The sequence below is a fragment of the Humulus lupulus genome, chromosome 9, assembly GCF_963169125.1.
Source record: "Humulus lupulus chromosome 9, drHumLupu1.1, whole genome shotgun sequence".
Lineage (NCBI taxonomy): Eukaryota > Viridiplantae > Streptophyta > Magnoliopsida > Rosales > Cannabaceae > Humulus > Humulus lupulus.
This window is the reverse complement of record NC_084801.1, coordinates 61,569,812-61,641,900: the sequence shown is the minus strand read 5'-3', so window position 1 is coordinate 61,641,900 and position 72,089 is coordinate 61,569,812.

Genomic DNA, 72,089 nt, shown 5'->3' with positions numbered 1-72,089 from the left:
CTTTCCTTGAAGTCTTGTCCCTTTGGTAGAAAGTAATAATATTTTTTTTATTTGGAACTACTTGAATCCTTTGATATTCATAAGGGTAGCTAATCCTTATGTAACTAAGAGATAGTTCGCCATAATTTTTTTCTTGGGAGTGCCCTCCAATCCTGTCCCCCAAGTGGTTGGTGGGATTCATTACATTTTGCACTTAGATCATTTTCTTCTCAACATTGACATTGACGATGAGTGCATGTGAGTTATGTAAGTGCTTGTATAGGAAGGAATGTAACACGCAAGTTAGGAAACACTTTCATTGATAGTAGAAAGATTACAAAGGCACATATGGCTACAATATATCTACCATGAGGTGGCCTGAGCGACCTCTTTCATTTTTAACTACTGACATCAACATAAAACAACTAAACTGTGGACATTCCTATATTAGAGGTGAAAGTCTTACTGGTAGTATTTCTTAATATGTTCCACGTTCTCGCACCTTGGAGTTGTAGTACCTCGCGGCTCGTTGTTACTATGTTGCCAACCTTAGTTGTGCCCTCTCTCTTCTTTCTTCCAACAGGTCCAAATTTTTAGCCATTTTTGTATGGTTAACTTGTTCATTGTAATCATGTGCCTTGAAGGAATTGATCTTCATTTCCACTGGAAGGACAGCCTCACATCCATATGCTAAGGCGAAAGGGGTCTCCCCAGTAGTCTAGCAATGTGTGGCTCTATAGGCCCAAAGTAAATTTGGGTGCTCATCGACCCGGATTCCCTTCAAGTTTTCTAACTTCATTTTTAGGTTCTTCTTGAGAACCTTATTAATGGAATCCACTTGCTCATTGGGTTTTGGGTGTACCTCAACTTAGAAACTTCTACTTATGCCTTTATCCTTTCAGTATTCCTCAAAAATTCCCCCTTCAAACTGAGTGTCATTATCAGAGATGATTTGTAAGGCACTCCATATCTATAGATGATGGTCTTGTTGACAAAGGTGGTGATCTGGTTGGTTGTTATGTTGACCAGAGGTCCCCTTCGACCCATTTGTTCAAGTAATCCACTACTACCACTACATACTTTGCTCCTCCTCTGCCTATGGGTAATGCGTCAATCAAATCGATTCCCCATAAAACAAAGGACCAGGGGCTAGTCATGCTAACCAGTTAATTTGGCAGCTATCAAGGGTAGTTACGTGCCTTTGGCACTTGTCACATCTTCTTACGAAGTCGCTGGCGTCCTTTTCCATAGTGGGCCAATAGTACCCTTGCCTCATGGCTTTCCTTGTTGTGGATTGCCCCTGCATGATTTCCGCATTTACATTCATGTATCTCATGTAGAAATTTTATGGCTTCCTCTTTAGAAATACATCGTAGGAGTAGGATAGAGAAGCCCCTCATATACAAGACTTTATCAACTAGAGCGTATCGAGAAACTTTGAGGACTAGCCTACGAGCATCTTTTTTTTCCGTCGGCAGGGTTCCATCACTCAGGTATCCCACAATTGGGTCAATTCATGACTCTCTGGGGACATGGACTATGTGAACTTCTTCCTCAGCGATACTTGGTTTGGATAGATTCGAGCATATCTCTATCTCTTGTGGAGGCGAGTTTTACGAGGGCATCGACAATGGTGTTTTTTTCCCTTGGGATTTTCTTCATTGTATACTCCTCCGACTGGTCCAAATAGCCTTTTACCCTTATCAAGTATGCAGCCATCTTGGGACCTCTCGCTTGATACTCACCATTCACCTAAAATACCACAAGCTGTGAGTCGCTAAAAATATGCAAATGTGTTACCTTTTTCCACTTTGGCCAACCGCAAGCCACCTAGAAGTGATTCGTACTCTACTTTGTTATTTGAAGATTCATGTCCAAACCTTATTGCACAGTACATCTTGTGCCTTTCTGCCCCAGTCATCACTATGTCAGCTCCGACCCCTCCTTCGTTGGACGCTCAGATCACATGGAGGCTCCACTCCTCTAGCTTTCTTTCTTCCTTGAAAATCAATTCATTTTTTTCATTCTCTATTCCTTCGTCATTTCAATACGTAAACTTGACTATGAAGTTTTTTGAGTACCTGCCTGTAGATGGAAACTCTCAGTGTATAGGTGATATCAAATTGACTCAACTTAATTGGCCACTTCAGCAGATTTCCCGAGGTCTCAGGTTTGTGTAGGACTTTCCTTAAGGGGTTGTTGGTAATTACCTCAATGCAATGAGAGTGGAAATAGTGCCTCAATTTTCTTGATTCCACCACTAAGGAATATGCTAACTTTTCTATCTTTGAGTATCGGGTTTCCGCATCTACTAATCGTTTGCTGATATAGTATACTGACTGTTGGTACTTATTTTCTCCCCTGACCAAAGCGGCACATATGGTGTGCTAGGATACTGCTAGGTACAAGTATAGTTTCTCACCCTTGGTGGGTTTGGCCAGTAGGGTCAATTTCCCGTGGTGTTCTTCGTCCCAAGCAAACTTTTTGGTTACTTTTAGGACGTCGAAAAAGGGGAACCACTAGTCCATGGACCTCAAAATTAACCAGTTGAGTGTTGCTACTCTCCCTATTAGACATTTCATGTCCTTTTTGCTTTTAGGTGGACTCATCTCTACTAGGGCTGTGATTTTATCATGGTTAGCCTCAATGCCTCTGGAGTTAACCATGAAGCCCAAAAATTTCCCGACGAGAACCTGATTGTGCATTTGAGCTGGTCAGCTCGAAGTGTGTCGAACATCTCATGAAGGTCTCCGGTGAGCTCTTCACCATTGTTGGTTTTCACAACCTTATCATCCACATATACTTCCATATTTCTTCCTATCTGATCTATGAACATCCTATTCAACAACCTCTAGTCGGTAGCATCTACATTTTTCAGCCAAAAGGGCATTACCTTGTAACAATATAGCTTTTTATTTCCTATGAATGAGGTATGTTCCTCATCGACTGGGTTCATAGGTATTTGGTTATATCTAGAATATGAGTCCACCAATGTCTCTATCCTTGGATGCGGGAAGCTATCCTTGGGACAGGCCTTGTTGGGATTAGTGAAATCCTAAGTTCTCCACATCTCGTTTGGCCTTGGGACTAGCACGGGGTTTGATACTCGTACTGGGTATAAAGCTTCATGAATGGAGCCATTTTTTTTCAATTTATCCACTTCCTCCTTCAGGGATACAGACCACTCTGGATCAAGCGCTCGCCTCTTTTGCCTCACAGGTCTTGCTTTAGGGTCGATGCTCAAGTGATGACACATGATGGAAGGATCTATCCCTACCATGTCTTCATGACTCCATGAGAATACGTCAAGATTCTCTTTCAAAAGCTTCACCAGCTTCTCCATTTTATCTTCTCGAAGGTTTCTTCCGACCTTCAACTTTAATGGATCTTCCAACACAACGATCTCTTCCAATTCCACCACGGGTTCAGCCCTTGGCTCCTCTAAAAATATGGGGGTCTAGTTCTTGTGAGTTAATACTTCCATGTACAACCATCACCATGGGTTCTTAAGGCCTTGATACTATGCGGAGGGAGGTGTTGTAGCACTCTCTGGCCTCCTTCTGATCTCATTTCATGCTAGTTATTCCCCTAGTAGTCAAGAATTTAATAGATAGGTGATATATCGAGTTTACTGCTTTCCATTCTCTTAGGGAGGGTCTCCCTAATACCACATTGAAAGCCGACGCGCAATCCACTACAACAAAGTTTACCATGACAGTGGTCTGTTTGGGTTGCTCTCCCATAGTAAAGGCTAGCTCAATTGTTCCTAAGGGTAGTACCAAGTCTCCAGTAAATCCATACAGGGAGGTGTGATAGTAGTTTATGTTACTGATGCCCAAGCTCATCTTCTCCAAGGTGGGGTGATACAAGCCATCTACAGAGCTTGCATTTTCCACAAGAACTCAGTGCACTCTCATATTGGCTAGTTGGATGGTCAGTACTAGGTGGTCATTATGGGGGAAATGCACCCCTCGTCCATCTTCCTCTATGAAGGTTATAGAATCAATTTCCCCCTTAGAGCTCTTTGGGGATTGCTGTTCCGAGCTCATGGTGCACAGGGGCGGACTTCGCCTAGCTTCCTTGGCATACCAGTCTTGCCCCTTCCTTGATTCTCATCCAAACTCTGGACCTCCGAAGATCTCCTTACTTCTCCTTGTACTTTCGGGGCTCGTTCTCATGCTCACGGTGAAGCCGACCTATCCTCAGATCTTTGGTTCTCTCTTCTGATGTACCTACCAAGGTACCCCCTGCATATGAGTTCCTCAATTTCCACCTTCAAATGAATACACTTCGTCGTGGTGTGGCCGATATCCTTATGGTATTTGAAATACTTGTTGGGGAACCTTTTGGATTGGTCTCTTTTCATTGGCGGGGGTCTTTTGAAGGGAATTTTATTCTCATTCGTGATGCATATATGCTCCCTGGTATCTATCAAGTCTGTATAGAAGGTATATAGAGTTTTCCTATTTTTTCCTCCGCATCTATGTTTTCTCTGTCGGTCATCCCTCGACCCTTCATAAGCTCTCCTCTTTTTTGCACCATTCGAGCCTTCATGAACCAATGGTTTTGATGGGGGTTCACTTATTTCATTCTCGAGGTTCTCATGGTCGTCTTCAACGTGAATGTACTTTTGTTCTCTTTCATAGAAGTCGTCTAAGTTAGTGACCTCCCTTTTGAACATATTATCCCACATCTTGCTGCCTTGGTGCACTCCAACCGTGATGGCCATCTTGAGTTCCCCTCAGGTTATGCTTCCTACCTTAGCAGCTTCCATGTTGAACTTGTGGATATAGCTTTTCGGGCATTCATCTTTACCGGTTTTATGTCCGTTAGACTGGTACCTTGCATAGCACAATCATGAACAACATGATGTTGTTGGAGAAACTCATCCGAAAATTACTTCCACAACTTGATGGTCCCTCATTTTATCCTTTTGAGCCATTTGTAAGTGGCTCCTTTCAAGGTGACTGTGAAGCAATGGCATCTTTCGCTACAAATTGATTCTCCTCAAGTTCATCAAGTCATTGAAGGTGTTGAAGTGGTACTTAGGGTCAGTAGTACCCTCGTATGGGGTCATGTGAGTCTCCTTGAAGTTGGCTGGGAGCCGCTCCGTCTGGATTTCTCTAATGAAGGGTGATTTGTAATCGAATTTATCATCATCCATGTGTCCTCCCGACACGGTGGCTATCTTGCTCTGAAGGCTTTTGTTCTTGAAGTCTAGCTCTGTCCTCCTCTCATTCAAGGAGTCTCTAAGGTCAAAAGGTTAGTCTTCCCCTTGCCTACATCCTTAGAGGGACCGATGAGAGGTGTCGTCATTACGCCTGACCTTCTCTTATTGAGCTCCTCCCTTAGGTTAGGGGTGCTTCTTTAGAGGTGACTTCAATTTCCTTTCTAAGACATACATTGTTCTCCCACCCTTGCTCTTCAGGGTTCTTCACTGACCCTAGGCCTTCATGGGTTTTCATTTGGGGAGTGTTGCTAGTGGAAAGATAGGTCCTCCCATCGTCCACGGGGATGGTGGTATCTCCTCTCCCGGGTTCCATCCCCTTATGCTTGGGAAGGGGCATACTAGACTTCCCTTGTAGTCGGTCGTTATGCACCTCATGCATGTTCTCTATTGTGATTTCCAGCCTTTGATTCTTTTTGTGCCACTCGCATATCTCATCCTCATAAAAGCGAGTTCTGGAGCTAGTGTTCATAGAGTTTACTCGTGGACTCTTTTCGGGCCTACGCGTAGAGGGACCTGGATCCTGGTGGCTTGAGAGCGATCCATTCGGTGGTCGATGAGGACAGTGTGTACCCAGGCCACCCACGGGGGCGACTAATGGTTCTGGAGGATCCCCGTTAGGTTGGATAGCTGGGGATGACACCTCCTCCTCTCCAGAGGCGAGATGTTCCTCCAGCATACCTCTATTCTCAGGTGGTGTAGGGTTTCTTCTAGAGTCTCTTAGTTGGTCTTCGTCTAGGTGTATCCTAACATCTCGAGATTCTCGTAGCCATCTTGAAGGCCTTGGCATTTTTTCTTGTCGTAATTGATGGAAGAACAACGACTTAATACTTGTCCTTCCCACTGATGGCGCCAAACGGTTGACTATAAGAACTTGTCAATCAAGTTAGATCAGAGAACTTATAAGCTTAAGAGTAAAGGAATAGTTGTAAAGAAGCTCAGAAGAACTTAGGATAGCTATATGAATTTAGAATCAAGGTGTAGAGTGAAAATGGAGAGAATAGTTGTATTACTCAAGAATCTCTTGTTACCATGCACAACTTTCCGACCCCCTTCAATGATGAAGTAAGGACCTATTTATTGGTGAGTACTCTTGGCTCTTGGTACATTGTGGTCCCAAAGGGACAAAGTGCTGGATGTATTCAAGGATTATTTGGATTAGTTTGTAATTGTATTCATTGATGATATATTTGTGTACTCTCAATGAGAAGCAGAAATGAGCAAAACTCAGTTTGGTACTACAGAGGCTGAAGGAGCATGAGCTATACGCTATATTCAATAAATGTAAATTCTGGTTACCATAAGTAACATTTCTGGAACATATTGTGAGTAAGGTGGGGATTAAGGTGGACCCAACCAAGATAGAGGTAGTGAGATATTGGCCGAGACCGAGCTGTGTACCAAAGGTTATATTCTTCATGAGATTAGTGGGGTACTATCAGAAATTCGTTGAGGGATTCTCTAGAATAAAAACACCATTGAATGAGCTGACGCGTAAGAAGACAAAGTATGTCTTGATAGATAGATGTAAAAATTGGTTCAAGGAGTTAAAGCAATGATTGATTACCACACCGGTACTAATTCTTTCATCAGATAAGGAAAAGTTTGTGGTCTACTGTGATGCTTCGAGGCAGTGTTTGGGCTGTGTATTGATGCAAGCTGAAAAGGTGATAGCCTACACATCTAGACATCTGAAGGAGTATGAAAAAATGTATCCCACTCATGATCTTGAACTGGTAGTGGTGGTATTCGCACTGAAGGTATGGAGGCACTACCTGTATGGAGAAAAGTGTGAAATATACACTGACCATAACAGTGTGAAGTATTTCTTCACTCAAAAGGATTTGAATATGCGCCAAAGGCGTTGGATGGAGTTGGTAAAAGACTACGATTGTGAGATTTTGTACCATGGCCAATGTGGTAGCCTACGCACTGAGTCGGAGGGGTCCAAGGTAGTTGTTCAGATCGAGACAAATATCAAAAAAGCAAGCTGAAGAAACGACGAGAGCAGGAATTGAACTGGTAGTTGGTCAACTAGCAAATATTACCCTTCAGTCCACACTTCTTGAGAGAATTAAAGAAGCGTAGAAGGAGGATCCTCAATTAGCTAGAATGGCTAGAGACTTTACTATTTCAGTGGCAGATTTGTTGAGATATAAAAATCGGATTTGCATTCATGTGGGCCCCATTTGGCTATTAGGGGCATGTTTGTAATTTTAGCCCGCTCAAGACCATAAATGAAATATTTTTGTATATTGTGAATGATACCATGTGTGAGTGGTGATATATTTGTGATGCACAATCCAAGACAGTCCTAGAGAGTGGTTTAGCTAGAAAGTCACAGCGGGGTCAAATGCCCGACTCGAGAGGACCCTAGGGGTATTTTGGGGATATAATATGTGTTCGGGAATTATCGAGTAACGGGTAGTAGTTTAGAAATCATTTGTACATGTTTGGATTAAATGGGGATTTATAGGAATACTTAGGGACTTAACGAGATTTGGTAAATGACTTAATTTTCCTTGGATTACTTAAGGGTAGAGGATAAGTGTAAGGGGAAGTTTGGTCATTTGGCAGGGGTATTACTTAGCTTAGAGAAGCCTTGGGAAACCACTGGAACAAAACAGAAGACTCTCTCTTCATCTCACGGTTTCTTCCTCTCTCTTTTGATGCTTGAATGATGTGAGAATTCTAATGGATCTATGCTAGGAATTCAGAAATTCAAGGCTGAAACTTGGGAGACTAGAAGCGTGGAACTCAGGAGATTAGTTCAGAGGCTTATTTCAGTTCAAACTTAAGCTCTTAAACCTGTTGATCAAATTGAATTTTGTTGGTTTTGTTGCTAGAACTTAGGCTTGCATGGATTTGGTTTCCAAGATTGGTTTCAGAGGTTTGATGGGTGTAAGAATTTGTTTATGAGTATGTTAGGATGTTTAGGCTTTATGAGTATGATTCTAGGCTTAATTTTGAGGTTGGCTGAAGTTTGGGGTGTGAAATATGGGTTTAACTTGGGAAAAAACTTGAGAAAAAGGTTGGTTTTCTGGGTTTGGAGGTTTGACCCGCAGCCCAAGGCTGGGAATGTTGTGACCTGTGTGTGCGTGAAGGCCTGGGGAGGCCTCTGTTCTTGAGGCGCGCCGCGACCCTAGGAAGGGCATGTCGCGGCCCGTGTCCCCTAGAAGGGAGGAATTTTGCCTCTGTTTTTGGGCATGTCGTGGCCCTTAAGGGGCTGGGCCACGACCCTAATTCAAAGTAGTGGCTGTTTGGAGGGTTTTTGCTCTGGAACCCAAAAGTTATGGCTTGGGATGGATTTAATCACCCAGATTGATAGAATCCAAAGTCTCAGAGACTAGAAGTATATCCTAAAGTTATTTAATGAATTAGAGCTTGATGGATGGCTTTTGTTGATGCGTTGTGACTAGGTTTTTAGCGAGGCTCGGGATAGAGGACTGTGCTCAGGAAGCTTGGGACACAGGTAAGAAAACTGTTGTACCTGTAGAGCAGGGCGTGGCCCTATAGTTTGTATTGTAGGGCATGACTCTATGTGATTGAATTGCAGGGTGTAGCCCTATTGTTTTTTTTTTTTGTATTTGTTTAAGTATTTGTTGATTATATACTATGTATTACATATTTTTGAATGAACGGCAAAGGCTAGGAACGGTGAAGGCCAAGAACGACAAGAAGCTGAGTACGACAAAGGCCGGGAACAACGTTAAGCACGTGGAGTGCAAAGCCGAGTATGGCAAGGGGCCGGGAGCGGCGTTGAGCACGCGGAGTGCAGGCCGTTAGGGTGAGACCTTTCTCAGGATGCTAAAGTCATCCTCACTGTGAGACTGCGAACCCAAGGCCTGTTAAAGCGCCTGGGACGACATGGCAGCTATGTGTTTTATGTTGTTATAGGATGCTGATAGATATGCATAGTTTGATTATTTTATGTTGAGTTTTCTTGCTGGGCTTCAGCTCAAGAGTGCTCTATGGTGCGGGTAAAGGCAAAGGAAAGTCAATCAACCATGTGTACGGAGAGCGTCGAGCGATGTGTACATGTTTGGCCTACCTGGCTGCCATGACCGCGGGTATTTTTGGGAAATGTTATTTATTAACCTGAATTCTGTTGCCTAGTCGACCTGAAATGTATTTTGAGTTGTAAATATTTTCTAAACAGTGTTTTGTGATTCGAACTGTAAAACTTTATGAGATTTCAATGAATATCATATGTTTTATACTAAATGGCTGGTAATATATTTTAACACAATTTAGCTACACTGTTAACCTAAAACCTTGATTAGCGAGTGATTAGTACATTTTAAACTCACTTAGTAACGAATCAAAGGAAGTAGAGTGTTACAACTTGGTATCAGAGCGAGCCAAGGTTTATGGTTCCTAGAGATTGACCGAACATGTATGCTCGCTGCCAGTGACAAGCTCGACTCAGGGTTGGTTGGTAATGATTGAATTATATGCTCGAGTGCGTGTTTAAGTGCCCTGTTTGCCTGATTATTTTATATAGAGCATGATGAATGTGTTAACATATGCATGATGTTAGGGCATGGCCCCCTTGACTATTGTATGTTATCTGTATTGTGTGGGCTGCTATTTATGGTTGGTTGAAATGAATTGGGATGTGGTTTTGGATGTTGTTATCATGCCTGATGAGTGGCGTCATTGATTGCAAGCATATTGTTAAGATGCCTCGATGATCAATCAGAGATCGTGGCAATAGAGCCAAAGATGACAACTAGCGTCAGGACCCACCAACTGCCCCACAAAAATGGCAATAGTTGTTTGCCTAAATGGAAGCTAGACTTCACCAGACAAAGAAGAGCTTCGACAGTTGAGGCAACATGCCCATCCTCAGGGCATTGGGTTGCAGGTTCCGCAAGCTGTGGCACCAGTTCAGCCTGTTATGGAGAATAGGTGGGAACCTTTGTATGAGAGGTTCAGGAAGCAGCATCCTACCACCTTCGAGGGTGGACCAGACCCACTACGGGCAGAACACGGGATGAACATGATTTCTTCCATCCTGGATTTCATGAGGGTGGAAGGGAATGAGAGGGTAGCTTGTGCCAGTTACATGTTTAGAGAGGATACCTTCATCTAGTGGAATGTGATGACTCAGGGAAGAAATGTTGCAGTTATGACCTGGGAAGAGTTCAGAAACATTTCTAATGAGAAGTATTATAGTGTTGCAGTCCGAGCTGCGAAGGTTGACGAGTTTATCAACCTGACTCATAACTGGATGACAGTTACTGAGTAAGCCTTGAGGTTTGACCGGTTGGCGAAGTTTGCGCTAGATTTGGTATTGACTGATGCGACACGAAGGGATAGGTTTGTGCTGGGATTAAATGCCATTATCGCTCATGATGTAAAGACAACCTTGGATCCGGGGACTACTATGTATGCTCAGGTAGTGGACAAGGCCCCTACTCTTGAGGGGGCCGAGGATCAGATATGGAGAGAGGGTGCTGCTAGGCGCGATGCTAGGAGGGCGGTGCCTCATTTTACCAGATCTATTCATGGTAGTGGCCCCAGTGAGCAAAAGAGAAAGGACCTAAACTCTTTCATTCCTCCTAGCTCGGATAGGAGGGCACAGGGTGCTTTCAGTGGCCGTCAGGTCGGGGGTGACAACTGGAGGAGATTCCCAATGTGTCCTAAATGCAGATGACGACATTAAGGAGAGTGCAGGATCAGGGCCGCTTTATTTGTGGGAGTGTCAACCATTTGAAGAAGGATTGCCCACAATCTAGGAAAGAGGAGCCAAAGCAGAGTGACAGTCTCGCTCCTGCCACAGTACTTTCCTTGACCGAAACTGAGGCTGAGGCTAGCCCCTTGGTCGTGACAGGTCAGATTTCTAGTGCTGGTTCTTATTTTATTGCATTGATTTATTTAGGGGATACTCATTCATTTGTATCTGCTAGAATGATAGATTAGTTGTGTAGACCTAGCGATTTGTATGCTAAGGGATTTCAGACTTTATTGCCGACAGGGGAACTGGAAGTGTAATGACCCAAAATTACTAATAAGACTTAATGGCCTTGATTAGTGTGCCGGGAGGGCATAATTGGTTTATGTGTGATTTAAATGATTAAATGTGTGATTATATGATAAACATGCTTATATAATTATATGGATATAGGAGATGCATGATTATGAGTACTAGTATGCATGTAGGCCTTGTTTAGATTATAAGGGCATATTTGTAATTTTGGCTCGTTGAGGGGCATAAATATAATTACTTGCGATAATTGTTGAGACCACATTATTATGGGGATATATTTGCAGCTGGTGACTCGAGGCGATCCTAGTGAGCGGTTTAGCGAAAAAGTCACAGTGGGGATTTTTACCCGGCTCGGGGGTATTTCTGGGAAATATATTGGAGACTATTTGACATTGAGGAAAATAATTGGTGATTAGTTAAGTGTCAAGGTTTAAGCGGTAATTATTAGGGACACTCGAGGAATTAGCAGGAATTGGGAGCAAATGACCAAAATGCCCTTGGAATTTTTGAAGGCTTAGGTTTTAATGGGAGGGCAAAATGGTCTTTTGGATGGTTAAAAGAGGATAAGTGTTGTTCTGCCATTTTTCCTTAGTGGGATTTGTAGAATGTGTGAGAAGCTGAAGGAAAGAAAAGGAAGAAAGAAAGAAAGAAAAACAAAGTTCCTAACCTATATCCCATTCTCTCTCACAGTTTCCTCTCCCTTCACCATTTCATGAGGATTTCTGAAGCTGTAACTTAGAGGAGGTTTAGGCTAGAGCTGAAGCCTTGATCCTTGAATTAATTGAAGAGGGTTACCTAGAATTAACTATCAAACTAAGGTAAAGCTTAAAGAGTTTGGTCTGAATTTTCTGATTTTGATGAGTTGTTTTTGAATTTGAGTATTTGGATGGGAGTTCTAGGATTTGAACTTGGGGAATTGAGGATCTAAATTCTGGAAGGGTACTAAGGGCAACCTAAGATTGAATTCTTCATTAAAGGTAAGGATTTATGGGTTTGATCACTTGAATTTTTGGGTAGCTTCTGATTTTCTGATGAAGTTCTTGATCTTCAAGCTCAATTCTTGTTTTCTATGTTTTATCGTGCATGTGGCCAAATTTTATGTTGTTGGGCCATGTGGGATGAGATGTAGTGAATCGTAGGCTCCATTTGAAGTATGGTTCAGGTTCAGAGAGGTTTTAGGGAGTTTTGGCTCGGGGAAATTCGAAGGAAAACTCAGGGGTTTTTCTGGTGCTGTTAGTAGCGCTGTAGTACTAACTTTAGGGCGCTACATCGCTAGGCATAGCTTTTCTTGGCATTTTTGCTTCTGTTTGTAGCGCTGTAGCACCCACTTTGTAGCGTGTAGCGCAACCCTACCTCCAAAAGTGGGTTTTGGGTATTTTCTTAGGTTTTTCGCTTGGAGGATCGGTGGTCGATTCCACCACCCCGTTTGGTGGAATTGGGGCTTCCCGAGGGCTCAGGATTGGTCCCGAGGTTAGGTTACCGAATTGAATGTTAATGAGGGTTCTTTGTTACATTTTTGACTAGGGGTACACTAGGGCTTGGATGGGATTGTGCTCGAGGATCGTTTCTTTTATCTAGAGCGTTCGGAATCAAAGGTAAGAAACTGTACCCGATTATGCGATTATGTTGGGACTAAGAGTACCCTATATTTGTGTGTAATGTCATGAGATGGTATTATGCCATGGGGACATGTGATAAACGACCTACGAGTGCTGGAACCAATATTTGCGCACAGGGCGCGGCTCGACCACTGGTATCAGAGGTTAGATATATAATCACCGAGCTCAGCCTAAGCGAGCTGGAGTCAGTGGGATAATTAGAGGGTGCAACCTAAGAGCGTCGATCCTGGATCTTCGTGTGATGTGTTTATTGTTGTATAAAGTGATGATTGTGACGAGTTTGTTATTTGAATAACTGATTAATTATCTGTAAGTTGGTATCATTGTTTATGTGAGTTGTATGACCTGTTGTATATCTGATTAATGATTTGTGGATTATCTGTCTGTTGGTTGTCATTTATGCTATGCATTATAGTTTTCTTGTTGGGCCTTGGCTCACGGGTGCTACGTGGTGCAGGTAAAGCCAAGGGCAAGGTGGACCAGTCCTGAGTTGGAGAGCTTTGAGGCTGAATGTACATAGTCAGCTAATGGGCCGCCACGGCCGAGAAGTGGTACAGGACAAGAGAACCTTAAATGTCTATTTTTCCCTTAGAGTGGCCAATAACTGTATATAACCTGGAATTTTTGTAAACTGTCTTTTAAACTCTATTTCTTTTGGGATCCCATGTATGAAATGTTTATTTAAATGAAATGTATCTTTTATGACCAAAATCTTTTAACCCTAGTTCAATTATAGCTTCAGTAACATATTTCTAATTAAATTACTTGATTAGCAAGTCTTGTACCTTTATAAACACACAATGTAATGGTCTTGGCTACCCAGGGCATTATAAGTAGTCTCTAGGAGATGGGTTAGAGCATTGCCAGTAGAGATAGAAAATAGAGAGTTGTCTGTTGATCTGGTTGGCTTAGCAATGGATGACTTCAATATGATCCTAGGGATGGATTGGTTATCGAAGTACGGGGTGACGATTGACTGCAAGCACATGATGGTGACTTTCAAACCAGAAAGGGAGGTACCCTGTGTATTTGTGGGGACAGTTAACGAACCGCGAGTACCTATGATTTTGGTACTGAAGGCTGGAGATCTGATGCAGGAAGGTTGCATAGGATTCCTATTAAACATTGTGGATACATCTAGAGATGTGGCAGTTGGCCCGTGTGAGACCAGATTGGTATGTGAGATTCCATATTTGTTTCCCGCAAACTTGCCAGGGTTTCCGCCACTGCGAGAGATTGAGTTTGTTATAGAGTTGGCGCCAGGGACAAAGCTAGTATCTAGGACACCTTATAGAATGGCTCTGGTAGAGTTGAAGGAACTCAAGATTCAGTTGTAGTAGTTACTGGATTTGGGGTTCATCAGATTGAGTTTCTCACCATGGGGTGCTCTAGTGTTGCTTGTCAAGAAGAAGGATGCATCTTTAAGGATGTGTATTGACTACAGGGAGCTGAACAAGTTGACCATTAAGAACAAGTACCCATTACCTAGGATCGACAGCTTGTTTGACCAGTTACAGGGGAAGACAATGTTCTCTAAGATTGACCTTCGTTCAGGCTACCACTAGTTAAGGACATACCAAAGACCACTTTCTGCACGAGGTATGGACACTATGAATTCCTGGTTATATCCTTTGGATTAACCAATGCCCCAACAGCCTTTATGAATTTTATGAATAGGGTCTCTAAGGACTATTTGGATAAGTTTGTGATTGTGTTTATTGATGACTGTTTTCCCCAAAATTTGAAAACGATGACGTGGCAATAGAAGCGTCATGTCCGCCTGGTCAGGTGCTTGTCCAACCAGTCACATGCTTGTCCGCCCAGGCATGACCTTGTCCGACCAGTCATATGATTGTTTGCCCAGGCATGGCCTTGTCCGACCAGTCATATGATTTTCTGCCCAGGCATGACCTTGTCCGACCAGTCATGACCATGTCCGACCAGTCATGACCATGTCTGCCCAGCCAAGTGCATGTCTGCCCAGCCAAGTGCATGTCTGCCCAGTCAAGTGCATGTCTGCCCAGCCAAGTGCATGTCTGCCCAGCCAGGTGCATGTCTGCCCAGTGAAGGTTTGGTCGACCAGCCTGAATGTGATATGGATCGACTAGACAGAGCAGGGCTATGTGAAAAATCCCAGAAACGGCTCCACCAAGAATCGGTCTTGGCTTGCGCGGGAATCTCTCAGTTTATCCCATGAATATAGTGTATTGTTATATTTTGAATATTACTGTAAATTAAATATAGTGAGAATAACAAAATATCCTGATTATGAGGGACATCATCTATACGATCCTGGGCCTATAAATACAAGGCTTATGGCATCATAAAAGGGATTTTTTTGGGGGATTCGAATTCTAATTGTCTAGAGAGAGAGTACTTGTATTTTGTAAGAATTCTTGTATTCTTATAATCTACACTGAAGAAACTCAGTTGACTCAGGTTCATCTGATCTTGAGTGTAGATCTATAATCACAACTCTAAGTGGATTAAGCTATTACCAACACATTGGGGCTGAACCACTATAAAAATCGTCTATGTCGTTTATTTCTCTAGAAGGTTTTTGTCATTTTTGACGTCTACACGTCGTTGGCCAAAATCGCGGTCAACATTTTGGTGCTTTCATTGAGAGCTTGAAGAGAAGAAGCACACAACTATCATATCGAAATGGCGCCCAAGAATACCAATGTGGCATCCAAAAAGTTAGGCATGTCAAAAGAGCCTGCTAGATCAGAAGATCTTGGACCGCAGAACCCAGAGACAGAGCCCAGAGTGTTTCTCGAGGAGACCACTCCAGAAGTTGAACAACTCCAGGAAGCAATAGGTGCTTTCCAAGAGAAGATGATGCAAGTCAACACTCGCCAAGAGTCTTTTGCTGAAGAGATGGCCAGGCAAAGAGCTGCGTTAGAGCAGCAAAGACGCGATATGGAGGCCAGAAGCAAAGAGCTCAGACAGCAACAGGAGGAGGTCAACCGAAGACATCATGAAGCAGCACTTGCTCTAGAAGCGGCTACCCAATTGGCCCAAGCCAATGCTCAAGCCGCAGCATGAGCAGCCTCCCACGGAGCAAAAAATAATAATGTTGATCAGAGGACCACTGACAGAGTCAATTCTCGTGGGCTGGACAGAAGTAGGAGTAACCCCCCTTGTCCGGAAGATGATGGGGACCAATCCAGAACTGCCTTGACGCAAAGAAAGTACTCTAGAACCCCCTCTAGGAGCCAACGATCAAAAACTTCGAGGTCAGGAAGTCACCGATCGGGCAATAAGAAGACCCCACCCAGGCAAGATCAGACCAGGACTCCTCGAGATAAGAGGACTTCACAATTCAAAGATGGGCATGGTCGTGATGAGGCTAATAGTCATCACACCAATTAGTCAAAGGAAAAGGAAGGCAACGACCAACAAGGAAGGAAAGACTACCCAGGACATACCAAAAGGCCTCCACTGCACCCCGACCAGCAGCGTAGTAGGAGAGAGCAAGTCCCGTGTAGTAAGCCCTCTGTGAAATCGAAGAGTACGGTGTTCGATCGGGCAGGAGAGCATGCTTCCCGGAAGGATCTAAGGGATGTTATCACCAACAAGAGGAGGACCGTCCCGGTCGAAGGGAAAAATCTGGACCGTCCTGCCAGTCAAGTAGAAATACTTGATGACAGCACGCCAGATGGTAATGCCCGACCAGGCGGTCAAGATCTTGGAACTTCATCAATTGCACCAGCCATCTAAGCCCAATTGGATGTACTAGCAGCTGCAGTGCAAAGTTTGTCAAAATGACCTTCCGGGATAGATGCGATAGACCACCGGAGTGGCAGCCCATTTTGTGCCTGGATTAGAGCAGCCCAGCCACCGGCAAAATATAAAGCATCGGTTCTGCCAGTATATACAGAAAAGGCAGATCCCATCAGACATATTGGGAAGCTTGAGGACCAGATGGAATTGCTAGGAGTAATTGACGATTATCTGTGTAGAGTTTTCCCGACTACATTATCGAATACTGCCCCGGAATGGTATTGGAAGTTTAAGCCGAACTCCATTACCTCTTGGGAAGCATTCAGGAAGGAGTTTTGTAGACAATTCAACACTGCCTGGACTCCACCAGTTTATATAAACCACTTGGAAGATATCAAACAAGGAAAAGATGTGTCTCTAAAGAATTATATACAAAGATTCATGAGAGAACCCAATAGAGCAACTGCTGTAGGAGACGAGGGGAAGATGGTTGCCATATCCGCTGGGATAACTTATCGGAGCCCTTTGTGGGATAGTATACATAGAAATCCAATTTCAACACTTCAACAATTTCTTGACCGAGCAAACAAGTATATGAAATTGGATGATGCAATCGAGAAAGAGGAGAATGGCATAAACAATCCAGGCGGATCAATTGACTCTCCTAAGGATGGTGGAAAGAAACGTGGAAATAACGGGTCTGACCACCATGAGGAAAAGAAAGTAAAGTTGAGTTCAAATGAAAAGCCAACCAAGTATGAGCCTCAGTTCACTAACTACACCACTCTCTCGGCTAGCTGAGCAGAAATATATCTTGCTAGTCATGAAGAGGTTCCCTACAAGAAACCTCCACCCATCAGGAAAGAGATGAGGAAGAGAGACATGAATAAGTTTTGTCGTTTCCATGGAGATTATGGTCACGACACGAATGAATGAAATCACCTCAAGGACGAGATAGAATCTCTTCTCCGGTCGAGCAAGTTGAGGAAGTACCAGGCAGAGACACCCCAAGGAGAAGGAGGCAGCAGCAATCCTGGTTTCAGACGACAAAGATCTCCACCCTTGCAGCCCAGACCTGTGGACTTTACCTTAGACACTATATGTGGAGGTCCACACTTGGCTGAGGAAAGCAACGAAGCAAGGGAGAGGTATGCTGAGCGGGAGTGCTAGGATTAGAAACCACTGGAGTGGCGAGCATCGAAGGATATATTATTTCTAAATACTGCTTTCAGAGTGGTAGCTTGATTTTGAGTTATTTGACTTGTTATTTAAGTTTGGTTTATGAGCTGGTTATTTGCTAACCAGTCATTTTATTTTTGAACAATTTGGTTGTTTAAGACTCGTTATTAGACATGTTTTGTCCTTTTTAATTTACGAGCAATAAAAGAGACTACGCGCAGTGTGGTCGATTCTTGCTACAAATATGCATGTGTGTTAGTTATCCGAGCAGTGTTCAACTGGTCGGTAAAATCGAACAGTGTTCAACTGGTCGATACGTTCAAGCAATGTTCAACTGCTCGAATATTTTCCATATATTCTATGTGTTTCACGAGTAATTAACTACTCGAACAGATTAAGTCAAGTAGCAAGTGACTAAGGTTCTTTCAACCCTCGATCACCTGGGGGGCACATGGGGTATACTGGTATATAATTTAACACAGTCAATAAGAGCACGAGTTAATATATCTATTTTTAGGCTGACTTGTAAATTTTTGAAGTCCAAAAAGGCCATTAAGTTAACTTGTTTGACAAAGCTTAAGTAACTTGGAATTTTTTAAAATTTCAAGTTAGAAGCAGATATTCGTGTGACAATAAGCATTATGCTCATAAAATATTAGAGCAATAAGAGTGTGAGAAAGTATACTTAGTATGGACTTATGAAATGTCTAGAATTTCTAAGTTAGAAAACTAAGTACTCATGCGAAAATATAAGGCATACACCAGAGTGACTTTACTATTCACAAAAAACTTATAACTTTTTAAGTCTAAAAAAGACTTAAAATGTTTTAAGTTAACAAAGAAAAGTAAAGTATAAATGCCAACAACTCAGCTGTAAGAGAGAAATATCAAAGCTGCTAAGCAACAATTGTCTTCACAAGAATAAAGAGCAAACTACTAGCCGGGTACAAGGTTTAGCTGATCAGGTACAAAGTTTTCCTGGTCGGGAGAGCAGATACAACTTCCTTGGTCGGCTAAGCATGTATCACCGATCGAGTAGGAAACTCTGTTGTTTAGCATGAATAACATCGATGAGTCTCTGGAGTGAATCAAACAAACACGAGCAAATGAATGCAAAGTAAAAATATTTACTACATAGTGAAAAAATTTCTTTGAGAAGAGAAGTCAATTTTTCCCCAAGATTGATTGAGAGAAACCAATCTCTCAAAACACTTTTGGGAGATTCGAACAAGGTGCTTTGATGGTTTTTGGTAGGGAAAGTTTTAGGCATAGGCTTAAATGGCTGTGCCATGTGCCCATGCAGATGCCGAGTGTGCCCAAGCAGGCCCCCACGCGCGTCCGAGGGCTGCATCCGAGCGGTGTCTGAGCAGCTAGGTTGCTTCCGCACGTGCGTCCGATCGGCTGGGGGGCTGCATCCGAATGGCTGGCTGGGCATCCGAAGGCTGGTGTCCAAATGGCACGCATCCGAGGGCTGGTGTCTGAGCAGGTCAAGGCTGCGTCCGAGTGGATTTGAGCTGCATCCGATCGGGTGTGGCTGTGTCCGAGCAGCATTCGTCCGAGTGTCTAGGGTGCATCTTCAAGGAGCTGCCGCACGCGTCCAAGAAGCTAAGCCTAATGCTTCCGAGCAGATGCTGAGGCATCCGACCAGCCAGCGCCGAGGTGTCCGAGGAGCATCAAGGTGTCCGAGGGGCATCAAGGTGACCGATCGGTGGGCATAAAAATTCAAGACTAAATCTTTTGCGTCCGAGCAGCTTGGGGCATACCCATTGTCCGGGTGGTTAGAAAAAATAATGACCAATTGGCTATAAGGTCCAAAAGGACAATAAATCTCAAGGGCAGGGGCACAAACATGTTTTCTTACTCATGGGATACTACGACAAGATCAAAAAATAGAATTTGAAGAAATCAAAAGACAAGTTCAATTGTGGGTTTACGTGAAAGTTATTGGCCGAATGGAAGCTTTTGGATGACCTCAAAAACATTTTGCTAGAAGAAAAGTTTATCATATGAGAAAATCGTATAATAAACTTGGAGGCAAATGTTGTCCCCAAAATTTGAAAATGATGACGTGGCAATAGAAGCGTCATGTCCGCCCAGTCAGGTGCTTGTCCAACCAGTCACATGCTTTTCCGACCGGTCAGGTGCTTGTCCGACCAGTCACATGTTTGTCTGCCTAGGCATGACCTTGTCTGACCAGTCATATGATTGTCTGCCTAGGCATGGCCTTGTCCGACCAGTCATATGATTGTCTGCCCAGGCATGACCTTGTCCGAACAGTCATGACCATGTCCGACCAGTCATGACCATGTCTGCCCAACCAAGTGCATGTCTGCCCAGCCAAGTGCATGTCTTCCCAGCCAAGTGCATATCTGCCCAGTCAAGTGCATGTCTGCCTAGGCAAGTGCATGTCTGCCCAGTCAAGTGAATGTCTGCCCAGCCAGGTGCATGTCTGCCCAGTGATGGTTTGGCCGACCAGCCTGAATGTGATATGGATCGACTAGACAGAGCAGGGCTACGTGAAAAATCCCAGAAACGACTCCAACAAGAATCAGTCTTGGCTTGCGCGGGAATCTCTCAGTTTATCCCATGAATATAGTGTATTGTTATATTTTGAATATTAGTGTAAATTAAATATAGTGAGAATAAAAAAATATCCCGATTATGAGGGACATCATCTGTACGATCCTGGGCCTATATATACAAGGCTTATGGCATCATAAAAGGGATTTTTTTGGGGGATTCAAATTCTAATTTTCTAGAGAGAGAGTACTTGTATTTGAGAGAATTCTTGTATTCTTATAATCTGCATTGAAGAAACTCAGTTGACTCAGGTTCATCTGATCTTGAGTGTAGATCTATAATCACAAATTTAAGTGGATTAGGCTATTACCAACACATTGGGGCTGAATCACTATAAAAATCGTCTGTGTCGTTTATTTCTCTTGAAGGATTTTGTCATTTTTGATGTCTACACATCGTTGGCCAAAAACGCGGTCAACAATGACATATTGGTGTACTCTCAGTCAAAGAGAGCATGAGCAACATTTGCGCTTGGTGTTACATCGGTTGAGAGAGCATAGGTTATATGCTAATTTCGGCAAGTGGGAGTTTTGGCTACCGCAAGTGACATTTCTGGGCCATATTGTCAGTAAGGAGGGGATTATGGTTGAACCAACCAAGATTGAGGTAGTGAGAGATTGGCCTAGATCGAGCAGTGTACTAGAAGTTAAGAGCTTTTTGGGATTGTCAGGGTATTATCACCGGTTCATTGAGGGGTTATCCAAGATAGCCACACCGTTGATTGAATTGACACGAAAGAAGACTAAGTATATGTGGACAGATAGATGTGAGAACAGTTTGAAAAAATTGAAGCGGCGACTGTCACCTCTATAGTATTGAGTATGCCGTTAGACAATGAGAAGTTTGTGGTTTATTGTGATGCTTCTAGACAGGGTTTAGGATGTGTACTGATGCAAGCTGGAAAGGTGATAGCCTACGCATCGAGACAGTTGAAGGCATATGAGCAGAGATATCCCACGCATGATCTAGAATTGGCAGCGGTGGTATTTGCACTTAAGGTTTGAAGACATTATTTGTATGGAGAGAAGTGTGAAATATACACTGACCATAAGAGTTTGAAGAACTTCTTTACTCAGAAGGATTTGAATATGCGCCAGAGACGGTGGCTGGAATTGGTAAAGGATTAGGATTGTGATATTTTATGCCATCCGGGGAAGACCAATGTAGTGGCCGACGCTTTGAGTCGGAAGGGCCCAGGACAATTATTCAGTTCAAGGCAGATGACTAGATCAGGTATAGAGTTGGTGGTTGGTCAGTTATCCAACATCACTCTTTAGTCTACGCTCCCTGAGAGGATCAAGGAGGCACAGGGGGAGGACCCCCAATTGAGAGGTCACAAAGAGAGTGTCTTAGCCAGAGCGCCTAAGGACTTCTCTATTTCGAAGATGGGACTACTGAAGTACAAGGGTCGAATTTGCGTTCCGATGGATTCTAGTATTCGGGAAGAGATTTTGCATGAATCTCATACCACTCCCTATTCTTTACATCCAGGTATGACAAAGATGTACCAAGATTTGATAACCTTGTACTGGTGGTCGGGAATGAAGAGGGACGAGGTGGATTATGTGGCCAAGTGTTTAACTTGCTAGAAGGTAAAGGCTAAACATCAGAGGCCAGCAGGTTTATTGCAACCTCTAGGTATTCCAGAGTGGAAATGGGAGGATATCACCATGGACTTTGTGGTTGGGTTACCAAAGATCATGGGACAACATGATTCAGTGTGGGTTATTGTGGATAGGTATACAAAGTCCGCCCACTTTTTTCCTGTTAGGATAACTTCTACTGTGGAGCAATATACTGAGTTGTATGTGAAGGAAATCGTTCGACTTCATGGGGTTCCAAGGTCGATAGTATCTGACAGGGACCCCATCTTCACCTCTGAGTTTTGGGAGAGCCTGCAGAAGGCTATGGGCACGCAGTTGGGATTTAGTACTGCTTATCATCCTCAGACGGATGGACAGTCTGAGTGGGCTATTCAAATACTGGAGGATATATTACAAGCCTGTTTGTTGGATTTTGGGGGATTTTGGAGTAAGTATCTCCCTTTGATTGAGTTTTCATTCAACAATAGTTATCAGGCGACTATTGGAGTGGCTCCGTAGGAGATGTTATATTGGAGGAAGTGCAAATCACCTATTCATTGGGATGAGACAGGTGAGAGAAGGTACTTAGGTCCTGAGGTTGTTCAGAGGACCAACGAGGCAATTGAAAAGATTGGAGCTCGAATGCTTGCCTCCTAAAGTCACCAAAAGAGTTACTCAGACTTGAAACGTAGGATCGTAGAGTTTCAAGTCGGTGAACGCGTATTTCTTAGAGTTTCTCCCCTGAGAGGAGTGAAACAGTTTGATGTTCGAGGCAAGCTGAGCCCTAGGTTTGTTGATCCCTTTGAGATTCTGGAAAAGGTTGGAGAGGTAGCTTGTATATTGGTGATGCCTCTAGCTCTATCAGAGGTTCATGAAGTATTTTATGTGTCCCTGCTCCAGAGGTATGTATCAGATTCTACGCACGTACTGAGTTATAAGAAGTTGGAGATGGACAAGAATTTGTCATATGAGGAGAAGTCGGTTCAGATTCTTCACTAGAAGGATAAAGTCTTGCGGAGAAAAACCATCGCCTTAGTAAAACTGCTGTGGAGAAACAGTAAGGTAGAAGAGGCGACTTGGGAACTTGAGACAGATATGCGGGATCGATATCCCCAGTTATTCAGGTAATTTCGAGGGTGAAATTTTTGTAAGGAGGGGATAGTTGTAGCGTCCCAAATTTGCAAATAAGGCTTAGGGCCTTGATTAGCGTGCCTGGAGGGCAATAATTGATTTATTATGTTAATATGTGAATTTGTTGAATATGTGATTAGAAATGCATGTTTAGTTGAATTAAATATGCATGCGGGCCCCATTTAGTTATTAGAGGCATGCTTGTAATTTTAGCCCGCTGACGGCCATAAATGCAATATTTGTGTATATTGTGAATGATACCATGTGTGAGTGGTGATATATTTGTGATGCACGATCCGAACAGTCCTAGAGAGCGGTTTAGCTAGAAAGTCCCAGCAGGGTCAAATGCCCGGCTCGGGAGGAGCCTGGGGGTATTTTGGGGATATAAAATGTGTTCGGGAATTATCGAGTAACGAGTGGTAGTTTGGAAATCATTTGGACATGTTGGGATTAAATGGGGAATTATAGGAATACTTGGGGACTTAATGGGATTTGGTAAATGACTAAATTGTCCTTTGATTACTTAAGGGTTGAGGATAAGTGTAAGGGGCAGTTTGGTCATTTGGCAGGGGTATTACTTAGCTTAGAGAAGCCTTGGGAAACCATTGGAACAAAACAGAAGACTTTGTCTTCATCTCTCGGTTTCTTCCTCTCTCTTTGGATGCTTGAAGAGTGAGAGAATTCTAAGGGATCTAAGCTAGGAATTCAAAAATTCAAGGCTGGAACTTTGGAGGCTTGAAGCTTGGAACTCGGGAGATTAGTTCAGAGGTTTAGTTCAGTTCAAAGGTAAGCTCTTAAACATGTTGATCAAATTGAATTCTGGTGCTTTCGTTGCTAGAACATAGGCTTGCATGGATTTGGTTTCCAAGATTTGTTTTGGAGGTTTGATGGGTGTAAGAATTTGTTTATGAGTTTGTTAGGATGTTTAGGCTATATGAGTATGAATTATGGGCTTAACTATGAAGTTAGCTAAAGTTTGGGGTGTGAAAAATGGGTTTAAGCTCGGGGAAAAACTTGAGAAAAGGGCTGGTTTTCTGGGTTTGGAGGTTCAAGTCGTGGCCCAAGGTTGCGAATGTCACGGTCTGTGTCTACTTGAAGGCCTGGAGAGGCCTCTGTTCTTGAGGCGCGCCGCGACCCAAGGAAGGGCATGTCGCGGCCCATGTCTCCTAGCAGGGAGGCATTTTTCCTCTGTTTTGGGGCATGCTGTGGCCCTTAAGGGGCTGGGTCGCAGCCCTAATTCAAAGTAGTTGTTGTTTGGAGGGTTTTTGCTTGGGAACCCAAAAGTTATGGGTAGGGATGGATTTTATCACCCGGATTGATAGAATCCATGGTCCCGGAGACTAGAATTATATCCCAAAGTTATTTAATAAATTAGAGCTTGATGGGTGGCTTTTGTTGATACATTGTGACTAGGTTTTCAACGAGGCTCGGGTTAGAGGACTGTGCTCGGGTTTTCAGTGCTCAAAAAGCTTGGCACACAGGTAAGAAAATTGTTGTACTTATAGAGCAGAGTGTGTCCCTATAGTTTGTATTGCAGGGCACGATCCTATGTGATTGAATTCCAGGGTGTAGCCCTATTGTTTATGTTTTGTATTTGTTTAAGTATTTGTTGATTATATTCTATGTATTACATATTTGGGAATGAACGGCGAAAGTCGAGAACGGCAAGGGCTAGGAATGACTTTTAGAACGCGAAGTGCAAAGTCGAGTATGGTAAGTGGCCGGGAGCATCATTGAGCACGCGGAGTGCAGGCCGTTAGGGTGACACCTTTCTCAGGATGCTAAAGTCATCCTCACGATGAAGACCGCGAAACCAGGGCCTGGTATAGCACCTGGGACGGCATGGCCGCTATGTGTTTAGCCTGTTGGCTGTTTTGTTATAGGCTGCTGATAGATATGCATATGTTGATTGTTTTATGTTGAGTTTTCTTGCTGGGCTTTGGCTCATGGGTACTCTATGGTGCAGGTAAGGGCAAAGGAAAGGTCGATCAACCATGAGTACGGAAAGCGTGGAGCGACGTGTACGTGTTCGGCCTACCTGGCTGCCTCGGCCAGGGTTATTTTTGGGAAATGTTATGTATTATCCTTAAATTTGTCGCCTAGTCGACCTGAAATGTATTTTGAGTTGTAAATATTTTCTAAACAGTATTTTGGGATCCCAACTGTAAATCTTTCTGAGATTTCATTGAATATCATATGTTTTATACTAAATGACTGGTAACAGATTTTAACACAGTTTAGCTACACTTTTAACCTAAAATCTCGATTAGAGAGTGATTAGCATGTTTTAAAAACACTTAGTAACGTATCTAAGGAAGTAGGGAGTTACAGTATTGGTGCCCAGCAATGAAGAAGGAGGTGGTTGATTATGCACCCAAATGTTTAAACTGTCAGCAGGATTGCTACAACCTTTAGAGATTCCAGAGTAGAAGTGGGAAAATATTACCATGGACTTCGTGGTTTGATTGTTGAGAAAAGTGGGGAAACATGATTTTGTGTGTGTGATTGTGGACAGGTACACCAAATTAGCTAATTTTTTGCCTTCGTGTTTCACCTTTGAGACAGGTGAGGTTGTTTAGGAGGAAGGGCAAGTTGAGCCCTAGATTTGTGGGACCTTTTGAGATCCTGGAGAGGATCGTTCAGGTAGCCTACAAGTTGGCTTTACCTCCGGCATTGTGAGGAGTTTACAATGTGTTTCATGTATCAAATATGTGTCATGCAACTCATGTGTTGAGTTATGAGGATCTGGAGCTACAGACATACTTGTCCTATGAGGAGAAGTCAGTTAAGATATTAGACAGGAAGGACAAGGACATGAGGAACAAGAGTATACCTTTTGTTAAGGTATTATGGAGGAACAACAAAGTCAAGGAAGCTACTTGGTAGTTAGAGTCAGACATGCAAGATCAGTATCCCAAGCTGTTCAAGTAAAATTTCAAGGGAGAATTTTCTAAAAGGAAGGGATAGTTGTAACGTCCCAACTTGGTAATAAGGCTTAGTGCCTTGATTAGTGTGTCGAGATGGCATAATTTGATTCTTATGTGAATTATATGAGTTATATTACGAAATGACTGATGATGCATGGTTATGTATATTAAATATGTTTGTGGGCCCATTTCTGTTTGGAAGGGCAATTTTGTAACCTTGACCTGCTGAGGGTATAACTGTAATTTTATATGCTACGTGATATAACCACATTATTATGTGGATATATTTGTGATACTCGGCACGAGATGATCCTAGTGAGCAATTTAGCAGAAAAGTCACAACGGGGTTAAATACTCGGCTCGGGATGAGCTTAGAGGTATTTTGGTAATATGGTAAATTAACGGGGTTTATTGGTTAAAGAAAATTAATTTGGTGAGTGTTTGGGTTTAATGGATTTAATTGGGCCTTCATGGTGAAATTTTAGGATTACCGGGAGTTTCGGGTAAAAGACTTAAACACCCTTGGATTGGAGAAAGGGCATTTGGATGGGCTAAAGGAAAAATTGTCTTTTGACCACTAGAATAAACCAAAAGAGGCAAGTGCTTAAATCTATGGGGCTTTCATGTAACACCTCTCTCTCTCTCACTTGGTTACCTTCATGATGGGGTTTTGAAGCAAAAGGGATTTAGCTAGGCTAGCACTTGGATTTGGCGACATCGAATGGAGAGTCAAAACTGGAGAAGTGAATATTGCAGCTGGTTTAGCCATCTTCTCCCTGGATTTTATAAGTTGGCAGTTGAGGTAAGAAGTTCCCCAACTGTTCTTCAGTTTTTGGTATTCTTTAGCTTTTCTTGAGATTGTAATTTGAATTATGAGTTTCAGTTATTTATGCTTTTTTTTGTGTAACGCCCTGGAAAACCAAAGTCGTTACACTGTGTGTTTGAAATAGTGCAGGACTCGCTAATTAAGTCTTTCAAATGAAAATGTGATCCTATAATCATAAACATGTTAAGTTTAGAAGATTTTGGTCATAAATAGATAGTTTTTATTGAAATAATTGTTTAGTACATGGGATTCCAAAACAAGGTTCAAATGACATATTTACAAAAAAAATCCAGAAGTTATAAATAAACAAGGCCACTCTAATGGCAACATATGCATTTTAGGTTTCTGTCCCTGTACAAACCTTCGACCGTGGCGGCCGAGCAGCTGACAAGGTACACCTCACCCCCAGAGCTCTCTAACTCATGGTTGAACCGTCAAATCCTTGCCTTTACCTGCACCACGTAGCACCCGTGAGCCGAGGCCGAGCAAGAAAACTACAATGCATAACATAATCAATAATAGTAGTCAGATAATTCATAGATCATTAATCACACACTCAATAGATCACATTGTTCACATAATCAATGTTATCAGTCAACAAACCAATAATTAACCATACAGGTAATAAACTTGCCATAATCATCATAATAACACCAATAAACATATCATACAATATCCAGGTTCGACGCCCTTAGGTCGCACCCTCTATTTAACCCACTGACACTGGCTCACTTAGGCCGAGCTCAGTGATTATATTATTAACCTCAGCTACCAGTGGCCGAGCGCGTCCTTGTGCGCCAATAATAATTCTGCAACTCTTAGGCCATTTATTTCATGCTCACATGGCATAATACCATCATACAACATTGAATACAAATATAAGAAACTCTTAGTCCCTACATAATCACACAAACGGGTGTAGTTTTCTTAACTTTAATTTCGAGTGCTTTGGTTACTACGAACGGTCCTCGAGCACGATCCCGCTCCGAGCCTTGGCGTACACCTAATCACAATCCATAAATGATACCTCAATGAGTTTGAATTCCAAAGGACAATCCCAAGACAAAACTCGCACTCTCGGGACCCTAAGTTCCACCAAACGAGGTGGTGAACCCGTCCCTCGAGCCCCCAAGAGAAAACCCTAAGAAAATACCCAAAAACCAATTTCAAGAGGCTAAAGTGCGCTACAGCGCTACAAGGTGGGTGCTACAGCACTACAGATAGAAACCCAAAATCCCCAAAAAATACAGCCTAGCGCTATAGCGCTCCCCACCTAGCGCTACAGCGCTGCAACCTGACCTGCATATATCTGGGTTTGCTCTTCGAATTTTCCCAAGCCAAAGCTTCAAAAATCCATCCCTCAAGACCTCCAAACCCAAAATTAACCACATAAATCACTATAGCTCATCCAAAACAACATAATAACATCAAAACTTATCTAAAAACCTCACCAAACACAGAAATCAAAATTTGAACTTTGAAGCTCAAGAACCCTAATTAAAAACAAGAAAACTTTTTAGAACATTAAAGAAATCCTTACCTTAGAGAGGATTTCAACCCTAGGTTGCCTCCAATACTATACCAAGCTTTAACTCCTTAAATTCCCAAGCTTAAGTCCGTAAAAATCCATCCCAAAACCCAAATTCATAAATCAAACTCAACTAAAACTCAAAGGCTTGAAACCTTACCTCCATGGCAGCTAATCCTCAGCTTCAATCCTCCAATTCTTGAATTTCGACTCCCAAACTTCCCAGCTGAAGTTCCCTCTAGTTTCCCTTCCAAGACCCCAACTTCCTTCAGCAATTCCAGCCTTTCCTTTCCTTTAATTTTCCCTTCAACCTAAGCTTTGTTTATGCATATTTTAGACCCTTAGCTTCACAATTCATCAAGGAGAGAGTTACCCAAATATATAATAATCCCTGATATATTTTCTAAATTCCCAAAATACCCCCAGGCTCCCCCGAGCCGGGTATAAATCTCTGTTGTGACTATTTCGCCAATCCACTCACTATAACCATCTCTTGCCATATGCTGCAAATATATCCACATAATAATGTGGTCTCAACAATTTATCACTCATAATTACATTTATGCCCTCAATGGGCCAAAATTACAAATATGCCCTTACAAGCTAAACAAGGCCCACTTGCATATTTAATACTCATAAACATGCATTTAATCATTTTCACATAATCATAAAATCAAGCATGCCACAAAATCATGAATTTTGTCATTAATTCACATAAATACCAATTATGCCCTCCCGGCACACTAATCAAGGCCCTTTAGTCTTATTAGTAATTTTGGGTCATTACAACTATCCCATCCTTATAACAATTTCGTCATCGAAATTTATTCGAACATACATCAAGTAACAAATCTCATACATCTGGCCATAACTCCAGAGTTCAATTCCTTACTTTTAATCCCGCAATAACAATCTTATTAGAGTGACAATCTTGTTCCATAAGATCCTATCTTACAATTGTAATGTCATTAACCTTTCCTTGCCCAATAATTCAGTTGAAACCCTAGGGTCTGCTTATCTTATCAACGGTCACTTCCCATCTGGTCACTGGCACCACTAACACTCATAAACCACCACCCACACTTCGGTAAGCCTAACCTGTAGGCCCCCATCCTAAGCATTGGTATGATCTCAGAACTCTTGTTAAATCGGGAACCAAACTCCCTTTTTCTTCCCTAGAATATTATATTCTTTCTTGTTTGCAATGCTTGGAGAATTACAAATCTCCCATTCTAGAATTTCGTGTTCCGATACTTGAATCTTGGAAACTCTTATGTCCTTCCAGATAGGCAGATACTCCAGCCTTAATGATTCTCATAACTTCGTTGGTTTTCCCCCCGAACCAATACTGAATCATAATACTCGTTGACTTTCATTTCCTTACTTAGAGCCAGTACTTCATGCTTCCTATCTTACCTTATCTTATGTTGTGTCACCTCAGCCGCAAGCCATCATTCATGGTTGTGACTGTTCATCAAAGGACTATACTTTTCTTAATATCCCATACACTTGTACATTCAATGCGTAATTCTTTAAAATAACCATTAATTCTTCAAATTTCCATTCTATCTGTAGACAACCAATAATTCTAGGTTCCAAATATATTCCTTTTGTTCTCTATTTTCCTTTCCAGAACTTGGAAAATTTAAGGGTCTCAACCCGACACTATTACTTATCATGCTGCGTCACCCGTTCACTCGAACCAAAGTATGTTAACTCAATCTGCTGACTTACAACCTTTCATGTCCAATTATCTTACTTGTAGTTTAACGTGGTCCACTCCTATACCATATTACCTTGCAATATAAGGATATCAAATCTTACTATCCATTTAAACTTCTTGATTACAATACGCTTAAGGAGGTAGTATAATTTTCCTTTAGGATCTCCACCTCAATATCGGGTTCTATTGGATCCCTCATCCGATCTTCATTTCTTAATTCATATTACAATAGTAGGATTCTTAACCATTCTCACAAAATCCTCTTCCTGAATTTCCTTGCCCATCGAGACATATACCTATCCACAACCCATCACTGGTGCCGTATCAATCCCAACTGTTACCTTATCTAACCTTGCTGTAATCCATGGCGTCCTATCCAACTGACACAGACCATCCCAAGTAAGAGATCAGCTTCCAAATTAATTTTCCTCTGGTACAGTCAAGGATTTCTAGTACGAATTACCCAGTCAGTCTCACTTGATCCTGGTCTCAGGGTTATTACTCTACAAATGACCAAGCGCTCAAATCTCCTACGCTTATGCCTTCACTGTCAACTCAATATTCCCTGTATACCGATCATGTTCCCATTCTTTCAGCTATTGCTAGGCTCAAACCATCATTCCTCAGACTATATCTGGGCGCTTCTCAGACTTTGATGCACCGCTTACAGTTTCATGTCTTAACAAAATAAGGTCCTTCGTATTACCCCTCTGTATCCATCCATGACATACAGACTCCTATATCAGAGTGCTAACCAATTCTCATTCTGTCTTCTGAAAATCTAATACAAAATCACCCATTCAGTCTAACCTTAGGTTCTTCTATCATTCCAATCTCTAGTGTAGTTGTCTTAAAAAATACTGCTGGTAGTAGATGACATGTTCACTGGTCCCACTGTGCCTCTTATTCCTCTAACGTTCTTCAGTAACCTCTTCTTGGCTTGTGACTAAATCTCTTCAAACCTGATCCCTTCTTTTCCTGTTGCGTGACCTTAAATACCCTTGGCGAGATCGAAACTGACACCTTCTGAAGTCTTACCTGTGATCCTGCTTCTTCAGTCTTGGTATTATTAGTGTAGTAGTCGTTCGCATTCTGCTTCTAGCTGGGGAGTAGCTCACACATCCTTAACGAACCTGAAGATGACTCGCTCATATCATTCATGTACTCTCTGCTTGTCGATCTCACCTGCGTTATTGAAGCTTAAGTCAGTTAAGAACCTTTTCTAATAATCCATCACACCCCACTGGGTACAGGTAATAATTCCTGAAATATCGCTTTCCTCGATCGTCAGCTAGCAATAACCAGATCGAAGATCAATTCCTGAAGACATTGTCCTGTCTTGTAACCAGGCATTTATACTCTTCATCTTTAACATGCGATGTCAACGAATTCCACGATACGGTGCTCTGTCTAATCCATCCCTATGCTAGATACTTCTTCAACTGAACCAGTAATTCTTTCTGCCATACTAATACCATTCTTCATACTATCCCTGATACCGAGTCTATCCATAGCCAAATTTTAAGCGTACCCAACAACTCCTTACATACTCATCAAAATCCCTACTGACCACTTCAGTTTCCATTTAGTCCAACTTATATACTTCAAATGATGTCCCCTACAATCCATGGTTATCCCTTATCTAACAAATTAGCTCTCACTCAGGCCCATATACAAAGCTCCCATTTGACAAGCTTAATCCTTTTCACTATGAATCTCTTTATCAGTTGCGTTCTAACTCTTCTCTTAGAAGTTTTTAATTCATCCCCAACAAACACTAATATCTCAAACCCCTCGTACAATAGCCCTGAGACATAAAATTTATATCTGAATCCCCCATGGGGGATACGCAACATCGAACTCTTTTCAACTCGTTATATAACCAAGAACGAGAACTATCTCATCAACTGGTTATCTCCGAGGAACTAGCCTCTGGCTTCGAATGTAACAAGGAATTCTAGTTTTCCATTCTCTAATCCTGGACAATCCTAATCTGCCCTAACGTACTGAGCCATTCCATATAGAAATCATTCCAGATGGCATCTCCTGCTTCTGATGCATACTAAATAACTTCACTAGATCTCATCACTATCCCGACAACTATCCTGTAAACTAAACCCTTCCTGTCAAAACCAGGAGCCATAGAGCTGTCAGGGGTCTTTCCGTTTCGATTACCGAGAGTCTGCCCTTCCTAACTCCCACAAATGGGAGTACCGTCATCTACATTACTTGACCTACGACATTCACTCTCCATCCCTCATTCCTTATATCTTAAATAACATGGCCCTCCGTGCTTCCCAAACACAGATGAAAATCTCATGCACTGGAGCAGCCCTGATGCTCTGGGCCATCCCAGAGTTCAATCCTTAAATGAATCCAAAGTGGATTGACCAACCCACCAAACTTATTGACATTCATTGTCGTTGCCTTACCATTCTCAAACAAGTTCATAAACTTATTAGTCTCCACAGCTTAGACTACGTCTTTATAACCTCTTTGTTAAATCACTGTATGAATTCCTCTCAACTCGTTATAACAACCTTTCCGGGCATCCTTCTGCCTCAACTACTTAGCATAACCTCTTTGTCACGACCTATCCTTCCGGGCATCCTCATTATATCAAGAGACCTTAACGAATGAATCAAAAGATCCAATAAACATAAACAAGACTTCATTATAACTCGGGATTAGGATTGATCTACAAATGATCATCTTTTATTTTATGAATTAAATATTTATGGCAAACGGTGAGTTTGTAATGATAACTAATTCACATCGGTCCTGTCATATATAATCACCATTATATATAGAACTTTTACCAATATGTCTATCCACATCAATAATTCGAATCTAGATTACTCGCATCTAATATGCTTAGAAAACTGTACTACCCCCATTCATTAAAGATTTCATACTTTAATACAATGCTGGATATTTTATTCATTATATATGATCTTAATTCTCTCGTACACATGCAAGATCATATCCTCATAAACAAATATGCAATTTTCAGATATTTATAGAAATTATTTAAACATTATTATAACATTCAGATATAATAAAATTGTACTTTTATTTAAATCAATAAAATATCTTTTCACATGCTTTTAGGGCACAAACCCTAACAAAGAGCACGAAGAACTCAACCTGCTCTGGCTGAACAAGTCCAGGAATTGCAAATGGCTCTGTAGGAGTAAAAAACTTTTCAGGAACATGATAGGAAGAGACATGCCGATGCTGAGGCCCGTCATGCTGAGATTTATCAAACCATGCTGCAACTAATATCAGCAGTGCCGGTCAATGCTTAGGATAATTTGGTACCACCTGCTCTAGAGGTATAGGATCCCATACCGTAGACTAAGGTGGATGTTCCAGTCGTGGTACCTATGGTATTGTAGCCAAAGTCGCCTAAACCTATATCAGAGAGGTTCATAAAATAAAATCCACCATTTTTCGAAGGGACTACTGACCCTATGGCAAATGAATGGATAAGCATTTTGGAGTGAATCTTTGAATTCATTGTTGTGACTGAACGAGAGAAGGTTGTATGTGCAGTTTATACGTTCAGAAAGGATGCCCGTATTTTGTGGGATGCCACCAAGTAGAATCATGACACGACAAATATTGAATGGCTACAGTTTCTACAACTGTTCAACTCTAAATATTTCAACAGAGCGGTGGTTGGTTATAAGGTTGTTGAATTCTCTAATATAAAGAAAGCAGCCATGAGTGTCTAAGAATTTGTCCAAAAATTAGATTAGTTCTCAAGGTTTGCACAAGACTTGGTCAGCACATAAGCCAACAAAGTGAGGAGGTTTCTGAAGGGGCTGGGAGCATATATTATTCAATTCATAGACACCTGGAGAACAAGCCCAGAAACTTACGAAAGAAGTGGTGGAGCGAGCAATCTGCCAAGAATCATGGGTTGCACAAGGAAAAAAGGATCCTCAAAGGGTTGAAGAGAGGAGATTTGTTTCGATAAGCCAAGGCCAGTTTCAGGCCAATCGACATGGACCTAGGGGAAGATTCCCTACTCGGTTCAATCAGAATTCCAGATGGGGAAATGGACAAGGGGGTCCAAGAATTAATAATAATGACGGAGTTAACAAGAGGAGGGTAGGACCTCCAAATCGGGGGTAAAAATCTAACAAACAACCCCAACACGAATTTATAAATTAGCCTATGTGTGTTGATGCAACCGACGCCAATTTTATATCTGAATGTTATAATAATGTTTAAATAATTTCTATAAATAACCCCAAAGAATCTAACAAATAACCCCAAATAATGCCCGAGCTCAGTTCTTAAGGGGGGAAATGATCAGCAAAAACCAATAGGAGTTACACCTCAAGTCTTTACTCTCACCCAAGGCAAAAAGGGGGTCAGATCATTTAAAATGGGTGCAGATCAGATTTCTATCGCCCAAACTTCAGCATAGGCATTGATGGACACTGGTGCATCACATTGCTTTACATCTTCTCCCTTTTTGAAAAAGATATATTGGAGGCCTAAGCCTATGTATGATATGTGTGAAGTATCCATACCATCGACAGAGGATATGCTAGTGTGGCCATGGGTTAGAGCCATACCAGTTTGGGTAGAAGGACGTGAACAGACACTTGACCTGACCTGTTGGTACGGGATTTACACGAATACGACGTCATATTCAGTATGGATTGGTTGATCAAGTATGGAGTTATTATTAATTGAAAGTGCATGAAGGTGGTGTTAACCCAGATAGGCGAGCATCCATTCGAGTTTAAAGGCATGTCCCAAGAAAGGAAATGGCCAATAATCTCGACACTAATGGTGAGAAGAATACTTAATGATGGATGCATTGAATACCTCATAAATGTCATGAACAAATAGATGGGGACAAATCTACAACCAATCGACGTATCGGTGACATAGAAACTTTCAGAAGTATTTCCTGAAGTTCATCTAGGGAGACCACAAGATTGTGCAGTGCTGTTCAAAATAGAGCTAATACCAGGAACGACACCGATTTTGAAAGCACCATACTAGATGGCTCCAGTGGAACTCAAGAAGTTACACGCACAATTACAAGAATTTTTTGATAATAATTTCATCAGACCAAGCTATTCTACGTGGGGAGCTCCAGTTCTGTTTGTAAAAAAGAAAGACGGCTCCATGAGAATGTTCATAGATTACCGGGAGCTGAATAAGGTGACGATTAAGAACCGATATCCACTATCTCATATAGATGATTTATTCGATCAATTACAATGTGCATTAGTATTCTAAAAGATCAATTTGCAATCGGGTCCGACATACCAAAGACACTTTACAAACTTGCTATAGCCATTATGAGTTCATGGTGATGTCCTTCAGCCTTACTAATGCCCCTACTTTGTTTGTAGACTTAATGAAAAGGGTGTTCTATGAATATTTGGATAAGTTTGTTATCTTATTCATATACGACATCCTTATATAATAAATGAACAAGGAGGAGCGTGTGGTGCTCTTAGAACTAGTTTTGCAATGTCTACGTGAGAAAAAATTGTATGCAAAGTTCTCAGATGTGTGAATTTTGGATAAATAATGTAAGTTTTATAGGGAACATGTGTTGTTTTTTATCATGTGATTGACAGTTCACCATAAGCATGGGATAATATTTCAACGCAACAATAACAATTATTAAATCAGAAGAATAAATCACTCTAGGAACCATAACTAGAATGGGATCTTTCTCATGCGACATGAATCTGAATAAAAAGAAAAATACAAATACTTTTTTTGTAGATGTATAACATGTGTAGTTAAAATAACATCTTAGCCTCCTAACCAAACGTCTTACATACTATGGCTCGCACAAATAGAAGGAGACAGGTGGATGTCTATGCTATTTGGTAGGATACACAAGAACACACTAAGAATCTTAACACATGAGAGAGTGTTCTTCTCACAAAGCCGAGAGAAGAAAGTCCTCTATTTTTCTCTCCTGGAAAAATATAACGGGAAATACATCAGATATCTCTATTGCTTTCCTTGATGTTATATTCTATTAATATAACAATAGAAATAAGACCTACCCCTAATCTCATTGGGCCCATGCATGGGCCACAGTCCATTTATACTGTGGTTGGTGCCAACTACAATATTTTGGGCCATGTGGTATTTTATCTCTATAAAATGCTATTTGTTGGGCATTTATCATACTATTTTTTAAAGTATACATTGTACCACAAAATTAAATATGATTAAACTAATTTTCAATAAAAATTAATTTCACAAAATTATTAATATAATTCTATTTGCCAGTTAATATTATATCATAAATATTATTTCACAAATAATATTAATTTGTGAGATTAAAAATAATACTATATTATTTTTAATTATTTCCTATTAATATAAAAATTCTACTTCTGTGTTATCGAGCTTGTACGGGGACAGTATGGACCCGTAGTTCTAACCACCAATAATTTTATTAATTTCACTAACTCATAGTTCCATTAATTAATTTATTAAATATGAATTATTCCCCTAGAAATCGATAGTTGAACTCTCAAAACTACAATCTTATATTATTAGAAGTTATAACTATAAAGCCATCCATTGATTGAGTCATTGCATGAGTTATGACCCTCTGCTAGTTGTTAAAAATTAGAACTAGATCTTAATGTACGTTAACTTCACTAATTATGTTTTCATCAATTAGTTCCATTGATCCTCTAATGAACATTATTCTATAAATTTAATTATAAAATGAAATTTTTGATCTCTAACAGAAATTGAGCGCTCTATGTTCAAGCACCGAATCAACACTAAAAGGAACAACTAATCTGCTTTCATTTAAGTAAGGAGTAGATTCCATATATGTTAAGTATGTTCCTGGCCACGTGTAGCTCTATGACTCCAATATATCAGGAATTCAGTCGTAGGAATATTGAACCTTACCCGATAAGTTAAATGTCATAAAAGCACAAATAGGAATTCATTACTCACTTCAGGGTTGAGGTCAAGTCTCAAATTACCATCGATTGATGAATGTTGAACTTCTATATTTTAACAGAGATTATCATAAGTTCTTTCATTCATCGTGTCCCAGTAGAATACAATCTATATTGTATATGGTACCTCTATCTTTTTGTGTCTCTACACTTAACAGTCTAGATAATTTTCTCTGTCTTATACAAAAGATATATCGTACTCATAATATTTATTGAATAAAGCTCCCACTTTATTTAGCTATTACGGGTAATTTTTATATTATTATCTTGAATTAAATCCTCTTGTATATATATCATTATACATATACATAATTCGAGACCGCGTCAATAATATTGGATATTCATGATAAATGGCATGTATAATTAAATACAAATATGAGTGCAAAATATTAAGTTTATTTAATTAACATTAATCATTCATACAGATTTACGGTTTAATGGCATAAATCCCAACAATCTCCCACTTTCCCTAAAGCAGATGAGACTCGTCGCATAATCCTAAATCTAATAAATGACTATCAAAAGTAGTAGCGGGCAGTGTCTTTATAAAAAGATCAGCATGGTTGTTTGCTGATTCAATCTTCTAAACGATTACATCCCCTCTTTGTACTATCTCTCTTATGAGGTGGTACTTACGCTCTACATGCATGGCTTTCTTATGGCTTCTCTATTCTTTTGAGTTGGCAACCATTTCGATGTTGTCACAGTATAGTACAATTTCTTTATCCATGAATAGAACAATTTATATATCACATAAAAACTTCCTAAGCCATACAACCTCCTTAGATGCTTCGCTTGCAGCAACATATTTTGCTTCCATGGTGGCGTCAGCAATGCAAGCTTGCTTTATACTCATCCATGTAATTGCTCCACCCCCAAGTGTGGAAATAGATCCAAATGTAGATTTATGGAAACTTTGTCAGATTGGAAGTCAGAATCTGTATATCTGATTGAAATCAAATTGTCCCAAAAGTATACTAGTATATAGTTTCTCGTTCTCCTTAGATACTTGAGAATATGTTTGACTGTTGTCCAGTGATCGAATCCTGGATTTCATTGGTACCTACGGACTATACCCACAGTGTAGCAAATGTCAGGTCTAGTACATAACATTGCATACATTAAGTGTAACGCCCTACTACCTTAGAGCCGTTACTAAGTGAGTTTAAAATGTTCTAACAACTCACTAAACGAGATTTTTAGAATAAAAGTGTGATTAAACTGAAATTAAGGCTGTAATCTTTGAAAATCTCCTAATTCACTGAAAATTTCATGTGTCTTACATCTGGGATCCCAAAATATAGTTTATAAAATATTTACAACTCCAAAACAGGTTTACAAGTAATTAACTACCAAAATTAGGGTTTACACAGCCTTTCCTACAAAATACTCCTAACCAGGCAGTTGGGCAAGCCAAACATGTACGCGCCGCCCCCACGCTCTCTGTACTCATGGCTGGTTGACTTTCTCTTTGCCCTTACCTGCAACACAGAGCACCCGTGACCCGAAGCCCAGCAAGAAAACTCATACAGCACTTAACATATGCATATTATATAATCAACACATTAAGCAATCCACAGACAAAACAGATAATCTCTCAGACTTAACAAGTATGGCCATGCCGTCCCGGAGGCATTACCAAAGCCCAGGATCTCAGTCCTCACCGTAGGGATATCCCATGTATCCTCTCGGGTCTCACCCTAACCACAGGCACTCCATGTGCCAAGTGGTATTCCTGGCCCCACTGCCGTTCCCGGCCTTCGCCGTTCTCGGCCTTTCACCGTTCTCGGCCCTTCGCCGTTCATATATCTATAACCACATATAGCATTTTCATTCGACAATCAAACATATAATAGTACATTTAAAGCTATATCCTAGCAATAATACAATCTAGGGCCGTACCCTACAACAACACTATGGGCCCACGCCTCGCTCTATGGGTGTTACAGTTTTCTTACCTGTACCCCAAGGTTTCCGATGCACCAAGATCACGAGCACGGTCCTCTATCCCGAGCCTCTCCGAAAACCTAGTCACAACACATATTAAACACCCTTTAATGCTAACCAATCCAAAACCACTTCCTGGGGCCAATCCCACACACTCGGAACCCCCAAATCCCTAAAACAATACATCAAAGAAATCCCCCGAACCCCCGGAGCAAAGGCTCAAAATTGCAAAATCTCATGTTCTGAAAATGGCCTAGCACCGCGGCGCTACCCTAGAGGGCCGCGGCGTTCCTTCGCGAACCCAAAAATCTAGGTTTTTCCTTGCGTTTTTCCCGAGCTAAAACCATTCCAAATCTTTCCAAGCAAGTACCTAAGTCCCAAAATCATTTCAAAACCCCAAATGAACCCTTTAACAACCTATAAACGTCATAAACAACCCCAATCACACAAACACACCCAAGATCCCATCTTGAGTTTCAAATTCCTAAAACTTAAACCATGGCTTCCAAGACTTAAACCTGAGTTTGAAAACTATAAATCATGCCTCTAGAATCTTAAACCACACCATTTACGAAAATTAAACATGCTAAAGATTCTTACCTCAATCAAACTCAGCTTGAACTCCTCCCAATTCCAGCTCCTAACCTTTTTCCTCTTGATTATCCTAATTGAATTTCCAAGTAAAACCAGCCATATTCCCTTTAGGTTTTCTCACTCAATCTCTAAAAATTCAGACTTAAATTCAACATAAACAGAGCACAATTCTTACCTTTGAGCAATCCTAGCTTAAATCTGGTTTTGGCTGCCTCAAACTCCTTTAAATCTCCTCCTAGGTCTCACAAGTTCAGCCCCTTCTTCATTTCCCCTTTCCTTCTAGCTCTTTCTTCCAAATTCAGCATAAACCAAAATATAACCAAGTGTAATACGTATTCCCTTCTCCTTCAGCTGAAGTAATCCAAATCCTTGCCTAATGACCATTTTACCCTTCCATCTATTTCCCATTCCACCTAAACCTCAAGGCCCTTTTTGTCATTCCTACTTCCTTACAATTCTACCACTTCCTTTAACTAAACTTGTTACTCTCAACGGTTACTAACGATTACACAAGTTACCAAATTACCAGTTACCACTAACTCACAAGAATCCAATTACAAAATCCCCAAAATACTAATTGAATTTCCAAGTAAAACCAACCATATTACCTTTAGGTTTTCTCACTCAATCTCTGAAAATTCAGACTTAAATTCAACATAAACAGAGCACAATTCTTACCTTTGAGCAATCCTAGCTTAAATTTGGTTTTGGCTGCCTCAAACTCCTTTGAATCTCCTCCTAGGTCTCACAAGTTCAGCCCCTTCTTCATTTCCCCTTTCCTTCTAGCTCTTTCTTCCAAATTCAGCATAAACCAAAATATAACCAAGTGTAATACGTATTCCCTTCTCCTTCAGCTGAAGTAATCCAAATCCTTGCCTAATGACCATTTTACCCTTCCATCTATTTCCCATTCCACCTAAACCTCAAGGCCCTTTTTGTCATTCCTACTTCCTTACAATTCTACCACTTCCTTTAACTAAACTTGTTACTCTCAACGGTTACTAACGATTTCACAAGTTACCAAATTACCAGTTACCACTAACTCACAAGAATCCAATTACAAAATCCCAAAAATACCCCGAGGCTCCTCCCGAGCCGGGTATTTAATCTCGTTGTGACTTTTAAACTAAATAGCTCCTTAGGACCGACTCGGTACGTGCATCACACTGATATCACCACACTCACATGGTACAAATCACACAATACAATTATCGCATTATGCCCTCAACGGGCTAAAATTACCAATTTACCCCTATCATGCAAACGGGGCTCACACGCATATTTATACCACCTAAACATGCATTCTAATCACATATTCATTTAAATTCACATATTATCATATTAATTCACTTATTGCCCTCTAGGCACGCTAATCAAGGTCCTAAACCTTATTAGCAACTTAGGGTGCTACATTAAGCTTCCTACTGTGGAGGGATAGGGTATTCGTCTCATTTCCTCTTCCACTTGGGGTGTCTTAGGAAATTGATTCTTGGATAGGTGAACAACATGATGAGATGGGAGGTTTCCCGTGTTGGAGTTCAGCATCACATACTTCACAAGTGTTTATCTATATAAGATGCTTAAGACAGTGCCAACAACTTCTTCTTGTAGTCATGAATTAATTGTATCCCATAACGTAGCCTGCTTGTCCCAAATCTTTCATTTGGAATTAATTGGCTAGCCAAAATTTTATGTTAGATAATTTATTCACATCATTCCCAATGAGTAATATATCATCTATGTATAAAACTAGAAAGCCACTATGTCCTTGTCAATTTTCTTGTATACACAAGGCTCATCAACATTTTGATCAAAGACATAAGACTTTACAGCTTGGTCAAATCTTATGTTTCATGTTCTGGACACTTTCTTAAGTCCGTAAATGGACCTTTGTAGTTTGCAAACCTTTTTCTATTTACCTTGTTCTATGAAACCATTTGGTTGTACCATAAAGATACTTGCATCAAGGTGGCCATTGAGAAAATTCGTTGTGACTTCCATTGGCCAAATCTCATAGTCAAAATGATTAGCAATGGATAAGAGGATTCGAATGGATTTTAGTATGGCCACAAGAGAAAATGTTTCTTCATAATCCACCCCTTCTTTCTGTGTGTAGCCTTTAGCTATTAGCCTTGCTTTGAAAGTCTCTACTTTCCCATCAAATCCTTTGTTTCTCTTGTATGTCCATTCTCACCCAATGGGTTTTATATCTTGAGGTGGATCTACAAGTTCCTAGACTGAGTTGGATTACATCGACTCCATCTCGAGTTTCATTGATTCAAGCTATTGTTCCTTATCAGGACCATTCATCACTTGACAGAAAGTCAATGGGTCGTCAACATTGTCATCAGATATTGCAATTTGTGCTTCTCCAAATCCAGTGTAACGAATAAGTTGTCTAACAACTCTTCCACTACAACGGACTACTGTAGTATCCTAGTTTGAAATCATGGTATGTTCTATTCTCACTACTAAATTTGGTTGTGGTGTGATTTTATCACCATGTAACTCCTCAAGTACAACCTTCCTTTGAGGTTTGAAGTCCCTTATATAGTCTTTTCAAGAAAAGTGGTGTTTCTCGATACATATATTTTCTTTTTTGTTGGCCTATAGAAGTAACATCCTTTAGTGCCTTTGGCGTATCCAACAAATAAACATACATCAAATCTAGATTCCAACTTCTCGGTCTTAGCTTTTAGCACATGTGCTTTGTATCCCCTTATACTCACATGCCTCAAACTATGTTTGCAACCTGTCCATAATTCTAAGGGTGTCTTAGCTACAGACTTAGATGGAACTATGTTTAAGATGTATGCAGCTCTTTGTAAAGCATATCACCAAAATGATAAGGGAAAGGATGAGTAACTGAACATTGATCTCATCATGTCCAGCAAAGTCCTATTCCTCCTTTATGCAACACCATTTTTTTTTTTGCGGAGTACCTAGTGAGGTGAGATGTGAAACAATTCAATGCTCTATCAAGAAATCTTCGAATTCCATGTCGAGGTATTCCCTGCCTTAATCTGATCGTATCATTTTAAGGGTTTTGCCTAACTGATTTTCAACTTCGGCTCGAAATTCTTTGAACTTTTCAAAAGTTTATGATTTCCTTTGGATCACGTGTCTGTAACCGTATCTTGTGTAGTCATCAATGAAGGTGACATAATACTCATAACCACATCGATCTTCTACATTCATTGGAGCACAAAAGTCTGTGTGAATTAACTCAAGAGGTTCTTTGGCTCTAACACCTTCTGATAATAAACGTCTTTTGGTAATTTTTCCTTCCAAGCAAGATTCGCAAACCAATAGAGTTCTGACCTGTAACTCACTTAGAGGCCTGTCCTTAACTAGTCTTTGAATCTATCTAGGTTAATATGACCTAGTCGTAGGTTCCAAAGACATGTATCATGTTGAGGTGCTCTTTGTCGTTTTAGCTTTGGTTGTTCAGATTTGAACATTTCAGTATTGAGTAGTGAAGACACTTCACATCTTATCACATATAGACCTTCATTTAGATTTCCATGACAAACATGACAACCATTTCTTGAAATAATAAGAGAATTATTATTAAAAGAAATAGAATAGCATTGTTCAAATATTTTGAAACATAGATTAAATTCCTTTTGAAATCTCGAATAAAATAGATGTCTTTTTGAAATAATTTTTTCTTCAGTAAAATAAGTTTTTGCTTCTCCCACTGTTCTGGCGAAAACAAAAGCCCCTGTCCCCACTCTCAGTGTGAACTCCCCTTCTTGGAGATCTCTCCAAGAGCTAAGCATTTGCAAATCAGAGCGGACATGATTAGTGGCTCCCGAATCAACTATCCAGGTATAACTATTATTTTCCACTAAACAAGGCTTAGTGTCCAGCAAGTCAGATTTACTTTCCTCTTTGTTCTTTAACTCCTCAAGGTTTCTTTTAAAAATCCTCTTATAATGCCCATCTGTATGGTAGTGGGAACAATTCCCATTGTAGTTGCAGTTGGCAACTTCTTTGCCCTTGCCTTTGTGAACGTTAGGCTTATGAGTTGTGTGTTTAGACATTGGCAATAGATTCTTGTTACTTTTCCACCTTTTAATATTACCAATTAATTTGTCATTAGAAAAAATGGACATATGTCATTTTCCTCCAGTCATTGTATTACTGTAATTAAACAAAAAATTAATAAATACAACCATACACGCATACACCATATATCATGGTATTCGTACAATGAAATCAAAATAAACATGATGCATGCTTACAAAAACATATTCATTTAAGTACAATGATGAGATAACCAACACAAGTATGTGTCATCGATAGGATAGGTCAAATAATTGCTAGTTAAAATGAGATGTTCTCAATTGTTATTATATCAAAATATATGATATCATTATAATAAACAATTAACTTTATCTTTGTCAAAAATATATCCAACTAGAGTAGATATATTTTTCGTGAGTGTAACCAAATATTTCAGGTTTCTTGAGTTAACCCATGAGTGTCGTCAACAGGATAGGCCAAACATGGAATACATCTTAAAACCCTATCGCAAAGAAGTCTACCTATTAAAATCCTAGACAAAACACTTTCCAATAGGGAGGACGAAAGAAAAGAGGTCTACCTGTTGAAATCCTAGACAAATCCTCACTAGAACCAACGTTTTTCAACCAATAGTAGAGATCGTAGGTTATAGTGCCTTATAACCTTCTCGCACTCACTATTTTAGAAATAAAAGGTTTTCTATTAAAGTATCTTATAATTTGATTACTAAGTGATTATTACCAAAATTTAACTTTTAACTAAATCACTTATGTAAATCAAAATTTTAACTCTTAAAATTCTAAGATTACCAAATTTAGAATAATTACTAACAATTATTAATTAATTCTACACTATGTTTAACCTAGGTATTAAACTCGTTAATAACCCTAAAACATATTAAGGTAATCTAGACATGCTATTAATGTGACATTACGCAATTCAACTTCTTAAATCTAATTCACTTTATTTGTGTCCATTCATTGTAGAAAAAGAACTATACCACTTTTCTATCTTAGAAGACATGTTAATAATAAAATTAAAATTCATACATAGCATGCCATTTAAATGATGATGTTGTACCCTAATTTTAGCATGATTTCACTCACTTAGCTTGGGTACATTTGGCAGGTAAATACGTGGAAAGATAACCAAGTAGAATATTTGGTTATTAACCATATGAGCATCTCCAGATTCATAATGGCCAGATCTAATGTTAGGCGTCTTGGACATATTACGAGCCCGGGGTCAAATAGCTATCAAGCTTGAGCTCAGATGAGATATTCAGCTCGCGAGGAACTAGATATAACGTATACTAAAGGAACCCAAGAGACTCGGGGATTCTTTATATGCTCATTAATGACCAGGTTGCATCGTATTTATGTCATTATTACCCGAGATAGCAGGAATGTGTTTATTATGTTATCAAATCATATCCCAATGTAAATGGTAATTCTAACGCCCTGGATAGCCAATACTGTTACACTATGTGTTTATAAAGGTGGAAGACTTGCTAATCAAGTCATTTAGTTAGAAACGTGTTACTGAGACTATAGTTGAACTAGGGTTAAAAGATTTTGGCCTCAAAAGCTTCATTTCTTTTTAAATACACATTTCCTTTTTACATGGGATCCCAAAAAAAATAATAAGTGAAAGATTGTTTACAAAAGATTCAAGATTTAATTACAGTGATTAGCCACTCTAAGGCAAAACAGACAGTTAAGCATTTCTCGTCCTGTTCCACTCCTTGGCAGTGGCGGCCGATCAGCTGACCATGTACATTCAGCCCCGCAGCTCTCCACCTCAAGGTTGGTCTAACTTTCCTTTGCCTTTACGTGCACCACGTTGCACCCGTGACCCAAGGCCGAGCAATAAAACACAATAACAGAGCACAATCATTCAACAGGCAATCAGATAACTCATATCGCATAAGCATGTACTCAACAGTCTAAGTATTCATGTTAATCAAGTGTTCGGCATACCAAGTATATCACTTCATGTCAATAATCAATCCACATATGAAACTAGGGTTAACGCCCTTAGGCCGCACCCTCTATTTATCCCACTGACTCCGGCCCGCTTAAACCGAGCTCAGTGAATATTAAGTTGTCCTCGGCTACCAGTGGCCGAGGCGCGCCCTGTGAGCAAGTATTATTTACGGCACCCTTAGGCCGTTTATCACATGTCCCATGGAATAATACCATCTATGACATCATACAGATATAGGGAGCTCTTAGTCCCATCACAAACACATAATCGGGTGCAGTTTTCTTACCTTTAGATTCGCTAACTTTGTTCAATTTGATCCTCAAGCACGATCCCGTCCGAGCCTTAGCGTTGACCTAGTTACAGCCATAGATCAAAATCATCACCAAACCTCAAGTCCAAAACCTAGCCTCGGGACCCAATTTCGAGCCCTCGGGAAGCCCTAATTCCACCAAACGGGGTGGTGGAATCAAACCCCGAATCCCTGGGCAAAAACCCTTAGAAATAACCCAAAAACCCCTTTCTGGAAATAGGGTAGCGCTACAGCACTCTAAGGAGGGCGCTATAGCGCTACAAATAGAGCCTAAAATGCCCCAGAACACATGGCCTAGCACTACAGCGCCCAGTGACTAGCATTGTAGCTCTAGTCACAACACAGCCCTGCACAACATTTTCTCCTTCAAATTTTCCCGAGCCGAACCGACTCAAAACCCAACCAAACTTCAAAGCAAGCCTCCCAACATTCTCCACTCATCCCAAACATCCCAACCACACATAACTCAATCACATGCACCCCAAATCAAAGGATTCATCATGGCTGGACCTAAAGCTCAGAAACTCAAAAAAAACAACAACTGAAACCACAGAGCTTGAACTAGAATTCCTTACCTTTGCTGGATGAGCTTAGCCTAGGTTGTCTCCCACTCTTGCTTAGTCTTCTCCTCCTCAAATCCTCAGCCTCAATCTCCTAGGATTTGCACAGAACTTTGCTTAGAAAAACCAGCTTAACACCATTACCAGGAACTGAATATTAACCTCAAAATCTTACCTCAAATGACTGGATTGCTCTTGCCAAATCCTTGCTAATTCTTCAAGCCAGACCAAGGATCCTAGCCTCAAGCTTCTACTCTGACTCTCCCTAAGTTTCTGCCCCAAAAGACCTCAAGAATTGATGAAGAAAAGCTTAAACCGAGAGAGAGAAAGATAGACTTCCAATTTCCTCTTTTTTTTTTCCTTTTACTTCAGACTTCTAAGTCCTTCTACTTATTCCACTAAGGTATAGAGCCTAATAACACTTATCCTTTATAAGCCAAATGACCACAATACCCTCCCATAATTCCTAAGCCTTTTAATCCACCTAGGGCCATTTTGGTCATTTTGGTCATTTTACCCAATTCCCACTAATTCCTCGAGTGTCTCAAATATCTACCGCTTACTTCCCGACACCTAACTAATCGCCAGTTATATTCCTCTATGTCAAAATAGACTCAAATACATTCTCTAAATTCCCAGAAATACCCCCAGGCTCACCCCGAGCTGGGTATAAATCTCCGCCGTGACTTTTTCGCTAAACTGCTCACTAGGATCGTCTCGAGTCACAGATTACAAATACATCCACATAATAATGTGGTCTCGACAATTATCACACATATATATATATACAGTTATGCCCTCGACGAGCCAAAATTACGATTATGTACTTTTAACCTAATCAAGTCCTACATGCATACTAATACACATAGTCATGCATCACAGATATTCAAATAATCATATAACATGCTTTTAATCATTAAATCACATATAATCCAATTATGCCCTTAAGGCACACTAATCAAGGCCCTTGAGCCTTATTAGAAAATTTGGGTCATTACAGGAATAATCTGTATTAATTATATACCATATGTGTAGTCACGTAGTTTGTTTACACGGTTACCCAAATCTGTCCATGGAATTCCCCTATATGTACTAGGAATATTGGACATGAAAGGGGACCATTATTCTGTATTACTGAAACTCTGCCAAAATAGAGAGAGAAACAGTAATAATATTGACTCGCGGACTAGGTGGATCTTAACCACTGAACCACGTAAAAGTTATGTGCCTTTGAGTGAGTTCTTTGTATTTCTTTACGATTTATTATTAATCACTATTCTACCCATTTTATTTCTTAACATATCGTTGGCGAAAAACCACGTCAACAATTTGGTGCTTTCATTTAGAGTAAATTAGTGCTACAAAAGTTCCAGTCCATTTTCATCATGGTGGTCACTCACTCAATGAACGATAATGAGGCAGAACAGCTGGTGTGCAATAGGCCCATCATACTGCTGTTCCCAATGAAAGGGGTCTGGATGTTCAACAACGTCTGGGAAATCAACCAGCGGGTCAGGGCAATACCGAGAGTTCTACTTCGTTACTGCCAAATCCTAATCCAGGCTATCTGACTGCCATCGAGATGGAAAACATGCATATGAGGAGCCATCTCGCTGGGGAAAACAGGCAGATTGAGGAGGTTTTGGCTCGGTGACCCCCTCTTGCAACCGACGTTAATGTCACAAAGAGGCGAAGTGGGTCTCATAAGTCCCACAAGAAAAACTGATCTAAACCAAATCAATCTATCTGGAGCGCCACTCCAAGCTTTGTGCTTCCGGGGCGAGATCACCACAATTGTAACGCCCTACTTCCTTAGAGTCATTACTAAGTGAGTTTAAAACAGCCAATTAACTCAGTAATCGAGGTTTTAGGTTAAAAGTGTAGTTAAACCGTAATAAAAGTCATACAATTTGAAAATATAATCATCCATTGAAAATTATAAAGTGATATACATTTGGGATCCCAAAATACTATTTAGAAATATTTACAACTCTATATATAATTAAAGTCGACTAAATGACAAAATTAGGTTTAATACAGACATCTCCCAAAAATACCCCTGGCCATGGCAGCCAGGCAGGCCAAACATGTATGCGTCCCTTCACGCTCTCCGTACTCATGGTTGGTCGACTTTCCCCTTGCCCTTACTTGCACCATAGAGCACCCGTGAGCCGAAGCCCAGCAAGAAAACTTCACACAAGAAAATAACATATGCATAACCATCAATTAACACATAACAAAACCGCCAACAAGCTAAACACATATGGCCATGCCGTCCCAGGTGCTTTACTAGGCCCTGGGTTCGCCGTCTACACCGTGAGGATATCCCAGGTATCCTATAGGGTCTCACCCTGGCAACTTGCTCTCCGTGTGCTTAACGCTGCTCCTGGCCCCTTGCCGTACTCGACCTTCACCGTTCCTATCTCTTGTCGTTCATTCACATATATGCACACATAGCATAATTAAACAAATACTTAAACACGTATAAACATAATCAATGGGGCTACGCCCTACAACACAATCATATAGAGCTGTGCCCTGCAACACAAACTATAGGGCCTCACCCTGCTCTACAGGTACAATAGTTTTCTTACCTGTGTCCCGAGCTTTCTAAGCACCGATATCCCGAGCACAGTTGTGACGCCCCACATCACTATGGCTGCTTTCTGGAATGACGACTGGCCCTACAAACCAAGACAAGTCTTTCCAGCGTGCTTTGTCCTCACTCACACACTTCCTGGGAAAACTTCCCAGGAGGTCACCCATCCCTAGATTACTCCAGGCCAAACACGCTTAACCATGGAGTTCTCAAGTGATGGGCTACCGAAAAGAAGATGCACCTTCCTGATATAGGTAGTACCCATCAATCCATTTAAGCCCTCTTCAACTATGTATTCCCATACCTACACAGTCTTAGAATCATTACACTTGACCTTCCCCAGGCGGTGTGGGATTGCACAGCTTACCCGGTCTTTCCCCTTACGGATCACGGGATTTTGACTGTCACAACAGTCCCCTAATCCAAGCCTCACTGAAAACCTAGTCACAACACAACAACAACATCCATCCATCAAGTTGTAATCCATTAAATAACTTTGGGTCATAATTCTAGTCTCTAGGACCTTGAATTCTATCAATCTGGGTGATAAAATCCATCCTGAACCTTAACTTTTGGATTTCCGAGCCTAAAACCTCCTCGAAGTCGAAGAACACACTAAGCGTTGCGGTCCCATGAACCCATGCCGCGGCCCACCTCAACCAAAAACCCCAACCCCCAAAACAGGGCATGCACACCGCAGCCCAAGCCAAGGTGTGTCGCAGCCCACCCTTCTTCTGGGCCACCAATATGTTCTAGAGGGCGCGACTCAGGAAGAACAATGCTGCGGCCCGAACCTTCGAACCCAGAAAAATCCTCCATTTTCTCCACCAAATCCAAGCCAATTTACTGAAAAATTAACCTAACAATCCAATTCATTTATCATAGAAGTCCTAGAACAGTCTCAGCAACAAAACCTAACAAAATCTAACTTTAAAACTCATCATATCCCAATTCCAATCTCCAACTTCAAAACCTCAAGAGAACTAGAAACCCAGCCAATAATCACAGAATTAATTAGCTAAAATCATAGTTTAAAGCTTACCTTAGCCTCTGCTTGAATCCAGAAAGTGAAACTAAGCTAATCCGCAAGTTTAGACTTCAGTTCCTAGCTTGATCTTCAAAGTTCCCCTTGGTATGGTTTAGAGAAAAAGAGAGAGAGAAGAGGTTTAGGTCGATTTCCCTTAGTTTCTAAATGCTTCCCTTGGTTTTGTTTTACTTAACTTAAGTCTTTAAGGTTACCTCAAAGGCTCGGGGTACCAAAAACGTCCCCGAGGGAAAAATGGTAAATTTCCCCAATATTCCCTCCTAAATGTTCTAACTTCAAATATATCTCCAAATATTTATTTTCATAACCCGATAACCCAATAAAATATCTAATACCCGAAATACCCCTCGACTCGCCCCGAGTCAAGTATACGAGCTTGTTGTGACTTTCTAGCTAAACCGCTCCTTAGGACTGTCTCGGATCGTGAAACACAGATATATCAAAAATATATCATAATAATCACATTTATGCCTTCAACGGGCTAAAATTACAAACATGCCCCTAATAATCAAACGGGGCCTACATGCATATTTAATTCACCTAAACATGCATTTCTAATCACAGACTCATCAAATTCACACATTAACATAATAAACCACTTATTGCCCTCCAGGCACGCTAATCAAGGCCCTAAGCCTTATTATCAAATTTGGGATGCTACAACAATACTCGGCGCAGTGACCATCACAGGGGTCGTCAGCATGTCAATCGGTTAGTCAGGACTGCAACCCCATGTTTGGTGCCTTCTTCATAGGTCCCTAGAAATGTCCATGAAAATCCACGAGGAGGGGCTGGGACAGGCTCACGAAGGCATAATGCTCGAACAAATCCTTCTGTCCCACGATCGGATCACCAGGCACCGAGACCTAGGAACCTTGAAGTAGAAAACAGGCGAGCTAATTTGGTCCATCCTGATGGAACAAGGATAGCCTCAACAATAAGGTATCCCCCATCACCTGTAAGACATCCGACACCACCTCATCCTCAATGAGATATTCGAGCTTATGGGGACAGCAGGAGAGACCCTCCACCATCCGCGAATACTTCTGCTCCACGAACATGTATTGAGAATCCAGGCCCTCGATCACAATAGCGAGTTGTAAGCTTTGCAAATGAAAGTTATTGGACCGAAATTCATCATAGCGGTAGGTCCGAGAGTGACCTAAGAAATCATTTGAGTTAAGTGCAAAGCCCTCAGTATGACCCACAACCCGACTTGTGCAATCATCTGAACTTGCAGAGAAGGTATCCAGCTTGGGTTGAAGATATTAGCTATACTCAACACGAAGGAGGTCCGTCCATAGTATGCAACAACGAGAATGCCCCACCGAACCAGGCTCGAGCTTGGAGGGACAATAACCCATGAAACGCGAATGATAGGATGGGAGCTGTTGAATAGCCCCAAGTTAAACTAGGAACTAGGGACCAAACCCTAGAGAGATTAGCCCTAATGGAAGAGCAAATGAAAAGAATCTTGTCCGAAAAAGAAAAGGATGATTGCGACTCAGACGAGGAGCTTAAGCCTTTCGCAACAAACATTGTGGTGGCAACATATCCTGTAGGTTTTATGATGCCACACATGTCAAAGTTTGATGGAGAGGGAGATTCGTCTGATCACCATGGAATGTTTAACACCATGATGATGGCCCACAATGTCGGGCGCGATCTAAGGTGTATCTTGTTCCCAGTAACTCTGTTCGAACCTTCCAGGCAGTGGTTTAAACAATGTAAAAGGCATTCCATAAGCTCATGGAAGAAATTATATTCTTATTTAAAAAAAGCATTCCGAGCTTCACATGGAGCTCAGGTTGAGGCTGATTCATTGGCCAACATAAATCAGCAGCCTGGCAAGAATCTTAAGGCATATATGAGCAGATTTTCCAATGTTGCTGCACGAGGTAGGGATGCTGATGACAGTTCGAAGCTCATGGCATTGAGAACGGGAATCCTCGTCGGTGGCGACTTATGGCAGGAACTCCAAAGAAAATGAGTTAAGAGCGTAGATGAATTCTTGGCTCGAGCTCAAGAGTGGATAAACCTAGATGAGGCGAGAGCTTTTGTCGCAGGAACCAGCCAGACCCTTGTCCAACCTGTTGGAGAAGTAATGGATGTTGCAGCTACGGCTCAAACTGTTGCCCAAAATAACCGATGGGGGAATCACAAAAGGAAGGGTAATGATGAGGGCGACCAGAGCAAGATGAAGAAAAACAAGCCCGGGTCAAAATTCAAACTTGTCTACGCTCCCTATATCGACCTAACAGACACCCGGGAGCAAATATTTCTGGCTAATTCTAATCGCCTTCCATGGAAGAAGCCAAAATCGTTGAGGAACCAGAGGGTGAAGAGAGATCCCTCAAAATTATGTCGATTCCATAATGACATCGGTCATAACACTTATGACTGTCAGTAGTTGAAGGATGAGATCTAAACTCTCATCAGAGCTGGACCGTCCGCCAGTACGCCCAAAATCAGGTAGTCCGTAATCAGCCCACCCATCAGAACCCTCGATCTGTCCCTGAATCTATGATAGGACAAACCGGAGCTCAGGAAAATCAGGTTGAACCCCCTCCGATAGTATGGGGAGAAATAACCACTATTGCGGGAGGGCCATATTTGGCGGGCACGAGTAGCGGGGCCCAAAAGAGGTACATTAAGAACTGAAGGCTCATAACAGAATGGAGTTCATCTCGGAGCAACTATTATCGAAATAGCAGTGATTGGAAAAGAAACCAATCATTTTCATAGAAGAAGATGCTAGCCACGTCCAATCCCATATAATGATCCACTGGTGTTAACTGTTTAGCTCACCAACCAAAGGGTTCGAAGAATGCTAGTGGATAATGGAAACTCTGTAAATCTACTTTTCAGGACCACCTTGGAAAAAATGGGATTATCCGTAATGAATTTGAAGGTGACCTCGATGACTTTGTACGTGTTTTAGGGTGAAGGGTCAGCAGCCATTGGGAGAATCAAACTAGTGGTGACTTTGGGAGAAGAATCACGAACTATTTCCAAAGTACTTGAGTTCGTGGTAATCGATTGTCCGGCCGCATACAATGCGATTTTGGGCCGACTTGTGCTGATGGCAGTTGAAGCCATAACCTCTATCCGCCACCTGGAAATTTAATTTCCCCATAGCTACGGGGATATGCACTGTCAGAGGTGATCAGCTCGCTGCCAAGGAATGCTATAGCATTTCTATGAAGGGAAAATCACAACCCGGGCAGCAAGCAATGGTCATAAATGACGGAGGTTAGGAGTCCCAGGAAGTAGAAGTTACTCGTGGGATGAAAGAACCTCAGTAGGAAGAGGATAGTGAGATCACCCAACACAATGACAATGACCCGTGGATAGGGGAAGACAGATACGAGCTAAAAGCCATAGAAGAATTCAAGGAAGTAAACATCGATCCCAAAGAAGCTTCAAGAGTCATAAAGATTGTAAAGAATATTGACGACAAAAGAAAGGCGGATCTGGTCGATTTCTTTACAGAAAAAACTGGACATCTTCGCTTGTTAACATGAGGATATGGTGGGAATCAATCAGAATATAATTATGCACACTTTAAATTTGGACAAGAGTGTGCCTACAAAATCCCAAAAACAAAGACTTTTGAGAAAGGTCCAAGCTAAAGCCCTTGAGGAAGAAGTAGCCTAGTTACTGAAATGCAGGTTTATTCAGGAGGAAAAATACCCGATCTGGGTTGCCAATCCTGTGTTAGTCCTGAATCTGAACGGGAAGTGGAGAACCTGTATCGACTTCTCCAACCTAAACAAGGCTTGTCCCAAGGACTGTTTTCCACTGCCTAGGATCGAATAGTTGGTAGATGCCACGACAGGTCACGAGCTTATGTCTTTCATGGACGCGTACTCTGGATATAACCAGATTGCGATGAACCCTGCGGACCAGGAGCATAACGTATATTGTTGCAAAGTTATGCCATTCAGATTGAAGAATGTCAGGGCTATATTTATAGTGGAGTACTAATGCAATAAATAAATAAGATTATTAAATTAAAGAGTATAATTAATAAGCAGGTTTATTGGAGCTTCGTATTATAAGTCCATGGTCCCTGGGTCGCCTCTGTCCTACACTGTCAAGAGTAAGGATATCACAAGGAAGATTAATAAAGAAATGACTAAATTGCAAATGAATTAATTTTCCAGATGAAAGAGATAATTATGTGATAATTATGGGCAACTGTATAATTGTGAATTAATTAACTAATTATTTTTTATTTGAAAAAAATTATATTAGTTAAAATAAATATTAATCATGTTTGGATCTATATTTGGGAGAGTTTAATTATTATCTTATTATAAGATAATTATATAAAACTAATAGTATTTAAGATAAGGTTAATTTTGAATTAACTGATATTTATTCTAGGAATACATATGCTGTTTTAATATTAATTTAACAAACAAATGAGAAAATCGGGGATAACACATTAGTGGCACAAGCCACTCACTATGCCAGACATGAGTGGCGCCACATCCCTGGGGTTTGAATTTTAAATTTCAAATTTAATTAATTAATTTAGTTATTTAATTATTCTTTTTAAATATAATTTAAATTAAATAATAAAAATATGTTATAACTGATCAATTTTATTTTAATTAAATAAAGAATATTAAAATAGTTTTAATCATCTATACAAAATTGAAAAGTAGCGATACTTTTCAAGTTAGCAGTTTTTTGTTATCAAACTCTCTCAAAGAAAAGAAACAATAAAATTTCTAAGCCTTAAATTCTAGAAGTTTCAATGGCCTTCTCTCTTCTCAAACCTCTCTTGTAACGACCCAAAATTGCTAATAAGGCTTAAGGGCCTTGATTAGTGTGTCAGGAGGGCATAATTGGTATTTATGTGAATAAATGATTAGATGCATGATTATGTGGCATGCATGATTTTATGAGTAAATGGATATGACTACATGCATGTTTATGAGCATTAAATATGCATGTGGGCCCTGTTTTGTTTATAAGGGCATGTTTGTAATCTTGGTCTGTTGAGGGCATAAATGTAATTATATGTGATAAATTTTTGAGACCACATTATTATGTGGATATATTTGTAGGTTGTGGCTCGAGGCGATCCCAGTGAGTGGTTTAACGAAATAGTCACGGTGGGGATTTATACCTGGCTCGGGGGAGCCTGGGGGTATTTCTTGAACTTGGGAAATATATTGGAGATTATTAAGCATTGGGGAAAATAATTGGTGATTAATCAGATGACGGGAATTAAGTGGTAAATATTACAGACACTCAAGGAATTAGCGGGAATTGAGAACAAATGACCAAAATGCCCTTAGAATGACTAAAAGGCTTCGATTTAAATGGGAGGATAAAAGAGTCTTTTGCCTATTAAGAGATATACTTGTTATACCTGATGTTTTAGTGGAAGGGGTAGAAGGTGATAGAAGTGGAAGGAAAGGAAAGGAAAGAAGGAAAAACAGAGCACTAAACCTATTTATCTCTCTCTCTCTCTCTCTCTCTCTCTCTCTCCCTCTCTTGTGAATTTGAAGCTGGGAACTCAGGGAGGTTAGGCAAGGTCTTGGGGACTTTGATTCTTGGAGGTGGCTGAGAAGCTTATTTGGAAATAACAACTAATTATTGTAAGGCTTCAAGGTTTTAACTGAATTTTTTCTGGGTTTGTTGAGGTTGAATTTTGATTTTGGATTATGGATGGAAACTAAGGGCTTGAGCTTGGGGATTTGAGGAGGTAAAGTTTGGAAGAGGATCTAAGACAACCTAGGGTCGAATTCACCCAGCTAAGGTAACCAATTCTAACTTTGAAGTTCTGGGTTTCTGATTTTCTGATGGTGTTCTTGAGCTTTTGAGCTCAAGTTTGGTTTATGAGCTTGATGATGCTTTTAGCTAGGTTTTTGATGTTATTGGGTCATGTTGGGTGAGATGTAGTGGATGGCAGGCTCAATTTGAAGTTTATTTGTGGTTTGGAGTGGTTTGGTGGGGCTTTGGCTCGTGGAAATTTGAAGGAGAAAATGAGAGAGTGCATGTTGCTATTTGTAGCGCTAGCATTGGAGCGCTACAGCGCTATGCTGATTTCTGGGGGATGTTTTCTTCTCTGCTTGTAGCACTGTAGCGCCCACCTTGTTGCGTTGTAGCGCTACCCTGCCTCTAGAAAGGGGTTTTGGGTATTTTTTCTTAGGGATTTCGCTAATTGGCTCGGGGGTCGATTCCACCACCCCGTTTGGTGGAATTGGGCTTCTCGAGGGCTTGGGAACTGTCTCAAAGTTGGGTTATGAAATTAAGATCTAATGAGGATTCTATTTTTGCGGTTGTGACTAGATGCACGCTAGGGTCCAGAGGCACATGGAATTGAAGGTAAGAGAACTGCACCCGGAGGCACATGGCTTGGTCTAAGTGAGTCGAAGACAGTGACATAAACAGAGGGTGCGGCCTAATGGCATCGACCCTAGATATTGTGTGAAATGTTTATTGATGTTAATCTGATGATTGTGGCATGTTCATTGTCTGGATGGTCAGTTATTGGCTTGTTGACTGATATTATTGCTTATGTGAATGATGGGGTCTATTGAATGTTTGATTAATGATTTGTGAGTTATTTGATTACTATTTTTTATTATGCTTTGCATTATAGTTTTCTTGCTGGGCCTCGGCTCATGGGTGCTACGTGGTGCAGGTAAAGGGCAAGGGTTGATGGTTCAACCATGAGTTGGAGAGCGTTGGGGGCGAGGTGTACATTGTCAGCTGCTCGGCCGCCACGGTCGAGGGTTTGTACAGGGACGGAAACCTAAAATTTATATTTTGCCATTAGAGTGGCCATGGTTATTTATAACATTTTTTTTTGTAAATATGTCCTTTAAACCCTGTTCTGGGATCCCATGTACTAAACCGTTATTTTAATGAAAATTATCTGTTTATGACCAAAATCTTTTAAACTTAACATGTTTATGACTATAGGATCACGTTTCCAACTATATGACTTGATTAGCAAGTCCTGCACTATTTTAAACACACAGTGTAACTGTCTCGGTTATTTAGGGCGTTACAACTTGGTATCAATGCCGTCTAGGTTTAAGGGTTCCTGAAGACTGGCTGGACATGTACACTTGCCCCTAAGGACATGCTCGACTCAGGGTTTCCTAATTGAATACATGAGATTATATGCTTAAGTGCTTGAATGGAATATGAATGCATTAATTTGTATGAGTAATAAGGTGCATGAGATTCTGATAGGGCCTGGCCCTTGACTACTGTGTGATGATATTGGGGCGTGCTTATCAGCATTGCTATTGCATGTGGATGAATATTTGGATAATGGTTTGTATATTGATTACATGTGGTTAATTGTCTAAATTAAATTTATATGCTTTATCTGTTTATTGGTATATAGAAAGCATTATGAACATGATTACATTTGGTAGCAATGAATTTGTTGGCTAATGCAGAGAAATGTATACTGGTGTTTGTTATGCTTTATGTGTGCATGTTTATTGAGACTGTTTGGACTTGCCTGTGGAATGGTTCTGGATATGAACATCAGGGCTAAGGGGTTTAGTCAGTATTGGTAGATGAATTCAGATTGTTTGTGCTCAGAATGGTTAAATGGACTTGGTAATGATAGAGTAGGGGTTGCAAATGATACATAGGGATTGGAACCCTCCATCTGCCCCTGAAGGTCGCAGCAGATGTTCGCTAGTATGTAAGTAAGCTGTGAGGTCTGATAGAGGAGACTAGATGGGTGAAACAACAGGTTTTTCTAGGGACAGAGATGTTTTGTATAGTGTAACAGCAGGGGCATCAGTGTTGGTTGATTTAGAAGTATTGACAGATAGGAGTACTATATGGAAGGCTTTAGAGGCATTATTCCCTGGTTATGAGGAAGTTTTGGATATGCCCAGGAATTGATTAGCGGATGAGCATAGCTAATCCCATCCTTGATTACTTGAAAATGATAGGTTGTGACAGAGTAGGTGCGTTAAGCAGTTGTGGCAGAAGGATGCCCGAAAGTTGTACTCGGACTCAAAGATGTTGTCATAAAGGGTTGAGAGGTATTCAGGCAGTGGTTCAATAAAGAGGTTATAAAGACGTAGCTTAAGCTACGGAGACTAATAAGTTTATGAAGTTGGTTGAGAATGGTAAGGCAGCGACAATGTATGTCAATGAGCTAATGGGTTGGTTGATTCGCTTGGGAGAATGATATAAGCAAATGTAGCCAGAGATGATGACTCATTTAAGGATTAAACTCTGGGATGACCTAGAGCATCAGGGCCGCTTCGGTGCAGGAGATTTTCATCTACGTTTACGCAGCAGAGACGACCATGGTATTTAAGATATAAGGAATGAGGTATGGAACGTGAATGTCGAAAGACAAGAAATGCAGATGACGGTATTCCCATTGGTGAAATTTGGTCAGGGTAGATACTTAGTAATCGGAACATAACAGCCCCTGACAGTTCTTTGTCTCCTGGTTATGACAAGAAGGGGTATAGTTTACAGGATAGCCGTCAGGACAGTGATAAGGCTTGGTGAAGTTATTCATTATGCACCAGAAGCAGGGGATGCCATCTGGAGAAATGCCAGATAAGGACATGTTATCCACATGGAATGGTTCAATACATTAGGGTTGATTAGGGATTGCCCATGAGTAGAGAATGGAAGACTGAAATTCCTTGTTACATTTGAAGTCCAAGGCTAGTCCCTCGGAGGTGACTAGTTGACTTGATAATCCTTGTTCTTGGTTACGTAATGGGCGGATAGAGTTTGGTGTTGTGTATCTTCCAGGAAGAATTCCTATATGAAGTATATGCCTCGAGGTTATCCCACGAGGGCCTTAAGATATTAGTGCTGGTTGGGGGGATTCGTGGTGAAAGTAATTGAGTTCGTTAGATGAGAGCCTTGTTGTGAACCTGGGTGAGAGCTAAGTTGTTAAGAGAGAACCATGGATTGCGAGGGACATCACCTGAACTATGTAAGTGGGACTGAATAGAACTGAGGTGGTTAGTAGGAATTCAGATGAGTATATAAGGAGTGGTTGAGTACGCTTCGGTATCAAGAACAGTATGAAGATGGTATTGGTTGGCAGAAAGAATTACTAATTCAATTGAAGAAGTATCTGGCTTAGGGATGGATTAGATGGAGCATCGTATCGTGGGATTCGTTGACATCGCATATTAAGGACGAAGTGTTTAAAAGCCCGGTTACAAGATAGGACAATGTCTTCAGGAATTGATCTTCGATCTGGTTATTACCAGCTGAGGATCAAGGAAAGAGACATTTCAAGAATTAGCACTTGTACCATGTGGGGTGTGATGGATTACCAGTAGAGATTCTTAACTGATTTAAGCTTCACCAATATAGGTAAGTTCAACAAGCAGAGAGTATGGAAAGATATGAATTAGTCACATATAGGATCGTCAAGGATGCATTGAACTACTTTCTGTTGGTTTTTATTGATCAAATCAAAGATTATACGCAGCGGAACAACAATCAAATTGTTAATTTAATCCCACAAGATTTCTAGATCTACTTCTTCACATGCATATATATATATTGAATCAAAGACATGAATAGAAAAAAATACCTCAGGTCCTTCCTTGATGCTATCTTTTTGTATGGAAAAATCCTTGAGATCTCACACCAAGATCTTCCAAAATGTTCTCAGCACACAAAGAACGAGTGCGGGCTTGCTATACAAAATAATAGGCAAAATCTATTTATCAAATGTTCTCAACACATGAGATTTGATAAAATTTGGACCTAGGTTTTGTGAAGAACAGTGACTTTTGTTTGCATCACTGTTCTCTTTCTCTAAGAAAGATTTCAAGATATTTTTCTATCCCTAAAAAGTTTTGTTCTGAAAAACTTATATCCTATATTTAATATATCCAACATATTAAAAATAAAATATTAGTTATTTTAAACAATTTGAAAATAACTAATCAGTTATCAGATTATGTTTAAATAATAATATTTTAATCATATTACAATATTTCATTATTTATTTAATATTTGAATAACTATAATTGTGGAACCAAGAAACTGCTCAGAGTCTCTTATGTGTGTAGCACAGTGACTGTGCACTGTGCTACACGTGTACCACATGCCAGTGATGGCATGTGATATTTCCCAATTTTTATTATTATTTAAATACCAAAAATCCCAAAAATAAATTAATTCAAAATTAATTATATTTTTGTTAAATGAGATAATTAATTAATTACACATAATTATACAATAATTATGTTTGATACATAGAAAAATATTTTACTTATCAAATAAGTCTTTTTTGCCCATTTTTGTATTTACCTTTGTCAGTATTTATGTGAGCCATTTTGGGGACCATGGACCTATAACATTCAGCTCCAATAAATTGAAACTAAATAATTAAACTCTGGTGTGGGTGGTGGTTTATGGGTTTTATTGATGTCAATAACAAGACGAAAAATGATCGTTGATGAGATCAGTAGACTCTGGGTTTCAATAGAGTTTTTGGGCGAGAAAAGGTTAATGAGATCACAGTTATAAGATAAGATCTTATAGAACAAGACTGTCACTCTAATAAGAGTGTTGTTGAGGAATTAAAGGTAAAGAATTGGACTCTGATGTTATGGTCAGAGATGTAGGGTTTATTACCTGATGGGTGTTCGAACAAATTTCGAGGATGAAATTGTTATAAGGAGGGGATAGTTGTAACGATCCAAAATTGTTAATAAGGCTTAAAGGCCTGGATTAGTGTGCCAGGAGGGCATAATTGGTATTTATGTGAATAAATGATTAAATGCATGATTATGTGGCATGCATGATTATATGAGTAAATGGATATGATTAGATGCATGTGTTATGAGCATTAAACATGCATGTGGGCCCTGTTTTGTTTATAAGGGCATGTGTGTAATCTTGGCCTGTTGAGGGCATAAATGTAATTATATGTGATAAATTTTTGAGACCACATTATTATGTTGATATATTTGTAGGTTGTGGCTCGAGGCGATCCCAGTGAGTGGTTTAGCGAAATAATCACGGTGAGGATTTATACCCGGCTTGAGGGAGCCTGGGGGTATTTCTGGAACTTGGGAAATATATTAGAGATTATTAGGCATTGGGGAAAATAATTGGTGAATAATCAAATGACGGGAATTAAGTGGTAAATATTAGGGACACTCGAGGAATTAGCAGGAATTGAGAGAAAATGACCAAAATGCCCTTATTAGAATGACTAAAAGGCTTGGATTTTGTACGCCCTGAATATCAGCACGTACTTTGTTGAGGCAGCTCGGGAGAAGTGAACTAACAAAAAGCCATAAGCAATACGCCACGTGTTCACCATTCATCCGACGAAATCTGGTACGATCCCCTAGATGAATAGCTTGAACTGATGAATCATTTAGCAGCTTATCACCTGGAACCATTGTATAAACATGGCACCAAAAGACACGAGCTAGATTTACATTAAGCTCATGGTACCTTAGAGGCCTGACATACCCCAGGGTCTTTGTAAAGTTGACCACGCAATATAAACGTGCGTGATTAGACATCACGCACCTGATTAAGGTCATGTGGCCCATTACCTTTTTTATCTGATTGATTAGACCGCACCTCAGTGTAAAATTTAGATATTAATCATCAATGTCACAGGAATGATGTGAAGGATCAAGAGATCACGGGATGACCCCAATACCTACCCAGAGATCATTCTCCTATAAATACCAGGATCCTGGGTAGTGCAAGGGGGTTGGATTCTTTCTGTAATGCAAATACTCTATAAAAATAGCAAGAGAGAGAAACAGTAATAATATTGACTCGTGGACTAGGAGCATTTTAACCTCCGAACCACGTAAAAAGGAGTGATCATTTCTCTCTTCATAGTTGACTTCCAGCATCCTGGAGTATTATCATTTTCTTATTACGATTTATCATTAAGCACTAATTCATCCTAGTTATTCATATAATTCACTGTTGGTGAAAAACCGCGTCAGCGGTTTGGTGCTTTCATTGAGAGGATTTAGATTAGTGCTATCATAAAAACTTGATCATGGTGGTCACTCGTTCGAGACATGGTAACGAGGCAGATCAGCATGGTGGGTAGGAGGCTCACCATACCGCCATATCCAATGAACAAGACCCAGAGATCCAGCAACGATCGGGGAAACAGCCGATGGGACATGACGACACTGGGAGTTCAGCGCCTCTACCACCAAATCTGAACCCAGGTTACCTGATGGCGGTGGAAATGGAAAACATGCAGTTGAGGAGTCATCTAGCCAAAGCAAATAAGCAAATCAAGGAAGTCTTGGCCCGGTTAACCCCTCTTGCAACTGACATTAACGTTGGAAAGAGGCAAAGCAAGACTCACAAGTCACGCTGAGATAGTCGGCCCAGGCCCAGTCGATCTGTTAGAACCTCAACCCTGAGTTCTTCGCCCATGTCGCACCATCGCCAGGGAACTATGTTTGATGACTTTCCCAGGTCCCATCAACGAGTCAGCCGGTCATTCAGAACTTCAACCCCAAGTTCGGCTCCACCATCGAATGCACCCAGTGGAGCTCGCGATATTTCAAGGAGGAGATCTGGGGGAAGCTCGCGTAGGGAACTTGCTCCAGCTAGCCCCTCGCGTAGCGATCAGATCGCCAGATGCAGAGGGTTGGAGGCACTGGAATAGAGAGACCGCGGGCTAGTTTGGTCCGACCTGACAGAACTAGAATTACATCACCGATCAGACATCCTCCTTCGCCGATAAGATATCCATCTCCTCCTCATCCTGCTCGAGACATTCCAGCGTACAGGAATAGCAGGAGGAACCTACCTCCCGCCGTTCTTGCTCATCACCAGCGAGCACACGAAAAATGTCCCAGATCCTCACCCTCGGCAGCTGGCCTTGAGATTTTCCAATGGGAGTTATTGCACCGAAAGTCGCCGAAGTGGCAGATCTGGTGGAGACGTGAGAAATCATCTAAGTTCGGCACAAAGTCCTTGAGTCGCCCCGCGGACCGACCTTCGAGATCGCCTCAACTCGTAGAGGGGAGAGCCGACCAGAAACGAAACCCATGCTCGCCGAGAGGATGGTCCTTCCGAAATATGTGACAATGGGAATGTCCCACCAAACCAAGCTCAATCTTGGAGGGACAATAACCCACCTAATGCGTACAATGGGACGGGAGCTGTTGAACAGTCCTAGAACAACCCAGGGATCAAAGACCAAACCCTTGAAAGGTTAGCTCAAATGGAGGAACTAATGAAAAGGCTTCTATTAGAGAAGGGAAAAGACGAATACGACTCGGGGACGAGCTCGAGCTTTTTGCCCCCAACATCGCAGCAACGGCGTACCCGCCGGGTTTCAGGATGCCCCATCTATCATAATTCGATGGGGACGGAGATCTGTCGGATCACTTGGGGATGTTCAACACCCTCATGATGGCCCATAATATCGAGCCCGAGCTGAGATGCCTCGTATTCCCTTCGACTCTGATCGGGCCAGCTAGGCAATGGTTCAAGCAATGTAAGAAACAATCTATCAGCTCGTGGAAGAATTTCTTTGCCGATTTCAAGAGGGCATTCTGAGCCTCTCAAGCAGTTCGCATCAAAGCGGATTCCCTGGCAAATGTGAATCAATAGCTTAGAGAACCCTTAAAAGCTTATCTGAGCAGGTTCTCCAACGTTGCGGCCTGAGCTAGGGACGCAGACGAAAGTTCCAAACTCATGGCTATGAGAACCGGAATTTTTGTTGGGGGCGAGCTGTGGAAAGAAATCCAGAGGAAAGGTGTCAGCACCGTGGATGAATTCCTGAACAAGGCCCAGAGATGGATAAACTTGGAAGAAGCACGAGCATCGGTTGTGGGATCTGGCCAATTCTCTGACCAACCTGCTGGAGCAGAAACAGACGTCGTAACAATGACTCAAACTGTTCCCTAGAATAACCAGGGGGATGAAACAAGAGAAAGGGAAGTGGTGAGGGCGGCCAGCACGAGCCAAAGAAGAACAAGCTCGCAGAGAAGTTCAAACGAGTCTACACGGTTTATACTGACCTCACAGACACTAGAGAGCACATTTTCCTAGAAAATTCTGCTTGCCATCCTTGGAAAAAGCCAGAGGTCTTGAAAAATCAGAAGGCTAAGAGAGTCCCTTCCAAATTTTGTCGATTCCACAATGACATCGGTGACAACATTGATGATTGCAGGCATCTGAAGGATGAGATCGAGACACTCATCTGGGCCGGACCCCTGGCTCAGTAAGCCCAGAATCGGGTAACTCCTAATCAACCCACCAGGCAAAACATTCAATCAGCTCCAGAAGTCCCAAAAAATTCGACCGGAGCCCAGGTGGGTTAGGACATCCCTCCTCCAATAAGAGGAGGAGAGATAACCACCATTTCTTGGAGGCCCTCATCTGGCAGGCTCAAGCAGAGGTGCTCAGAAAAGATACATCAATGAATTGAAGTCTCATAACGGAGTCGAATTTGTCCCAGAGCAGCACATACCCAAACAACAGCAATTGGCGAGGCAGCCAATCAGTTTCACCAAAGAAGATGCTAGTCATGTCCAGTTCCCACATAACGATCCTCTAGTCATAACCACCCAGCTCGCCAATCAGAGAGTTAGGAGGATACTAGTTGATAATGGGAGTTCAGTGAACTTGTTTTGGTCCACGCTAGAAAAAACGGGGCTGTCGGTAACCGAGCTAAAGGCCACCTCCATCATGTTGTATGGGTTCTCTGGCGAAGGGTCGGCAGCGATAGGAATAATTGAGTTAGTAATAACCTTGGGAGAGGGACCCCGAACTGTCTCCAAGCTCCTCGAGTTTGTGGTCATCGATTGTCCCACCGTATACACCGAAATTTTGGGTCGGCCTACGTTGATGGCATTTGAAGCCAGAACTTCTATCCGCCGCCTCGTAGTCAAATTCCCCTCCTCTATGGGGATATGTACTGTCTGAGGCGATTAGCTTGCTACCAGGGAATGCTATAGCATTTCCATGAAGGGAAAGTCACAACCCGGGCAGCAGACGATGGCCATTCAGGCCGGAAGCGAGGAACCCCAGGAAGTGACAACTGGCTCTGGGATAAAGGAATGTCAGCCAACCGATGGCGTAGGTACCACCCTGAGTGACGATATCGACCCTAGAATTGGTGAAGATAGGTCCGAGCTCCAGGCTATCGAAGAGCTCGAAGAGGTAGACATTGATCCTAAAGACTCTTCGAGGGTGGTTAGGCTCGGGAAAAACATTGGTGATGAGAGACAGGCGGAGCTGCTGAAATTCCTGCAAGGAAATCTAGACGTTTTTGCCTGGTCTCATGAAGACATGGTAGGGATCAGCCCGAGCATCATCATGCATACGCTCAACTTGGACAAAAGCATGCTTGCGAAGTCGTAGAAATAGAGGCGTCTGGGCACGACCCGAGCTACAGCCCTGGAAGAGGAAGTTGCTCAACTTCTAAAATGCGGCTTTATCCGCGAGGAAAAATACTCGACCTGGGTTGCCAATCCTGTTCTGGTCCCAAAACCTAATGGAAAATGGCAGACCTGCATCGACTACTCTGACCTGAATAAAGCATGTCTCAATGATTGCTTCCCCTTACCAAGAATTGACCAGTTGGTGGACGCCACAGCAGGGCACGAGCTCATGTCCTTCATGGATGCATCCTCTGGTTATAACCAGATCGCTACGAATCCCGCAGACCAGGAGCATACTAGCTTCATGACTCCAACCAATGTTTATTGTTACAAAGTCATGCCCTTCGGGCTGAAGAACGCGGTAGCTACATATCAGAGATTGGTCAACAGGATGTTCGCCAATCAGATCAGGAAAAACATGGAAGTGTATGTTGACGACATGTTGGTCAAGTCAAAAACTGTCGATGACCATGTTCCCGATCTAAGGGAATGTTTTGAGGTCCTGAGGAAGTATGGTATGAGGTTGAATCCCCAAAAATGTACCTTTGGGGTGGCGTTTGGAAAATTTCTGGGTTTCATAGTCAACACTAGGGGGATAGAGGCGAACCCTGACAAAATTAGATCGCTACTCGAAATGCCATCGCCCCGGTCGTGAAAAGACATCCAGAGTCTGACAGGAAGGGTGGTAGCCCTTAATTGGTTCATTTCCAAGTCTATCGACAAGTGTTTGCCATTCTATAACCTTCTCCAGGGGAATAAAAAGTTTGAGTGGACCAAAGAATGTGAGCGGGCCTTCCTCGACCTAAAAACACATTTAGCCGAGCCGCCAGTGTTGTCTAAGCCAACGGCAGGAGAACCTCTTTTTCTTTACTTAGCTGTTACAGAAGATGCGACTAGCGCTATGCTGGTCCGAGAAGAGGAACTGGCTCAAAAGCCAGTCTATTACATTAGAAAAACGCTTCTTGGAGCTGAATCTCGATATCTGTTGATGGAAAAAGTGGCTTTCTGCCTAATCACGGCCTCCAGAAAGCTTAGGCCGTATTTCTAGTCCCATTCAATCCATGTCATAACTGATCAACCTTTAAGGCAGGTACTACAGAAACCTAAAGCATCGGGACGTCTTTTGAAATGGGCCATCGAGCTCAGCCAATTTGAAATTCTGTACGTACCACGAACTGCAATCAAAAGCCAAGCCCTGGCTAATTTCATGGCTGAATGCAATGGATTCCAAGAGGAACCTGGGGAAGAACTGGTGCAGGCATTGTGGAGGGTCTTTATGGATGGTTCATCTAATGAGAACGGGTCTGGAGCTAAAATCATTTTGATATCCCCGGAGGGACATCGTTTCCACTCCGCGTTATGGTTCGAATTCGAGGCGTCCAACAACAAGGTTGAGTACGAAGCTCTATTGGATTGGCTTAGAGTGGACAAAGACCTGAAGGCCAGGGCCATCCAGTGCTACAGCGATTCCCATCTCATGGTAAACCAAGTATTAGGGGAATACCAAGCGCGGGGAACCAAGATGGCGGCCTACCTGGCCAAGGTGAAGAAGGAGCTATCCGAATTTGAATACAGCCTAATCGGGGCAGATCCCATGTGAGTAGAATGCCAATGATGATGCTCTAGGAAAACTCGCCACCTCCAAGGAAGCCTAGACCTTGAGCCCTGATACCGGTGGAATTCTTGGAAAGACCAAGCGTGGTAGAGGATACAAGGGAGATTGAGATGATCGATGCTAGGCCAACCTCGATGACTCCCATAGTCGGGTACCTTACAACATGGAAGTTACCCGATGAATGAAATAATGCAATGAAGATACTCTACCTCTTCTACGATGTGTTCTACCAGAGGAGGCTAAAACTATTTTGCAGGAGGTGCATGAAGGATTTTGTGCAAATCACGCTGGGGGCAAAACCTGGCCTTGAAGATATTGAGGCAAGGATATTATTGGCCCACTCTATCAAAGGACTTAATTTCCTACGTCTGAAAATGTGACAAGTGCCAACAGTTTGCCACGATCACCCGAGCTCCACCAGTCGAGCTAAAGATGATCTCGTCCCCATGGCCATTCGCAGTCTGGGGAATGAACATAATTGGAGCCCTGCCCATGGGAAAAGGAGGAGTTCGCTATGCAGTAGTGGCCATTGACTGTTTCACAAAGGGAGCAGAAGCAGGGCCCCTGGAAACGATAATGTCAAAGAGAGTCCTCGATTTTGTGGTTAAAATTATCATCTACCGATTCGGACTACCAAGGAAGATTGTATCAGACAATGGAACCCAATTCGATAGCGAACTCTTCACCAAATTTTGTGGAAGACACGGCATAATTAAGAGTTCTTCCTCAGTGGCCTACCCCCAGGCTAATGGACAGGTCGAAGCTGTAAACAAGACGCTCAAGGCAAACCTTAAGAAGAGGCTGGATGAGGCCAAGGGAGTTTGGCCCGAGCAGCTCCCGCAGGTGCTATGGGCGTACTAGACTTCACACCGAACTTCGACAGGGCACACCCCTTTTTCCTTGACTTTCGGAAGTGAGGTCGTCCTTCCTGTTGAAACAAAGATAGACACGCACAGGATCCAGACCTTCAGCCAGGAGCAGAATGACAAATTGCTCAGCGCGTCCGTCAACTTGATTGATGAAAAGCCAGAAGTTTCACAGCTGCGGCTCGTGCATTATCAACAGAAAATCACCCGTTACTTCAATTCAAAGGTTAAGAAGTGTGTCTTTGAATTAGGAGACCTGGTACTCCGAAGGGTGTTTCTAGTGGCCAAGGACCCTAAAGATGGTGCCTTAGGCCCGAGCTGGGAAGGGCCCTATCAGATCATCGAATTCATACAGGAAGGTACATTCAAATTGGCCTGGCTTAATGGAGAAATGGTACCACGGACCTGGAATACTATACATTTGAGAAAGTATTATCAGAAGTCAAACCTCTTATCTATGTAAGGCTTGCATATAAAAGCCAATTAATTATAAAAAAAATGAATGATGATGGTTTCATTTATGTCTGTGTACGGTTCCGTTTTTATGACAGTTCAAAGTAACCCAGCAAGTCCACTTCCTAATTACTTAGGGGGCAGATCACCCGGCGACCAGGTTCCAAAACGTAGAAGTTGGTTAAATTGATTTTCCAATGTTTTTTCTAAAAAAACATATGGTGTCGATAAAACTAACACGAAATAAGTTTTTTAAAATTAAATATCCTAGATACAACCTGGTTCCAAAACTTAGAAGTTGGTTAAATTGATTATCCAATGTTTTTTCTAAAAAACATACGGTGCCGATAAAACATACCTGAATATCAACACGTACTTTGTTGAGGCAGCTCGGGAAAAGTGAAATAACAAAAAGCCATAAGCAATATGCCACGTGTTCACCATTCATTTGGGGAAATTTGGCACGATCCCCTAGACGAATAACTCAAACTGGTGAATCATTTAGCAGCTTATCACCTGGAACCATTGTATAAACATGGCACCAAAAGACACGAGCTAGATTTACATTAAGCTCGTTGTACCTCAGAGGCCTGACATACCCCATGGTCTTTGTAAAGTTGACCACGCAATATAAATGTGCCTATAATAGACATCACGTGTCTGTTTAATTCCTGAATTCCTGGATACACAATTTAAACGTGCGTGATCAGATATCATGCACCTGATTAAGGCCATGCGGCCCATTACCTTTTTTGTCTGATTAATTAGACCGCACCTCAGTGTAAAATTTAGATATTAATCATCAATGTCACAGGAATGATGTGAAGGATCAAGAGATCACGGGATGACCCCAATACCTTCCCAGAGATCATTCTCCTATAAATACTAGGATCCTGGGTAGTGTAAGGGGTTGGATTCTTTCTGTAATGCAAATACTCTGTAAAAATAGCAAGAGAGAGAAACAGTAATAATATTGACTTGTGGACTAGGGAGATTTTAACCTCTGAACCACTTAAAAAGGAGTGATCATTTCTCTCTTCATAGTTGACTTCCAGCATCCTGGAGTACTATAATTTTCTTATTACGGTTTATCATTAAGCACTAATTCATCCTAGTTATTCATATAATTCACTGTTGGCGAAAAACTGCGTCAACAGATTTAAATGGGAGGGTAAAAGAGTCTTTTGCCTATTAAGAGATATACTTGTTATACCTGATGTTTTAGTGGAAGGGGTAGAAGGTGATAGAAGCTGAAGGAAAGGAAAGGAAAGAAGGAAAAAACAGAGCACTAAACCTATTTTTCTCTCTCTCTCTCTTGAATTGTTGCTTCTCTCTCCCTCTCTTGTGAATTTGAAGCTGGGAACTTAGGGAGGTTAGGCAAGGTCTTGGGGACTTTGATTCTTGGAGGTGGCTGAGAAGCTTATTTGGAAATAGCAGCCAATTATGGTAAGGTTTAAAGGTTTTAACTGAATTTTTTCTGGTTTTGTTGAGGTTGAATTTTGATTTTGGATTATGGATGGAAACTAAGGGCTTGAGCTTGGAGATTTGAGGAGGTAAAGTTTGAAAGAGGATCTAAGACAACCTAGGGTCGAATTCACCTAGCTAAGGTAACCAATTCTAACTTTGAAGTTCTCGGTTTCTGATTTTCAGATGGTGTTCTTGAGCTTTTGAGCTCAAGTTTGGTTTATGAGCTTGATGATGCTTTTAGCTAGGTTTTTGATGTTATTGGGTCATGTTGGGTGAGATGTACTTGATGATAGGCTCAATTTGAAGTTTAGTTATGGTTTGGAGTGGTTTGGTGGGGCTTCAGCTCAGGGAATTCAAAGGAGAAAACCAGAGAATGCATGTTGCTGTTTGTAGCACTGTAGCGCTAGCGTTGGAGCACTACAACGCTATGCTAATTTCTGGGGGATGTTTTCTTCTCTGCTTGTAGCACTGTAGCACCCACCTTGTTGCGTTGTAGCGCTACCCTGCCTCTAGAAAGGGGTTTTGGGTATTTTTTTCTTAGGGATTTCGCTTATTGGCTCGGGGGTCGATTCCACCACCCCGTTTGGTGGAATTGGGCTTCTCGAGGGCTTGGGTACTGTCTCAAAGTTGGGTTATGAAATTAAGATCTAATGAGGATTCTATTTTTGCGGTTGTGACTAGATGCACGCTAGGGTCCGGAGGCACATGGAATTGAAGGTAAGAGAACTGCACCCGGTAATGTGGTTATGTTGGGACTAAGAGTTCCCTATACTTGTATGTGATGTCATAAGATGGTATTATGCCATGGGGACATGTGATAAATGGCCTATGAGTGCCGGGATCAATATTTTCACATAGGATGTGGCTCGGCCACTGGTAGCTGAGGTTAATTGAATAATCACTGAGCTTGGCCTAAGCGAGCCAGAGTCAGTGGGTTGAACACTGGGCTCGGCCTATGTGAGCCGAAGACATTGACTTAAACAGAGGGTGCGGCCTAAGGGCATCGACCCTAGATATTGTGTGAAATATTTATTGATGTTAATCTGATGATTGTGGCATGTTCATTGTCTGGACGGTGAGTTATTGGTTTGTTGACTGATATTACTGATTATGTGAATGATGGGATCTATTTAATGTTTGATTAATGATTTGTGAGTTATTTGATTACTATTTTTTATTACGCTTTGCATTAGAGTTTTCTTGATGGGCCTCGTCTCACGGGTGCTACGTGGTGCAGGTAAAGGGCAAGGGTTGATGGTTTAACCATGAGTTAGAGAGCGTTGGGGGCGAGGTGTACATTTTTAGCTGCTCGGCCACCACGGTCGAGGGTTTGTACAGGGATAGAAACCTAAAATGTATATTTTGCCATTAGAGTCGGCATGGTTATTTATAACCTTTTTTTTTTTGTAAATATGTCCTTTAAACCCTGTTCTGGGATCCCATGTACTAAACAATTATTTTAATGAAAATTATCTGTTTATGACTAGAATCTTTTACGCTTGACCTGTTTATGACTATAGGATCACATTTCCAAATATATGACTTGATTAGCAATTCCTGCACTATTTTAAACACACAGTGTAACAGTCTTGGTTATCCAAGGCGTTACATCTCTAGATCTCATGTGTTGAGAATGTCTAGAGAGCATAAAATCAACCGGTGAATCTTGCGTGCCCACACACATCCTTGTGTCTTAGAGGAAGAACTTGGAAGGCTAGGCGTGAGTATTCAACTTGGATAGAAAGATTGTTGATTTCTACGAAAAGACTCGAGGATACATGATAGGTTACGAGAGGTAATCTCTATATCCTTGTATGTGTTAATTTAATGTATATATATGTATGATCCTGACTTGTATTAATTTTTTTTTTTAAATTCCCTCTCCTACCGTTCGTTGTGTATTTTGATATTTTATTATTTCATACCAACAAATCCCTTTGCTGAACCTATACAATTGATATCAAGGGTTGTCTTAGACAAGAGCTAAACAATTTGTGTATTAATAAAGGGAGTCGTGCCATGTCATGAATGATTAAGGCTATGAAGGTGAGGTGCTCGCATAGTAATTACATGTGAAGTTACCAATATTTTTACGAGCAATTGAAAGAGAGGAGGAAGAAACATAGCCAAATGTGACAATAGATTAACTCATGGAAGTATAGTTGGGTGACAAATTGTCAGGGAAAATAGTGGTAGTAAGTGCCTACACACGTCCTTGTGTGTTAAAGGAACGACTTGGAAGGCTGGGTG